The sequence below is a fragment of the Coffea arabica genome, chromosome 4e (genome assembly GCF_036785885.1).
Source record: "Coffea arabica cultivar ET-39 chromosome 4e, Coffea Arabica ET-39 HiFi, whole genome shotgun sequence".
Lineage (NCBI taxonomy): Eukaryota > Viridiplantae > Streptophyta > Magnoliopsida > Gentianales > Rubiaceae > Coffea > Coffea arabica.
In genome coordinates this window covers 14,059,816-14,131,904 of record NC_092317.1, presented here as the reverse complement: position 1 = coordinate 14,131,904, position 72,089 = coordinate 14,059,816, and the positions used below count along the sequence as shown (strand labels likewise).

General features: G+C 36.5%; 5 protein-coding genes and 1 non-coding gene across 6 annotated transcripts; 2 read left to right on the top strand and 4 right to left on the bottom strand.

Annotated features, from left to right (window-relative positions):
* Positions 1-4,977: 4,977 nt before the first annotated feature.
* On the bottom strand, positions 4,978-6,530 carry LOC113740827 (UDP-glycosyltransferase 90A1-like). The gene has a single exon (XM_027268346.2). The coding sequence runs from the start codon at positions 6,528-6,530 to the stop codon at positions 5,127-5,129; it is 1,404 nt and encodes a 467-aa protein (XP_027124147.1). The 3' UTR covers positions 4,978-5,126.
* Positions 6,531-30,420: 23,890 nt separating this feature from the next.
* On the bottom strand, positions 30,421-31,815 carry LOC113740825 (UDP-glycosyltransferase 90A1-like). The gene has a single exon (XM_027268343.1). The coding sequence runs from the start codon at positions 31,813-31,815 to the stop codon at positions 30,421-30,423; it is 1,395 nt and encodes a 464-aa protein (XP_027124144.1).
* Positions 31,816-34,148: 2,333 nt separating this feature from the next.
* LOC113743141 (small nucleolar RNA R71) lies at positions 34,149-34,254 on the bottom strand. Its single transcript, XR_003461028.1, has one exon. It is a non-coding gene; the product is annotated as a small nucleolar RNA R71 (small nucleolar RNA).
* Positions 34,255-34,816: 562 nt separating this feature from the next.
* LOC140005488 (uncharacterized) lies at positions 34,817-36,411 on the top strand. The gene is made up of 3 exons (XM_072046488.1): positions 34,817-35,426; positions 35,651-35,761; positions 35,906-36,411. Exons 1-3 carry the CDS (start codon positions 34,817-34,819, stop codon positions 36,409-36,411), a joined length of 1,227 nt encoding a protein of 408 aa, XP_071902589.1.
* A 549-nt stretch (positions 36,412-36,960) lies between these two features.
* Positions 36,961-39,160, top strand: LOC113740824 (uncharacterized). The gene is made up of 3 exons (XM_027268342.1): positions 36,961-37,866; positions 38,333-38,813; positions 38,877-39,160. Exons 1-3 carry the CDS (start codon positions 36,961-36,963, stop codon positions 39,158-39,160), a joined length of 1,671 nt encoding a protein of 556 aa, XP_027124143.1.
* Positions 39,161-52,419: 13,259 nt separating this feature from the next.
* LOC140005487 (uncharacterized) lies at positions 52,420-52,728 on the bottom strand. Its single transcript, XM_072046487.1, has one exon. It carries the CDS (start codon positions 52,726-52,728, stop codon positions 52,420-52,422), a length of 309 nt encoding a protein of 102 aa, XP_071902588.1.
* Between the last annotated feature and the right edge of the window lie 19,361 nt (positions 52,729-72,089).

Sequence of the window (72,089 nt, the reverse complement as noted above, 5' to 3'; positions counted from 1 at the left end):
ATTTTAATTGTATGTACATCCACTCTGATAATTATATTTAGGTTCTAGGTTCCTTAGCTCACTCGACCTCATGTCATTCATTAATTACATAAGGCCTAAACCAACTCCGCATTTTCTACTATTTCTATATTTTGAGGGCCAAACAAGCATTTTCTACTCATTGTAATATATTTCTTACATCATGTAATTTACTTACAACACCAGGTACACCCATTTATTATTCACATAGCTCGGTCTTTTCCTCTGCTTGACCTCATTCAATTCTACACCTCCATTTTATACCTACTGCATGGTTAGGAGAGGGGCAAACTAAAATTGCGTGATGAGTATGGACCAACTATTGGATGCACAATGATTCATATCAATTGTAATACAGTAGCTATAACATGTAACTAATTTACAACAGGATGTACATTCATTCATTTGTTAAATGTGACTTTGTTTCTCTCATCTTTCTCTAATTTCGTTCGATGGTTTAGTTGAATACATATCCCTGGGTCTTCCGATAACTACTATTCAATTATAGTCCATCACTGAAAAATTGAATATTCACACACACAGAGATACGATACACACACATATACAGTACAACTTCACTATTCTTCTATCATCTTCATATTATGTCTTTACTGACTCTAATTTCATCATTCATTTAACAAATGTGCATTTGAGTGACAAATGATTGGCCACAGTTACTGACATGGGTCAGTCACGTTACCATGGTCTGCTAATATGCTTTACGTTTTACCGAACTCGAAGACCGCAGCTGCTTCTGCTATTAAGTTGAAGGACAAAATCTGGTTTCGTGAGATGCTGAATTTCCTTTGTTTGTTTCTGAACGACTGCCTGCCAGCTGCGCATTCAAAATAGATACAACACTCTCATACCTAGTCACTGAACTCGGAGAGCGCAACTGCTTCTGCTATTAAGTTTTATGGACAAAATCTGGCTTCGTCTCTGTTTCCTTCAACCTTACCGTCTGCCTTTCCACCCAATTTTCTCTCAATTGCTACCTTCATCAGCATGCCAAGACTCTTCACTCACTTTTGTTTTCTGCTGCTAATTCAAAATTTCAACTCTTCCGTTTGCTCCGTCTGATCCTGTTTGAAAGTCAACATTTTTTTATTTCGAACGGCGTCGTTTTTACCTCTGCTTAAGCCTTGTTGACTTGGATCATTTCTGGTCTCACGTTTTCTATTGTGAGGAGACCGTTTAGACCGCTCTTGCCCCGTATCCCAAGCAACCCATATGTACTAAATAACTAGGTGGGCCCAGAAATTTTATATGTCATGCATATGTACGTATGTTTGTTGGAATCTAGAACCATTTCAACACTACAATTCAAGACCTTTTGCCCTGCAAAGTTCTATTAAATTTAGATATCCAGATATCCGATTGACACACATAAGATATCATTAGAATCTTGAATTCTAGTTTCTAACAAGATTTACTTTTATACATTAATTCACAGAATTAATTGGCCAAAAAATGCATTAAAGCAGAACTAATTTTCAAACTAAAATTTCAAGTTTTGTTCAAGCATGCGTCTGTCCAACATCATGATCTGCATGCACAATCATTGATACATGTTTACATTCAAACATACTCCTGATTAAGCCAAAAATGACAGAGTACATTTAAATAGATTCTCTCAAATTCTGATAAAATCATACAACGTTCAAACAATTTTGATGAACCTAAACATAGTACAGTTATAATTCCAATTATACAGTACGTATAATATCTTAGGTTTCTGTATAGTTTATACGCATAAAATTTATGCATACAGTCATAATCATTATCCGAATCATTGTCCCAGTTCATATGTAAGAAACAATAAGACCATACTCTATCTAAATCTATGTAACTCTAAGCAGCTAAAAATCATCCAAAGCAAATTCTTTTTGAAAGTTGGTTATTGTCAAGGGTGGATAACCATATGCCAACAAAGATAATATCAATCATGATGAGAAAATTGTATTGAACAAAATTTATGATGCTAAAATTCTCTATCTGAAAATTAAAGAAACTAAGATTTGCATTATTAAGGACGGAGTAAACATTGTTTTGATAACGGTGAATCAAGAAATTATTGGTTTTCAGATCTTGACAAAAATTCGTATATGACGATTCATGCTTCTAAGAGAAGCAATTCTCGTAACACAACATGGTACCTTACAAAATTCATGGAAAGGTCATTGCCATATCTGCTTGCTGTTCTTGTATTGAGATTCTTCGTGGAATTTGAAAACAAATTCTTTTAAAGTAGAGGAGCTTGAAGTGAAATTAGAAGCCTCGGATTTGAGCCCTAATCACAAACCTCAGTTAAGAACCAAGGAAGAGGAAGGGGAAATTCAACTTAAGTCCTCTAAATTCTAAACAATCAACTTTGAGCATTATACTAAGAGTTCCTCGGCTAGATGGTCAACATAGTTTTATTTAATATTTTTACTTTTCATTACTGTTTCCAAGCTGTATTTGTGTGAACGAGTAACACACCAAAGGAAGGAAGGCCCAGAAAAATGAAATCACACGTATGCTAACCCAACAACATGCGCCAGGGCCAAAGAAAGCCAGCTCCGAATCACAAGTCGGATGGAATTTTCGAGGTTTTTACCTCTATCAGATGCTGGATCCAAGGATATTTCAGGTCGGATCCCTAGTTGGATTTGCATCAGGCAGCAATTGACGGTAGCAAAATCTATTAGGCTAAGACTTGGGTTCGTTTGGATTAGCTGTTTTTGGGGTTGTTTTTCAAAAACAACACTGTAGCATTTCATTTTTTAAATACAAGTCCGTTTGGATTAGTTGTTTTTTGAGTTGTTTTTCAAAAATTATATGAAAAACTTTTACTGTAGATATTTTTTGGATTATTTTTAGAGGTATTTTTAAAACATATTTTTGAGTATTTTTATAATTTATAATTTTTATATTTTTATATTTATATACATTTATGCATTTATAATATATTTATAAATATTTATAAATAAATATATTTATATATTTATATAAATATATAAATGTATTATATTATATAAATTATAAATGAATATTATATAAATGTATAAATTAATATATTATAAATATATATTAATATTATGTATAAATGTATTAATATATTTAATATAAATGTATAAATGTATTAAAATTATGTATAAATGTAAAATTAATATTATGTATATTAATATAAATGTATAAATGTATAATATTATATAATACATAATATAAATGTATATTATAAATATACATAAATATATATATTATGTATAAATGTACATTTATATAAATGTATAATATATATTATATATTATATTATATATAATTTATATAATATAATATATATAAATATATAAAAATATATTTTAAATAAAATAAAATATTTATAATATGAATAAATAAATATTTAATATATATAATATACATTAATATTAATTATAAATATTATAAATATTATAAATATGGTGTTTATATAATATTTCAATTTGTAATATTTATTGTATATTTCATTATATAAATAATTATATAATATATAATATATGAATATATAATATAAAATTTTCAATTTGTATAATATACATAATATTGTATATATATAGTATAATATACATAATATAATATATTATACATAATATACATTTATACAAAATTAATATTATGTATGTTATATATTATACATAACATTATTATACATTATTATACACAATAATGTATATAATAATGAAAGTACATTAATAATGTATATATTATAATATAATGTACATAATATATTATGTATAAATATTTATACATTTATGTATACAATATTACATATTGTGTATATTATATTATATTATGTATAATATACAATATTATGTATAATATTAATGTATATAATATTTATATAATATATTTCAATATATTATATAAATATTATATACATTAATATTATACATATATTATATATTAATATAATATATTATATATTGAAATATGTATATTTGGAGTTGTTTTTGATATAATGTTTGGATATGGTGTTTTTGATATTGTTTTTGAAATACACATTTACTATAGCATTTGGAATGTGAAAAACAGTTTTTTAAAAACAGAAACAAAAACAAGGAATCCAAACGGATCCTTTTTTAAAGTTTTTTCATGCTTGCTAGTAAAACGGAAGCGTTTTTATTCATGTCAACGTGGATGCATGAGAGCGTTTTATAAGGGCTTGTGAGGGAAGCATTCAAGGACGGTCCTTCTGATGACCATCCTTGTCCGTTATCATTGTTAAGTGTTAACTCAGTAATTTTCCTATTTGATTGTTTCCTTTTTGTTATACGTTTCTACTACCCTATTTGCTGCTATGAGTTGGTCTTAGTTAAGGCTGTTGTGCTACATCCTTTTTCAATCATTTGAAAATTATTCAACTTTAGTTTATTTGCACCAATTGTTTATGAGTGTGTTCAAGAATTTTATAGATTCTTTGAATCAATTTTTTATATAGACTGCCAGTATATACATTATCACGGTTAGATGCATGACACATATACAGAATTTAAATTTCAAATTCAAATTTAAATTATGTGTCATATATTTAATAGTAAAAGTGTATACACTGTCAGTATATAGAAGATTAATTCAATTTTTTTTATAAGTTGATTGTGTATCGTTTCTTGTTTTATTATTCTTCCGCATCATAAAATGAAAAATACCAACCAAATTTACAAAAATTCAAAAAGAAAGTTTTTTTTTTGGGACGAAATTCAACAAGAAAGTTGAACTAGTGAAAAACTAAAATGGACAATAATTCTAGCTGTAACCACTGGATTATTTCAGAATCAAAATCTATCCAAAACTACCAAAAATTACAGTAAAAGTTGCATATCCAAACCAATTTCTTCCCATTGCGTATGGTGCTTGTAAACTTCATAAGACTTCGTATACAATATTATTTTTGTCTTGGCATGAGAATTGATGTACATGAACAAGATTATCTACGTACTCTGTTTATAATACTATAATAAATATAATTATACATTATTTATCCATTACAGATACATCAATGAAATACACGCAACCACATCATTAACCATTTTCAATCCTTCCCATTTGACTTATTGCCATTAAAAGGCATTAACTATGGCGACAATGGGCTAAAAGAAGCTAATCTTGTGATAATTACTCACATCAGCGATGACTTGCTCTAAAGTTTCCCATGAGGAACCACCTTCTCTGATTGCACCACAAGCCGCTTCTCCAACCTCCTTCATCTTCTTCCTTACCCCCTCCCCTTTTGTTCCTTCCATCAGCTCTTTCACTCTTTTCTCCACTTCCTCTGCCTTCACAAAGCCCCTCACTGATCCATTGCTGGGCATAATTCTCAGTCCTACACCAACTTCTTCCGAGACAAGTCGTGCATTCAGATGTTGCTCAGCCATGAATGGCATTGCCAAGATGGGCACTCCATTACATATGGCTTCTGTAACCGAGTTCCATCCACAATGACTCAAGAACCCTTTTACACTCTTGTGCCTAAGTATCTCCATTTGATCAACCCACTCTTTCACTATCATCCCTCTATCCTTCACCTTTTCTTCATACCCTTCCGAGATTTCCAACCTTTTTGATCTTATCACCCACAGGAAATTCGCCTTGGATTTTTCTAGACCATCTGCAATTTCAAGCAGTTGCTCCTGTGATACTTCGGCCTGAGTTCCAAATGCCACGTACAATACCGAGTCTCCATTCTGCAACTTCTTGTCAAGCCAGAGCATCCAGTTTGGCTTTGCAGATTCATTAGCTAATAATACTTGTGGCTTGGCGGCGGCGAAAGGGCCAAGACACCAGGCTTTAGGCCCGATGCATCTGTTCCAGTACTCAATATAAGAAGGTTCAAGCTCGTAGTAGCTGTTGATAATCACACTGTAGCTTTTTGCCATAGCAATGTTCTGCTCCATCATGAAGTCAACCCAAGGACCCTTTGGATCAAGTTCATTGAATGGTGGATCGAAATCATTTCTTGTTAAGCTGAGTTTAGGAAAGTTTGGGATAGAAAAGGGCTCATCAGGTGATGTAGTCAGTGCATGTGGCCTTTCTTGACCAAGAATGAAATACAAGGTAGTAGCAAAGATGCTCATACCATAGAAACCAATTCTTGGAATTCCTAGCTTTGCAGCAATATCTTGAGTCCATCCAAGAAATGCATCAGAAATTATGCAGCCAACTGGTTTGATATCCTGAAGTGCCTTTTCAAATTGTGGCTGCATCAGCTTTGTGGCGTTTGCAAATTGAAAAATTAATGACATGGAGGGAAGTTTATCAGTATTTTCAACCCCTTGAGGGATGCCAACAATATCTGCTGGGAAAGGTAGTTCAATTATTGAGATGCCAGCATCATGGAGAGTAGCACGGACTGATGGAGAGTTTGCTGGGGTTGTGAATACCGTGACAGGGACATCGTGCTGCCGGAGGATGCGAGCAAGGTAGAGAAGGGGAATGGTGTGGCCTTGAGCCATGAACGGGAAAATTACAAAATGAGGGGAAGAAATTGCAACCATTTTTTTTTTTGCAACCGTTGCTAACTTCTTTCTCGGTTGAATTCCAGACGGGATCCTCTGTCCAATTTTCTGTGTCCAATTTCATGTCCAACACAAAACTACGTAGTTCCACTTATTCTTATGGCTGACGTGGCACATAAAAATAAATGTCTGTTTGGCTCAAGCACCAAGCAACAGCCCTGTCAAATTGTAACCATTCACCGTGAATTCCTCCAAAGCAAACCACTAGCCTAACGGAAAGACATAGCAAAATTTGAGACATACAGAGAGACAATCAAACAGCTAGAAGTACAAAGCAAAATTTGCAGCTGGGCCTAACGGAAAGAATAATCTAAAAAATTGGTGAAGGAAAACGAATTGTCCTTCTCGCTTTCTTTGAAGGAAAACAAATTGTGTTTTAACATTTTCAGATAGAAAACTGACATTTCATTGGCTTGGTTGACAAAGTTGCTAATTGAATGAAAAACCATGTGATGGATAAAAATTGAAAACCTTTAAACATCATGGAGACCTCTGTTATTTTAAGATGTAATAGCTGTTTTCTTTTCTTACCACCCCCCCTTTCCCAGAGAAAAAAAACACCACCCCACCCACATACACACATTTTATAAGGCATACGGATTGCGGTGGTAAACAAATATATGTGCTGCAATTTGGTTCACGATGATTGTTGTTTCAGATGTCAATGCCTAGAAGATTATATGCTTAGCCAGTTTTTTTATTTTTTTATTTTTTCGTTTTATGGAATTATATATTTCCTTTTCACATACAGTGGTTTTTGTGATCGCTGCTAAACCGGGGGAAGTAGAAGGTGCTGTGATTTGATTGCGTTGTCTTTGAATTGTTTATCCTGTTTGAGCATTTTTTATGATGTTGCAGAGAGAGTCTATCATCGACATCTTCTATGAGAAGCACTTGGGTCATTTGATTGATGTCATAACATCCTCATGCCCACCTGATAGCGTTGCTCAAGCTGTCAGTAAATCTGGGAGATCAGATGAAGAAAGTGGAAATCAAATTAGTGTCAAGCCAGAAATATTATTAAACATTTGTGATCTGCTATGCTTTTGCGTTTTGCACCACCCGTATAGAATAAAGTAAATTCTTGTAACCTTTTCCCATAACTATCAAAAATAGATAACTAGAATAATGGTTATTGAAGTTCCAACTTGAAATGAAAAAATTATCTCTTTAAAGATCCTGAACATTGTTGCCACCTTGACATGGAATTTGACACCAACATAAGATGCCACCTTGACATGGAATTTGACAGCCACTGTAGTTATTGCATCTAACACCAGCAACGGTTGTTTCAGTAACACGGCCATCACTTACACTTGCAAAGCTAATCACATTGTTATGTTCCCCTAAATTAAGTATTCACTAACATGGAATATATGATTAAATATGAGACATACAGAGAGACAATCAAATCCTTGGAAGTACAAAGCAAAATTTCCAGCTGGGCCTAACGGAAAGAATAATCTAAAAAATTGGTGAAACGAATCTGCATTAAAGACACTGTAGTAACTTCATATAAATTGTAGACAAAAAACGGCATAAAGACAACAGACCTACTATACCTTCATGGGTCCCTACTACATAGACGAAAGCCGGCATAAAAAACTTATAAATTGATGCCAAGCAAAGGAACATCCACAACTGATACATCGTAAGTCAGCCAGAAACAATTGTGCAGATGAATATTATTTTTTTTCTTACCATCGGCAAAGAAGTCCCAAATCTTCTTGACGCTCACGGCAACAGGTCTTGGGAATTGCTATGGTAGTAATAGGATTTTGGGAATTGTAATAAAGATATGTAAATAAAGGAAATTCAAAAAAGAAGAGAGATCCAAAAGTATAATGGAGCCAAACAGGCATTTATTTTTATGTGTCACGTCAGCCACAAGAATAAGTGGAACTACGTAGTTTTGTGTTGGACAGGAAATTGGACACAGAAAATTGGACAGAGGATCCCGTCTGGTTGAATTCGGCTGTAAGTTTTTGCGGTAATGTTCCTTTTATACGAGTAGCTCTCTTGTTGGAGTGGAAAACTATGATAAAGAAAGTTTGAAGGAGTAGCTTATTGGCGGCTTGACTATAGCCTTCTAGACTATCAGTAATGTTATCTTCTATGCTCCAATTCGTGGTGTTATAAGGTACTTCTATATTTTATCTTCCAACTTTAATTATGTACGCTTTACCTCTTAAAACGTGAACTTCACCTATTTTAATTTTTAAACTTCAATTTTATATACTTTACTCTTTAAAGTATGAAATTTATCATTTAAGGGATAAAAAGTTCAAAATCGAAATTTAAGAATTAAATTTATCATTAGCCTTGGCTGGTTTGTTTGGATTGCTTCATATTTCCCTAATTTTATTTGCTTACATCATCTTTACAATTTCCAATACACCTTTTTATCTTCCCAATATATTTTTATCTCACATATATCACATCACAAAAAGTGCTACAGTAAAAATATCCCAAATAATCCCAAATAACTTACAATCCAAACAGAAGTGAAAACACATCTATAATTTAATTGTTCAAAGTCAAATTTACCCTCCAAATTATGCATGGCACTAAAGTCTTGAAATGAAATTGTACTATAAATAGATATTAAGACAGAAAATCTAGTATATATTTCATGTTGTTTGTGATAACTAAACCAACATATTAATTAGGTGAATTTTAGTACTATACACTAATTGCTCTTCTAAGGTGCTTGGCAAGAGATTAATTATTTTAATGTGACGTAGTTTTCTCTACGTGGGGGAATGTGATTCGCACTTTACATTGGCTATAACAATGAACAGTTTGTACATAAGTACACTAGAACATTTAGACAAACTACACTCGCAAACAGTAAAGGAAGCACGTTTGGACCAAGGCTTTTCTGGCTACCGTCATTTTCAATGTTTCATGTCGGAGACATCCGTTGACATTACTATTTCTAAGAGTTTTTATGTCGGAGAGATCCTTTTGAGATAACTATTTTTGAGAGTTTTTTTTTTAAAATTATATTATAATAATTTAATACATATGAAATAAAAAAATGATTAAAAAATATAATCACAGAAAATATTAGAGTTTTTTAATAGAAAAATACAATCCAAACAAAGTATGACAAACTTTAGATAATAGCCAATAATATGAATAAAACATTTTGTGCTCTTAGTTTATGCTCCGGCTTAAGCATGTATGGTTAAAGTTTTCATCCCATTATCTGATTGTATATTTTATACAATTTAGTGTATACTAACATTATTTTGTCATAAATTTTAACTGCATCTGCTTCAATCCCGTTTATGCTCAACAAGTTATTACAGTGACTCCATAATACTATTCTAGTCTAGTTTTCATTCTCAGGTCCTTTCCGAAGAACACATATCATTCATCTGTCAACTGTTTTCACAGTTGGCTGAGCGGCAAAAATGCTGAAGACTGTCATCTGTCAACTGTAGTAAACTTGAAGGAAGAATTTTATTCTACGTTCAACTATTCACCATACATAGTTAAATCAATATCTGAAATGCGCATCTGTTTTACCCTTTGACCACGATTCGTTGAACATAGCTAATCAAAATCTGGTAACGGCGTGAAGTTTACACTTTGACCAGGAAACCTTGACCTAGGCAATTGCAATTGTCACTTAATCAAGATGGAACCCTCTTCGTCAATTGATTTATCTCGGATATCAATTAGACTGCCACTCTTAAAGGACAGTGGTCAAGAATATAACGTTGTTAAAGCAACCATAACTCTCTCTCCTTGTTGAAGTAGATATATAAAAGACTGGACCGGTACGTCTCTATTTGAGGTTTTGTCCAATTCCATCTAATTAAATAAACTAAAATATTTTTTTATTTAAACTAATATAGTTTTGGTATAATTGCGAATTTTACATAAAGTTATTTAGAATTCGCATTTATATCAAAATTGTATCAATTTACTCCGAAGTTCTACCAATTTGCATAATTAGACAGAATTGGAACTAGAGATGCCTAGAACTCCTTTTGTATTTTTTTTATTACTTTTATTTTTTAGAAAGAGTTTGGAGATGTAGGCACTTTGTTTGCCTTGATAAAGCGATCTATCACTTAGAAGTTGAAGTGGATTCAAGACTACTGGTGCATTTTGTTCGGTCTCATGAGGAGAATCCTAGGTGGTCCTTGTGCTATGATTGTAGGAAGATTAAATTGCTGCTGCATCTTCTTCACACGTCTACTCAAGATGCATTGGGGGAAGCAAATATAGCTGTGGATTCAATTGCGCCTTCGTCACTTCAGGGACAAAGTTAACATTTGATCACTCTGTCACAGCTGCCTACATGGACCGAGTCAAGTTGTTTTCAGATAGCTCCAGATTTCCATTTGTTAACTGTGCAGGCGCATGAGTGATTTTTATTAATTATATTTCAGGCATTGGAGGCTAGGTATATATGTCTACCTCGTAATTATTTCTTTCACATTAACAAAATTTTAGGATGGCATTGCTCCCTCTTTTATCGAGTTTTCCTCTTAAAAAAATTTTCATAAAACCCATTTGGCAAAATATAGAAATTAAGATTGTAACTAAATTAGAAAAACTTTATGAGAGCATTTAATCCAATTATCCAAAAATCAAAAAGAAATGCTGCAAAGTATTGATTTTCAAAATCAAGTAAAGAGAATAAACTAAAAAACTAAACAAAAAGTGCAAAAAAAATTAAAAAAAATTGGTTTTTATGGGCTTTTTCTATACTTTTTCCTGTCAAACTAGTCGACCGTCTCATTTTCAGCAGCTCAGATCATAAAGCTAGTTTGAATTCAACCTATAGAACTAGCTGGATCGGTCTGGTTTTTGAGACAATAATGTTTGATCAGAATTCTTATTCAATTTATCGACTATAAAAATTGAGGCTGATACAAAAAAATAATAAAAAAAAAAGAGGCTGATACATTAGAATTCATGCCAACTTCAGTGGTGATCGACAATAAATGAGGCCTAGGTAAGGATTTGATCAAATTGGCTGTGGGATCTTCCATGATTTTTATTTCAGGAAATTATCAAGTCATATTTTCCTTAGCAACCGCAGATTCTTTGTAGTCGTTCTTTTTTATCATTATCTTCGTCGAAAGGAAGCAGCCAAAATAAAAAAAATTTCCTCTATCTGTTGTTTGTGTCAGAATGGATATTTTAATCTCGAAGGATTAAAAAAACAATTTAGGTTGAAATCTGTATCTTGAGACGAATGTCGAAAAGGACTTGAAACAGATAGCAACGGCTAAAAGAATATGTAAGAAACTTAGGATAGTAAACTATCGAAAATGACACGAAATAAATAGTAATTAGTTTAAAAGGAAACCCAATGAGGCTAATGGAACTATGAACCATGTTGGTTAAAACAAATTTTGAAAGTTAAAAAAGGTGGCCCTTCTCAAAAAAAAAAAAAAGTGTAAAAAATGGTGGTATATGCTAAAAACAGATATATAGTTTGATTGTATATCTTATAAACAATTGCAAAAAATCGCACAAATTTAAGAGCTTCTTAAGATTGGGTTCTGCCAACAAAAATATCTGTTTAACGCTTCAAGCAAGTGCAAAGTTCCTGGCTGAACAAAGACAACATGGTGAGTATATTTTTAGTCTTAGGGTCTGTTTGGTTGGAAGTAAAATGTTTTCCTTGGGAAAATATTTTCCGTGGAAGTAATTTTCCATGAAAATCATTTCCCTTTCATCATTTTCAGGTGTTTGGTTAGCTTATTGAAAATATTTTCTTACTTCATTTTTCTGGTGTTTGTTTAACTTTTGAAATATTTTTACTTTTATCTCTATCTTTACTTTCTACACATTATAACTACATACTTCTTCCCATGCAAAATTAGAAAATTTATCTCATTGTTTAACTTTAAAAAATCTTGGAGAAATGTATATATGAATAAAAAATATCTCCTTAAGCAATAAACAAATTGCTGGCCATTTAGTGTCAAATATCAATCACATGCAATGCTTATTGTGACATATATCTTGCACTCTCACTGCTGAAAGTTTCTCTAAAAAAGAATGTCTCTATTATATATAATTAATTACTAGTATAGGTTGAGTAGGATGAGATTTTTTTTTATTTTGAATATACTAGGGGGAGGGTTGGGTGGTACGGGGGAGGGAGTGTAAGGAAGAGGTTTTGGGTTCGAATCCTCCTGTTTACACTAAAAAAAAAAAAAAAGAACATACTACAAGATGTTTTCAGTAAGTTTGGAACATACTACAGGCGGGATGCATGCATTTCGGAAAACAACTTCAATAAGTTTGAAAGAGAAGTTGTTTTCCATAAGATGAGTGAAAATATTTTACATAGGAAAATATTTTCAGTAATTTTTGTACAACCAAACACAGGAAATTAGGAAAATATTTTCCTGGAAAACATTTTCACCCGAAACAAACGGACCCTTAAAGTAGGAACTTATACCTTTTTTTTTTTCCGAGAATGAAAATTTTCATTAATTGATTCTAATTTAGCGTGGATTTGCACTTTGAAGAAAGATCATTGTTCAATTTCACAACAAAAACTGGATGGAGTGCTGAAACATTACTAAATCTGAAGTTTGATTACAGCTAATGAATGAATATGGAACAAAAATATAGACTTTACTGGGGACTTCATGCACATCTAAAACTTTGTACGTACAGGGCCAAAGCTTTTTTCTTTTTTGCCAGAGGACATTTAGAAAATTTTACTTTCTTGAAGGGACAAAACCTCTCATTTTCTAGAACTTGGGGGCGGTGGCCTCCCATGTCCCCAGATAGTTCCGTCAAATTTGACCCCCTTGGTACATAGATAATTGTGCGAATCTGTCCGCAGCATAATATGCAGAAACAAATCCAAATACTACAGTCTGTTTTGTCGTCTAGGAAATACTAGAAGGAACCGGACTATGCAAGCACAGTTTAGGTCCACCTATAAAATTATGGCTAAAATTTATTACACTATAATTTGCTTTCTAATAAAAGAAATTATAATTATCAAAAAATGAGTCTAAAACAGTTTATCTTTAATGGAATATTCCAAAAGTTTGCTTCAACTTACTTATTGTGATGCAATAGAGATATATATTGTATTGTATGACAAACAATAGGAAAGAATACAAAAATCAAGCACATGAAATATGCAAAACCGGTTCAATATTAACATAAATTATATATGCTTCATAAAACTCAAGTATCATGCTATTATAATTACAAATGCATAAAATTTCATTACTATTTCTTTTTTCAAAAGGACACCATTATGTAAAAACTTCTATCCTATAAATTCACAATAAAACATGCAAGAAAGTTGTATGGAAGACATTTCAATGCTTAAAAAGGGTGCAAAAATTCAGTACCAAAGAATTAGAAAAGGAAGTGCAAGATTTAATTATGCATTAAAAAGGAACTAAAACATCAAAATTGTAAAAAATAAATTTTGCATTTAGATTTAAGACAAACCACACAAAAGGAAAATCTTTGCAGAACCAAAATAATGGAAGGTTTAATGAATATCAGGGAGATCAAGCCAAAATAAATAAATACACCAAGGTAACAGAATAAAGAGGCAAAAAAAAAAGAAAAATGATAAAGGCTAAATAAAATACAATTAATAAAAAAAGTTAAAAATACAGTAAATAAAAAAAAAAGTTATGTCCATATTTGGCAGTGTGAAATGAGGGAAGAATAGGAATAAAAAGATAGTGAAGTTAAAAGGTCTATTGTCTATGTTTCTCCTTAAAAAAAATGAGCATGATTCATAAATCACGATTTTTGAATAATGGAATAAAAGAAATATACATTCCCGTGCAAAAAAAACATACATTCAATTAATTATAGAGGAAAAAGGAAAAAATACATTGATTGAGCGGAACAAGGAAAGGCAGAGAAAAATTAGGATGAAGGAAAAAAAAATGAAAAGGCAAAATACTGGATTAAAAAGTTAAAATTGATGGAATAGGAAGTGACATTATAAATCAGTTGATTGTTGCGACACCTCTCCATGGTCAACAATAATCATCTGAAAAAATAGTAAGAAAATAATTTGAGTATAATTACTTATAAAGAAAAAATTTGAAAGGGGAAAAAAGAAAGATGAAGAAAAAAGAGGGAGATGAAGGTTCAAAGTAAAGGCAGAAAAAGGAAGAAAAGAAGAATTAGGAGCACAGATATTTATGACTTTTGACTAACTAAAAAAATAGTGAAGCAAAAATTCAACTATAAATAGAAACTGACACTTGTTAAAATAATATATTATACAGTTGACAAAAAAGAGGTTACTACAGTAACCTCTCTTTCTTTTTATATGCAAGGTTGAAATCTCGCTGGGTTCATGCATGGTTCTTTTTTTTTTTTTTGGTGTCATGTCTCGTTTACCTCATTGAGACGTATTTTCAATTTTATATAACAATGAGATTTTGCACAGCTTTGATGGTATTAACTGGTGTACCGGCATCTCAATTGCAACCCAATTTTCACCTCATTGAGATTGCTTATGCGGTTATGAAGTTTCTATTTTCCATCTACTGTAAATGGTAAATTTCAATCTTTTTAGTTACATCTTTTTTACTACTATAATTTTTCTAATTATAAGATTGGTATAAGATGTATAGGTTAAATGTAACAAAATCTTGGCGCAGTGTGACTCCAGAACAAAGTCATAGGGCGGAAATAAAAAATTGGACAACTACATTTCTTTCTTGCATTGCAGCGTGAGGCTTCACTAAAAAGCATAACTGTTTGGATTGCATTTTTCAAAAAAAAAAAAAAATTGTATTTGAACACTTTGTCTGATGTGGTATAGTAAAATAAAAAATAACTAGAAATGGCTTCAAGAAAGAATATAAAGTATTTTCAAAATAATCTACCTTGTATATTGCCTTTTAATACGTGTTTTGCTTATATTTTTGACAAGTGAAATGTTCCTCATTTTGTTAGATTCATAAGTAAAAGATTATATCCCACATTGATTCGAAAGAGAGAGAAATAGTAGTTAATATGTAAGTAAGAGTCCAAAACCTAATAGTTTAAACTTTTGGTCAGAATTGGATTTCTAATTTATATAACGGGTTCTTTGAGGGTTTTCTCGAGATATTTCTCCCTAACAAATGATATCAGAGTTTCGGGTTGCGAGACTAGGCTATTTATGGGCAAGTGGATTCTTTTTTGAGTTGAGCCAGTTAAACTTTTCTTTTTGGTGGTAGACCGAAATACCAAGGAGTTTGGCTAGTGTGGAATCAGGTACACCATGGGTTTGGCAGAAGATCTGGTTGGTGTTAGACCAAGGAGCTAAGGGTTGGCGAGATTCTAGAATCCAGTGTTATACAGATGCAGCGGAACAGAAGAACAAACAAGAACAGACGAGAACAACTTTGGAGGAAATCAGATTTTATTAGGGTTGTAATCGAAATAGTTTACAGACTAAAATAAGGTATATATATATATACAACCAAACGGATTGGACCCAAAAATAGATCCAAAACAACCCCGAACAGCTCAGCGAAGATCGAAAATCTAATTCAAGGCATCTCAACAAATCTCCACCTTGACTTGAATCTTCCCCGAAAAAGATGTAACAGACGCACTAATGAAGTGCCAGATGTACTCAGAGAATTATCTCTAAGTACCATCAGAATGCCCATAAGGACCATCAAAAACTCAGGACATTTAGCAAGTCCAAACAATGTTTGAACTTACTATGAGGAACCGGCTTGGTGAACATATCAGCAGGATTGTCAGCCGTGCTAATTTTCTTCACCTTGATCCTTGTCTCAGATCTCAGGAAATGATATCGGACATCAATGTGTTTAGTCCTCTCAGTAGTGGACAGAGTCACTGTAGGTTGTAGAGTTGCTTTCCAACTAACTATAGAATGCCCAAGAGTGAAAACATAACCAGTCATCGACCTCCTACCATCAACATCTCCAGCATAATCAGAATCTGAATAGTCTGTAACCAAACACTCTGTATCACCTTCATAGATGAGACCAACATCAGACGTACCTCTCAGGTAACGAAAAATTTGCTTCACGGCCAGCCAGTGCTCATTCCCAGGGTTAGCCATAAATCTACTAACAACACTAACTGCATATGCCAGGTCAGGTCTAGTGCAGACTATGGCATACATCAAACTGCCCACTGCACTAGAATAGGGAACCTTAGCCATATATCTATCTCTGCTTCTGATTGTGGTGCGAGTGTAATTGATAGCTGACTATTCGCTGCACTTGAAGTATTCAAGGGCTTTGTTGTAGACATGCCAAATCTGGATAGTATCTTCTCAATATAGCTCTTCTGTGATAAGAAAAGCTTCTTTTGACCTCTATCCCTGAAAATCTCCATTCCCAGAATTTTCTGTGCTGCACCCAAGTCTTTCACCTCCAACTCTGCACTGAGAAGACTTTTCAACTTCTGTATATCAGCTTTGTTCCTCGTAGCTATGAGCATATCATCTACATACAGAATCAAGTAGATCATCGAACCATCTTCAAGTTTGTTGTGATAGACACAACAGTCATACTGACTTCTGTTGTAGCCGAGCTCAATCATGTAGCCGTCAAACCTTTTGTACAACTATTTTGGGGACTGCTTTAATCCATACAAGGATTTCTTCAACTTGCATACATAATCTTCTTTTTCCGGAACACGGAATCCATCTGGCTGAATCATATAAATCTCTTCATCTAACTCTCCATGTAGGAAACTGTCTTCACATCTAGCTGCTTAATTTCTAAGTCCTGATGTGCAACCATTGCTAGTAGCACCCTGATAGAAGTATGTCTGGCTACTGGTGAGAAAATCGCATTGTAGTCTACTCCTTCTCTTTGAGTGAACCCTCTTGCAACAACACGTGCTTTATACTTGATGCCCTCAGTTGGAGAAATTCCTTCCTTCCGTTTAAAGACCCATTTGCAAGTCACAAACTTTCTCTCCGGTGGCCGTTTGACCAATTTCCAAGTGCCGTTCTTGTGTAACGACTTCATTTCATCACCCATTGCAGCAAGCCATTGAGCTGACTCACTGCCTGAAATAGCTTTTCTATAGGTGGAGGGCTCAGGACAATCCACCTCCTCAACAACCTGAAATGCATAGCTTACAAAATCCCGATACTTGCTGAGAGGTCATACTCCCACTCTCCTCGCACGATCATAAGCAATACCGTGCTGCTGAGTTTCTGACGCAGTATGGGATATAGGTGCCAACTTTTCTACTGATGCAGGTTCTAGAGACTCTACTTCTGCAGGAGATTCAGTTTCAAGAGATAGTTGTTGATGATCATCAAATTTCTGTTGTGATTGAGGGTCATTTTGAATGACCTGTAGCTTCACCTGTTTATCAACACCTGCACTTTCTTCAACAACAATCTTCGCAGGAGGGTTAAGCATAGAATTTTCATCAAAAATTACACTTCTACTAAGTATAACTTTCCTTTTTGAGGGTGACCAGATTCTATACCCTTTAACCCTATCTCCATATCCCAGAAACACTCCCTTTTTAGCTCTTGGTTCTAACTTGCCCTCACTAACATGGTAATACGCAATACAACCAAAAGCCTTCAAACTTGAGTAAGTAGGAGACATACCAGACCACACTTCATAAGGTATCTTGCAGTCTATACCTGCATAAGGTGCACGATTGATCAAGAAGCAGGCTGTGCTTACTGCTTCCGCCCAGAACCTCCTTGGCAACCCAGCATTAAAGAGCATGCATCGTGCTCTCTCTAGAAGTGTCTGATTCATGCGTTCTGCTACACCATTTTGTTGTGGTATGTGTCGAATTGTGCGATGCCGGACAATTCCTTCATCTTTGCAGAACTAATCAAACTCCTTTGAACAAAATTCAAGGCCATTATCGGTTCGCAACCTTTTGATCTTCTTTCTAGTTTGATGCTCCACTAAGGCCTTCCACTGTTTGAAGTTCTTGAAAGCTTGACCTTTTTCCTTCATAACGATTACCCAAGTCATCCTTAAATAATCATCAATCATGGATAAGAAGTACCAACAACCTCCCAAAGACTCAACTCGTGAAGGACCCCAACAGTCAGAGTGGATGTAATCAAGCGTGCCTTTTGTCCTGTGAATTGCCTTCCCAAACTTTCTGCGATGTAGTTTACCGAAAGTACAATTTTCACAGAATCCAAGATCTGTGACCTTGTGGCATTCTAGAAGATCACGTTTAGACAGAATCTGCATCCCCCTTTTGCTCATATAACCAAGCCTAATGTGCCACAGCTTGGTCATATCAGACCTGCGATCTTCAGAAGATGCAATAGCAGAAGCAGCAGAGCCTATTAGCGTAGAACCCTGTAAGATGTACAAAGTGCCATGCTTAACTCTTTTGAGAACCACTAATGAACCTTTACTGATGCACAATTCTCCTCTGAGCTTGAAACCCTTACTGTCAAGAGCACTAAGTGATATTAGATTCTTCGTCATTTGTGGAATGTGCCTGACTTCGTTCAGTGTGACAATTTTTCCAACATGTGTCCTGATCTTAATCGAACCGATCCCAACAGCCTTGCAGACAGCGCTATTAGCCGTCACGACATTTCCGCCATGTATCTGCTCATATGTTGTAAATCATTCCCTATTTGGACATATGTGATAGGACGTTCCAGAATCAAGAACCCACACATCAGAGTGATGTGTCAGTTCATTTGCAATTAGGGCCAGGTCTTCTTCTGAATTTTTCGCTTCCTTTTCTGCAACTGAAGCTGAAGCGTGTTATTTTTCCTGCTGCTTCTTTTTCTTGGGACAATCAGATTTCCAATGACCCTTTTCCTTGCAGTAGTTACAGACATCATCCGGCTTGGGACCTTTAGAGAATTGCTTCTTGTTTCCGGACTTCTTTTTCCCCAATTTTCCTTTACCGCTGCTGACAACTAGCCCAGCAGCCTGATTATCTGTAATATTACCAGCCGCCTTATAGCGCAACTCTCTACTATGCAGTGCTGATCTTATTTCTTCTAAAGTCATTGTATCTTTACCGCCAATAAAAGACTGAACAAAATTCTCATACGATAACGGTAGAGACACTAACAGATTCAATGCGGCATCCTCATCCTCAATTTTAATATCAATATTACGCAACTCAAGAAGAATCGTATTTAATTGATCTAAATGTTCTCGAAAAGGAGTACCTTCCTGCATACACAGACCAAACAGACGTTGCTTTAGGAGCAACTTGTTGTTTAAAGACTTCGTCATATAGAGACTTTCAAGTTTAACCCACAAACCCGCAGCAGTTTCTTCACTGGCGACCTCAGTGATGACATCATCTGCCAGGCACAGCATGATTGTCGAGTGAGCCTTTTCCTCCAGACTCATCGACTCTTCATCAACGGAATCCGATTTCTTATTTGTCAGCGGACTCCACAGACCCTGTTGCTTTAACAGAGCCCGCATCTTGATCTGCCACAGACTGAAACTATTTCTCTCGGTGAACTTGTCGATCTTAATGTTCAAAGCAGACATGTTGTTGCGTGATCCGAGCCCTAGGACGAACCTAGAGCTTTGATACCAGTTTGTTATACAGATGCAGCAGAACAGAAGAACAAACAAGAACAGACGAGAACAACTTTGGGAGAAATCAAATTTTATTAGGGTTGTAATCGAAATAGTTTACAGATTAAAATAAGGTGTATATATATACAATCAAAAGGACTGGACCCAAAAATAGATCCAAAACAAGACCCGAAATAAAACAGACACGGTAACTAATATATACCATAAGTTTGGATGTTGAAAAAGAGTGAGTCCATGATTAGAAGAAAAGGTGACTTTCAGTGTTAACGTGAGCTTGCGTCAAATATTAAAGTGAGTTTGGAGAAGAAATTGTAAATTTGGATTTAATGTGAGAGACTACTCATGAAGGGGAAGATTGTTAGATTCATGAGTAAAAGATTATGTTCCATATTGGTTCGAGAGATGGAGAAAGAGTGGTTAATATGTAAGTGAAAACTCGATACCTAATAGTTTAAATTTTTGGGTTAATTCCACTTTGTCCCCTCAAACTATATCCGAAATTCCACTTAAATTCCTAAACTTCAAATTGGGACACTTAAATCCTTAAACTACAAAATTCGTTCCACCATAGTTCAATTTTTGACGGAATGCACAAAACCTAACAGAATGGTTCTCAATTCTGTTAGTTATTATTATAATTAAAGTTAACCAAATCTAGCAGGGATATAAATATAATTTCACGAGACGTAAGACAAAAAAGACCTTAGAAATTTGTAATTAAACAAAATTTTCTTTTCTTCGCCTTCTTCTTTCTATTTTTCCTGCGTCTTCTTCCTCCTTCGTTTTCCTTCTCCCCAGAAGCACATCATCAGAAATCAAAAGCCCATGTTCTTCCTTAGGAGCACAACATCAAATTCTTCAGATTTTTCTTCAAGGCCACCGTTCTAATGTGCGCGATTCTTTCTACCTTGGGTTTTCTCTTCTTCCTTTATTCTTAAATTTTTTTTGGTCGGGTATTCCTCTGCTATTTCTGCTCCTAATGCCATACTAGTTTTTATGCTTTGCCAAATCCAACGCTCATTTGTTAGCTCATACAGACATATCTATTACACAAGCAGTTAAAAAGGTTTGGTGGCTGCGCACACTCGCCTAAGTGGGAGAGTAGAGACCTCAAAATGCCGCATCTCAGCTCTAACTTCTTAAACCCTCAGATACCACAGAGCCACACACCCACCCCTACCTCTCCCCCGGGTCATATTGTCATCATATATTCTTCATGGCCATCGATGCTCTGCCCATCCGCCACAACACCACCGCACCACCTCCTACCCCACCGCCCCTCACCAACGTCCACCACCACCACCCATTCTCCTTATTCACCCATTTCTACTGGGGTAAAGATGCCGAAATACTCTTCTCCGGATGGCCTGGACACAACTGCGCCATGTATGCACTAGCCCTCCTGTTTGTATTTTTCTCAGCTATTCTCCAACATCAACGTTGTCAGACCCAGATCCAAACGCGTAGCCGCAATTCTTTTCCAGGTGGGGATTTGCGCAATTCGGGCAAGATTCGCGTATCTGGTGATGTTGTACATGATTCTTATAATGGAGGAATTTTCATCGCTGCTGTGGTGGGCCATGCGGTTGGATACGTGGTTTTCGGGAGTCTCGTATCCATCTTCAGAAAAGGTTCCGTTAATCCTGATAATTAAGTTAAACACGATGGATCCTTTGTTTGTGAAGTGAAGTGAACAAAAACTATGCCCTAATCTGTGTCAACAGATGTGAAGAAAGCTAAAGCTAAAGCTCAAATTGAGGTTGATGTTCACAACACTCGTAATGCTGCTTTTATGGGTTAAGGATTCCAAAGAGACCAGTCCGAATTACCTCTTCCTAGTTATGGGGATGTTGTGAAAGAGTACACTATATACTATTACCTATGTCAAATTTCTTCCTGGCACTGTTATTTTTCCTATATCTAAGAATTTGGGTCAGATCTATTTAATATAAATTTTGATATATAGATGGTCAATTGACATTAAGATTTATGGCTTTGAAGATTTATTTTGCATTTGGGTTCTGGTTAGTTTCAGGATTTCTCATTAAAAATAAAGATTAAAACAATAGGGAAGAAACAGAGGAAAGGAGAATGAGAAGAACAGAGGAAAAAAAGACGAATGAAGAAGAAGGAGAAAAGGGGGTAAAATTATCTTTATGTCCCTATCTTTTTGGTTTTTCTGTTTTGGGTCTTATTAAAATTACATTTATGTCCCTATTAGATTTGGTTAACTTTAATTATAATAATAACTAGCAGAATTGACAACCATTCTGTTAGGTTTTGTGCATTCCGTTAAAAATTGGACTATGGTGGGATGAATTTTGTAGTTTAAGAATTTAAGTGTCCCATTTTGAAGTTTAGGGACTTAAGTGAGATTTCGGATATAGTTTGAGGGGATAAAGTGGAATTAACCCTAAATTTTTAGGTTAGAGTTGGATTCCTGACTTATTGAATTTTTTTATGGGCTTTCTCGAGATGTTTCTCTCTAACACATTTTAGTTAAAATTTTCCTTCCCTTTTTCATTCAATTGGGTCAAAAGGATTAAAATATCTTTTGCTCCGTCAGAAAATCTACTCCAACTTTTCTTCTTCTTCTTCTTCTTCTAGCGGCAACTACAGTCATCTCTCACCTTTTTTATTTTTTATTTTTTAAAACTAATCTAACTAAGATTGTTGCCATGTTCTTTTTATTCCCAAATAATTAGATGCTTAGCAAGAAGAAGTCTTTTTTTTTTTTTTTTGCAAACCCCGTACACGGGAGAGGGACGCCATCCCTAAATTTTATTAACTATTCAAATAAGAAAAACAGAGAGAGACATAGAACTTACCTCCAAATAGTACAAGGAAATAGTGAACATGCTAGAAAAGAAATAAGGAATACTATTGCCTTTACATTAGTTGCACTTACATTTCCTAATTGATGGCAGGCCTATTTTATCTTAACGAAAAAGCCCTCGACCTTTGAGAGGGAGATCCGAAAGCTAAAAATATTTTCTATCCAAACCTTCATCGCAACCCACATTTGATAAATGATCGGCAACTTGGTTACCTTCCCAGAAACAATGAGAAATTACAACAAAATTAGACAAAAAACTTAGAAGATATTGAACCTCTATATAAATACTCCAAGAACAACTAGATCCTTGCTTCAGAATTTGAACCAGTACTAAGGAGTCCATTTCGATATGCAAGTTAACATAACCACAAGAAATGCACAACCTAACCCCAAAGACAAGAGCATGCCTCAACTTGAATGCTAGTTACATTCCCAAAAAATGAGGAGAAAGCAAGCAGGAAAGTTCCTCCATCATCACGCAAAACTCCACCACTTCCTACCTACCCTGGATTATCTCTTGAACAGCCATCAGTATTAAGTTTAAGCACTCCCAAAACTGGCCAAAACCACCTTACTATCTTAAATGAAACCTGCTTATGAGTAGAAGTGAGCGAAGCATAAAACTCCATCTATGTTGAAGAAATAAATGGCTGCCCAGGAAATTGTAACTTGAAGAGATTCTTCACATCCTCAAAAACAAACTCGCAAATAGCAGCAGGAGCGAAAATTTTTCCTTCAAATCAAGCTATATTCTTGGACTTCTAAATATTCCAGCAAATCAAAGAAGGGATAATTAAATGTACAAACTCAAGAAAACCATTCCTTCACGCACCATACCACCAACCAGCAATGTATGCCTGAATTGAGCTGCCTAAATTCAGCACACCTGCAGCAGTGCCAAAGAAATTCCATACCGAAACAGCTACATGATATACCAAATTTGCATATCGTAGGGTCCAGATGTAAATGATTTCACAACAAGCAAACATGAAAAATGGATATTTTTACATTTTCACAACAAGCAAGGAGAAGTCTTTATTGTTTCTTTGAGTCTATTTTACATTTTCTTTTCTTCCTTTTCTTCTTCATCTCTCATCTCTCATGTTTGCTCTATTTTTCAATCTTAATGTTATAGCCAACTGACATTCATTTGCTGAATTTGCACGATGGTATTTTTATTTGGTGTTTTTTCATGGATAAAAGGTGAAATATTAAAACATATAAAAAGATCTTAGGATTAGTGTTATGCTAGTGACCCTCTTCTATGAAGAATAAAGTAAAAATTCATTCTTTTCTTTTCTCCTCCTAGGATTTGATTTCTTACTTCACATTTTTTCCTTTTCTTTTTTTTTATCTATATTGTAATTATCTATCATTTTTGTGTATGTTTTAGGAGAAAAGATGTATCATGTGATGTTTCCACTAAGATAATTCTAGTTAGGCGTTCTTCTACTCTGTTTCTTTCTTTTTTCCCCCATTTTGAATCATTTTATGGTCTATTAAATTTAATTGAAGGATCTAGTAAGATTTTGTATACATTTAAACCAATGTCAATCTCTATCTATTTTTTAATTACTCAAGTGATGTAACGTTACTCTTATTTTCATAGCCATCTTACTTTTATTTTGTTAAGCATTAGATATTGTAGTTGACATAGGAAGTTTATATAGTGTAATAATATGTTGAGGATTTGATTTTTATCATTCCCTTAGAAGGTTTCAAGACTTGACGGTGTTAGGTATAAAAAGGAATAAAATTTATCAAAGATGTGGAAAGGAATATGTATCAATCTAGTTGGCATATTGATGTGAAACAATGAACTCACAATGGGAATAATATAGGAACTCTGGCATTATTGGATTCATAACTAAATGCTTTTAGTGAGATGTCAAACATATGACATTCTTATTCATGTACATATCACCTCTTTTATTTAGCTTTTCCCTTGTTATGTAATCCAATATTTTCTCGTTTTCCCTTCAAAATACAACCTCCCCATCTGCCACTTATCATCCTTCCTTTCGAAATAGTTTCTTATTCTTGAACTGAATCTAAATAAACTTTTATAATTTGTGTTTAAAAGCAATATACGAAATACTATTTTTAATGCAGCAATTTCCTTTTTGTGATTGAAGAGAATGTCTCTTGCATGCTGACACAGACTTTGACTGCTTATTGTCTATTTTTCAACTTCTTGCAATCTCTTAAAGAGACTTGTAGAGACTTTTATTTGACCCATTAAAGTTCCAAAAAATTGAGTTCAGTAGTTTTTGATTGAGGTTATTGTCAAACCTGCTATGGTGCCTTTATTATTGAAGAAAAAGAGAAGGATATTATCAATAATGTCACCATGTCTTAATTTAATTCATGATTTTTGAATCTAATTTTTTTGGTTCATTTTGTTTGCATGACTTGTTCGTACTTCTCATAGATGTACAAAAAGTTATATTGAAAAAGTAATTGATTTACTGCATAGTCTGGCCTAATTCAGCATCAAATTGATAGGTTTTGTTACTAGGATCATTTGAAAGTCGAACAACTCAAGTTTACTATAGAGTTCACCACTATAGCAAATGTGAGATTTTGTTATGCTTAATTTTGGTTCCTATGTTGTAGACTTACAGTTCATTTTCTAGAAATTTTATTTTGTTATCAAAATTTTATTAGAGATTCTATCTCTAGGTAGGCCCAAGATGTGCTTTGCACAATAAAAGAAGTCTAAAATTAGATTTCAAAATCTTTTGCTTGAGCTGGTTCTATGGCTTTGTACTCTTATCCTTTTTTTGTTGTCCTTAATGATAATGTAGTTAGAGTTTGGTATGATTGCGACACATGAAATTGGATATATCATGACTATATGGTTGAAGGATTTGGTAACATTTTGTCGATTTAACAAGCTGATTGTGATTGTAAAAGGATTGCAGTTGGTGGTGGAAGTCAAAATTGAGACTTTCACCCTAGAGTGTAACTCGACAAAAAATTGTTAGCAAATTCAATTTTGATTAGGAAGATATTTTGCAATAAAAAAATTGTTTGCTTCTAATTTGTATATGTATATCTAGAAATGTGGTAGGTCATATTTTTATCTAAACTTGCTATTTATATTTTGGAGTTGCGGGATAATGTTCTCACCTTTAGGTAGGATTTATATAGATAACCTAGCTTCTTCTCTCAAAAAGAAAGAAAAATGTGCAAGTTTGTAGTAAGTTTTATTGTTATTAAAGATTGTGTCGGGTGTTAGTGGCTTTCTAAACTTTTTCTCATTATTAAAGTACCAGAAAAATTATGCCTACTTTTGGTTTATTTACAACTAAAGGTATGCTGCTATTAATCTTGCAGTGCACCCAGTGCATTAACTCTCTACCTTTTGGGTATCTTCTGGTTCAAAAATCTTTATCTAAATCACAATAAATAGGAGGACTGACTTCATATATGGAATTTCTCTTTACAACAAATTTTGACGGAAATGTTATTTATACTCCATATTTTGTTAATTGTATTCCCACTATTTGTTTTATTATATAGACAAATAAATAAAAAGTATATGGTAAAAATGAGAGTGAAAGTGTGATTAAAAATAATGAGAATGCCAATAACATTTGTCGATTTTAATTGTTTTGATACTTAATTTTTCTCCTATATTTCTATTCATTATTTGCCAAAATAATTTGATGAAGAAGCGCGTAGACAGCACACTAGTAAGAAGCGTTATTAACACAGTAAACAAAGGAGAAAGAAGCGTGTAGACAAAACAAACACTGGTGTAGTCATTGCACATTAGTAAAAGATAGGAAAAAGGGGAAACATTCCCTGCTTTACCAATAAACTTGTCTCGCATGTGTATCAAGTCTTTGGGCTAAATGAAGCTCAATTGCATGATAACTCAAACTGGAGTTGATAACTAAAATTGAAAATTGGACGAAGATTCTTAAGATGTTCCAAGTTAGTGAAGTGATCATTAGTCATTTGTATTTGGAGAATCAGCACAACTAATTCCTCTTGATCTGATGCTGATTAGCGAGCACAATTCTGTATTTTATAGCAACTTAAAGACTCCATTGGCTTGATATCTAAGTATGCCCTGAATATAAGGAACTAGTGAACGGATTGCTTAACTTCATGGGCAAAAAGGATAATGAAATCAGTAAATTACGGATGAGGAAAAAGAACCTCAGATCAAAGAACTTGTACATACTGCTGTTAATGATTAATTAATTGGGTATTCACGTTTTGGTGGGATTTCTTTTTTCTGACAAAAGCAAGCAATGAAAAATATGGTGATCTCCTTTCTTCCTTTAATTTTGCATATGATGTTAAGGATTGGACTAAAACAGGATACATCAGAGAGTTTATAATGTAATGTGTCCTAAATTAGAATTTATTATACAAAATGAGAACTGAATATAAGTTAGCGATGCAAATTCGAATTAGTCCCTATCCATAATGACAAACAAATGTATTACTAGAATTACATAAGGTTTTATAGACTATACAAATGTGAAACCCCAATAGGGTCGATCTCGTAAGAGAAGGGAAGTAACCTCTAGATATCCTGCCTTTAGCTAAGAAAAAAAAAGTTTAATTTTTGGGTTATCTATAAGAGAAATTCCTAATTTTATGATGGAGCTTAAAATTTTTCTATAAATGGGGCTTTTTGAGTATAGCATTCTGTCAAGTGATGTTCGCATTTGCAAAATGCGAGCTCACTAAGTCGCATTTCGTAGATGCGATTTATCGTTGAATTTCTGACTTGCAAAAACCCAAAAAAAAAAAATTTGCTTCAGAAATGCGAGGTATGTCAAATGCGAGGTCACCTTACCTCGCATTTGTCCAACACCTCGCATTTAGCATATGCAAGGTTTGAAACCTTTTAGTCTTTTTTTATGCTCATGCATAAAAAAAATTCATGCTCATGCATTTCTGTTTTTTTTTTTTATATAAATTCAAGCAAACCGTTTTTGTTTTTCTTTTGAGTGTGGGTTTTACTTTTTATTTTGTAAAATTATGGAGAATGAATTTTAGGTTATTATCTATTGACCTTGAATTTCACATTAACTGAACACTAATATTACCTGGTCCTATAATCAGATTTGTACCTATAGTAAATTCTTTTTAAATTCAACCACTTCCCATGATATCTAATTATGCCTATTGCTGAGCAAGTTATTGAATTAGTTAATTATCATATTAGCATCTAGTAAAAAAATAACATTTTTGTTTGACAAAGATGTACAATATTATCTAGTCAATTAATAATGATAGCCAGGTACTTTGGGTCCCTGCATCCGAATCAAGCTCCGTTTTCTGCCCAGTTGTTTGCTAGTTGCAAGCGTATGCTGGGGGTCCGTTCGTCCATGGAGCAATGGTTGAAGTGGGACCTCTCTAGGGGGAGGCGGCGTTCTGGTGGGATAACTGGAATGGGCTGGGCCTCTTGGTGTGGCGGTATCCTGAGTTGGCGTCAAATGCGATGGTTTCTGAGTTTTTACATGAGGGTCGATGGGACTACTTGGCGGTAGCAGGGTTGCCTTCGGTGATTAGAGAGATGGTCCAGGGGTCCTTCTTTTGTTTTGGGGCGGACCCGGATACTTTAGTTTGGCTATTGGATCTCTCTGGGGTTTTCTCCATGAGGTCTGCTTATCAGCTTGTTCGACCGGCTCGGGCTCGCTCTTGGGCGTGTTCCTATATTTGGCATTCTTCCGTCCCACGGAAATTTTCCTTTTTCATGTGGCGCTTACTAAATGGCCATCTGCCAGTGGATGATGTGCTGCAGAAATTCCAAATTCACGGTCCATCTAAGTGTCACTGTTGTTTGCCGACTCAGGTAGAAACGCTGCAACATGTGTTTTCTACTGGTCAATTGGCCTGGGACATGGACGTTCTTTGAGCGTTCCCTAGGGTTGTCTACACCGGGTCTCTCTGTTAGGTCTCGGTGTTACGATTGGTGGATGCTTCCTGTAAGAGGGAAGGCGCTCCGCCAGGTGTCTCGAATTCTTCTGCTCCTGATTCTATGGTTCATATGGCGGGCTAGGAATATGTCCAGGTTTGAGGGTCACAAGATATCCGGGTCTCAGGTCCGAGTCTTCATCATTATTGAATTGCGACTGTTAATTCAAGTCCACTTTCCGGGGATTGCGGTTTTGCCTCGCCAGTGGGAGGGCCTTCTGGAGGCTTTGACCTCGACCCGGAGGGTGCTGACATCTAAGGTGGTGAGGTGGATCTTCCCTGCGGGGGTTATTTTAAGCTAAACACTAATGGTTGTTCTACGGTAAGTGGCAGCAGAGGCGGTGGGGTGATTAGGGATTCTAGGGGGAAGCTTATTGCTGCCTTTACGGATTCTTTCGGCTCCCTGGATTCCCCGCAGGCTGAGGCGCGTGCTCTCCTGTTAGGGCTCCATCTGGGGCGCCGCTTAGGGATTTCTCAGCTACTCGTTGAATTGGACTGCTTGGTTTTGATTAATTGTTTAAAGGGGGAATGAGGGGTCCTAGCTGCAATTTGGCTAGTGGTTCGCGCTATTCGGCTGGTTACCTCTACTTGTCATCAGTTCGGTCATTGCTACCAGGAGGGGAACATGGTGGCGGATTCGCTCGCGGCTTATGGCATGGAGTGTGGTTTTCGTTCTTTTTTCACTTTGGTTTCTCAGTTGCCATTGCGTACTAGGGGGCTTTTATTGTTGGATATGCAGAATTTCTGTAATTTCCGTTTTTCTTTTAGGACGTAGGGCTCTGGCTTTCCCCTTGGCGGTGTACTCTGGTGTTGATGAATAAAACGGTTTCATTTGTTTAAAAAAAAAATTAATAATGATAGAACTTATGTGCATCCTACATTGTATAACTTCATTGATAATAGAGTTACAATTTTACTAAGTTCTGAGTACTAGATATATATAAACAATAGTTGATGCGTAGTTGACGTAGAATGAGTTGTCCTAAAGCTTACTTCAAATATCTTAAAAATCTAATTCTAACTACGAAATATTAATTGGGTTGGTATTTAGTATTGGTTAGATTAGTGATATTATTTAGCTTTATCATGGGTTTAAGAGAGAGCTATCCAGTATGTTGAATAGCACTTTTTATTTTTAAAACTCGCACGAGATAAACGAGGTGGGTTTGCACTAAAAAGGGCTAAAATGATCTTGTTTAAAAGAGGGGATGTTGATTTGGAGAGTATTAATTCGAAGTGTGGAAAAAGGAACTATATTTGAACATCTGATTAGTAATCGTGGTAGTAGCCGCAGGAGTAATCGCCCAGGGTTTTAAAGATGAGCTTAGTCAAGAAAATAGTTAGCCAAGCCTTTTGGCACTTCTTTTTTTTCTTTTTAAACCAAAAACCTTTATCATTTTTTTTTTCAAAAACATGAACCTCGCATTTATCAAATGCGAAGATTCTACTCCTAAAATCAGCCCAAAAACAACCCCTCTTGTAGAAAATTTTTTTTTTCATCACAATTTAAGAATTTACTCACAAGCATATGGAAGTTTCTGCATTATAGTATAACTTGGCTAAAATGCTATTCTTATTTCTTCCTATAATTTCTTATGCCATGGATGAGTTGCTCTAAAGATTTCCATGAGGAACCACCTTCTTTCATTGTTCCACAAGCAGCTTCTCCAACCTCCTTCATCTTCCTCCTTATCTCCTGCCTTTTTGTTCCTTCCATCAGCGCTCTGACTTTCTTCTCCACTTCCTCCGACTTCACAAAGCCCCTCACTGATCCATTGCATGGCACAATTCTCAGTCCTACACCGACAACTTCTGTCACAAGTCTTGCATTCAGATGTTGTTCAGCCATCGTTGGCATTGCCAAGATGGGCACTCCTGCGCAAATGGCTTCGGTAACTGAGTTCCATCCACAATGACTCAAGAACCCTTGTACGCTCTTGTGCCTGATTATTTCCATTTGATCAACCCACTCTTTCACTATGATCCCTCTATCCTTCACCTTTTCTTCAAATCCTTCCAAGATTTCCAGGGTTTTTGATCTTATGACCCACAGGAAATTCGCCTTGGATTTTTCTAGACCATTTGCGATTTCAAGCAGTTGCTCTTGGGATATTTCGGCCTGAGTTCCAAATGCCACGTACAAAACTGGTTCTCCACTCATCAATTTCTCGTCAAGCCAGAGCCTCCATGCTGGCTTTTCTGATTCTTTAGCTAATATTGCTGGTGGCTTGGCTGCTGAGAAAGGGCCAAGACACCAGGCTTTGGGTCCGATGCATTCGTTCCAATAGTCGGTATAGGCTGGTTCAAGCTCATAAAAGCTGTTGACAATCACTCCGTAGCTTTTTGCCATTGCGGTGCTCTGCTCTATCATGAAATCAACCCAAGGACCTTTTGGTTCAAGATCACCGAATGGTGGCATGAAATCATTTCTTGTTAAGCTTAATTTAGGGAAGCTAGGGATAGAAAAGGGCTCATCAATTGATGTAGTAAGTGCATGGGGCCTTTCAATAGCGATAATCGCGGATAAGGTTGAAGCAAAGCTGCTCATTCCATAGAAACCGATTCTTGGAATTCCCATCTTTGCTGCAGAATCTTGAGTCCATCCAAGAAATGCATCTGATATTATGCATCCCACCGGTTGGAGATCCTCAAGTGCTTTTTCAAAATGTGGCTGCATCAGTTTCGTGGCATTTGCGAATTGATGAAACAGTGACATGGAGGGAAGTTTATCAGTATTTTCAACCCCATAAGGAATTCCTTCAATATTTTCTGGGAAAGCTAGTTCAACAACGCAGATGGCAGCATCTTGGAGAGTAGAGCGGACTAATGGAGAGTTGGCGGGGGTAGTGACTATTGTGACAGGGAGATGGTGCTGCCAGAGTATACGAGCAAGGTAGATGAGGGGAATGGTGTGGCCTTGAGCCAAGAATGGGAATATTACAAAATGTGGGGAAGAAACGGAAACCATCTTTTGTAGCCGTTGATGAATTATTTGTTGATTATTTTGGCTTGTAAATGTTGCCTTGATGTGCCCTTTATAGGAGAGTTCGTAGCTTCTCCAGCTAGACATTGAGCAAGAGATTAGTGCAGGCGGCAGAAAAAAGAAATGAAAACAACAAATGAAATTAGTTACTTGCCACTTAATTAGGACACAATTGTTTATTGATTATATAAATTTTTGTACAATTATGTTAAACTATTCTTGTTGATAGGGTGTTAATTGTTAGTAATTTTATTGTTAATTCTCCTCTTTATCCTTGCCAAATATTGTTTTAATTGTCAACATATATTTATATTTGGCATTTGGATATAATTTCAGAAAGTGGAGCAGAAAAGTGCTAAAAAATGAACCTTCTCGAGAAGATTTCTCCACACGTGAAAGCTTTTAAAAGCTTTACACAATTGGTCCAGTGAAGACCAACGTCCATTCCTTTGCTGATGAAGAAGAATGGGAATGGCAAACATCTCAATAAGGCGGGGACCACGTAGAAAGTTTGTTCTTATTGTAGGAGATATACTCATTAGCCAAGGCGTTGGCTTTGATGATTGAGCTTTTCCAATTTGCTTCCTACGTCACTAGTTCTCTTAGGAAACTAGTGCTAAATAAAAAAAGCTATGAGAGAAGGCAGAAGCGATCAGACTAGTTTTTAGTTTTCTCTCCAAAGAAGCTCCGTAGGAGAATAGGTAGTCTTTTATGTAAGAAGGTTGGGTGGTATGTAATTTTTCTTCAAAAAGTCTACGGAGATTCAAAGTTTTATTCTAAATTATTAGCGAGTGTTTATGTCTTTGAATTCAATTAAATTGCGTGGAGATTTTCTTATGAGGCGTGGCTAATTTTCTCTTCTAGTCAAGAATCAACGCGAAGACGCAGTCCCAAATATCTGTGAGATCTAATTAATTTTACGTGTTCCTTAATTTGTTAATATTTGCATGTTTTATATTTTAATTTTCATGGGATTATTTTGTTAATTGGATATCAAGGGCCCGATGTGCAATTTGACTTTTTAATCTCCTGTCAAATTAATCAATTAAATCCGTAATTGTTTAATTGGTTAATATTAGTGGCAAATAGTATTTTTACATACTAGGAGAACATGCAATCTGATTTAAATAACCCTCGTAGCGTGTTATTAATTTGGGTTAGGCTTTTCTAGTTTTTAAGGCAATTAGGAAATTAATTCCTACGGTCGTACCTAGGAGTATTTCCTGGTTAGAGGTAATCAACGGTCGTACCTTGGTTATCAATAAATTAAGGAAAAGCTGATCGTTAGAGTTTATCGGCGATTATAACTAACCTGTTAATAAAATTAAGTGAACCTTCTTTGCATCAATGATCGGATGAATGGACTGTGTCTGCGTAGTTGTATTCTTGGCTAGAATTTATTTATTATTTATTAGATTGCTATTTACATTTGTATTCATTAATTATTTATTTATTTTTGGTTAAATTGTTTAATTATTTTAAGTTAAATTTTTTAATTATTTATTTTTAGTTTTATTCTGATAAAAATCCCCCGTGTCTCGAATTTAAAAAGAATCGAATTTTTTCCAATCCCTGTGGATTCAACCCTGCTCACTACTATATACAGAAAATTTATTTTTCTCGATCAGGTATTTATTATTGCACAGGCTCGACACCTGTTGATTTTTGGCGCCGTTGCCGGGGACTGGCGTTAATTATTTGTTTCTTTTTAAGTTCAATTTTGTTTTAATTTTCTGGTATTTTTCTAGTTTATGCCTCGCTCTTCTCGTACAGACGAATTAATTTTCGACCCTGAAGTAGAGAAGACCGCGCGTAGAACGAGAAAAGAAACCAGGCGACTTAGGGAGGAGCAATACGGTATTGCACCTCAGGGACTTGATCCAGAGGTTGAGCCGACAAATTTTCCTGGTGACAATTCGATTGGTTCAGACCAAGAGGAAGTCACCATGGTAAATGCACGAACACTAAGGGAGTTAGCTGCTCCTGATTTAAATCAGCAGCCCTTGTGCATTACTTTTCCGCATTTAAATGATGACACTCCATTTGAACTAAAATCTGGTCTAATTCATCTCTTACCATCTTTCCATGGTCTACTAGGTGAGGAGGCCTACAAGCACTTGCAAGAGTTCGACGTTGTTTGCAACAGTATGAAGCCTCCGGGAATTACAGAAGAGCAAATAAAGATGAGGGCCTTCCCCTTCTCTTTGAAGGACTCCGCAAAAGACTGGTTCTACTACCTACCGCCTGGTAGTATCACCACGTGGGACCAACTGAAGAAAAAATTCTTAGACAAATACTTTCCGGCGTCTCGAGCTACGAGCCTAAGGAAGGAGATATGTGGCATCAAACAACACCCAGGCGAGTCACTCTATGAGTACTGGAGAGGTTTAAGAAACTGTGCACCAAATGCCCTCAGCATCAGATAAGTGAGCAACTGCCCATTCAATATTTCTATGAAGGGTTGCTTTTCAGGGACAGAAGCATAATCGATGCTGCAAGTGGAGGGGCATTGGTGAACAAGACTCCTCGAGGAGCATGGGAGTTGATTGAAGGGATGGCTGAGAACTCACAGCAGTTTGGTTCAAGAGAGGACATCCCTACGCGTAGGGTGAATGAGGTAGAAACATCCTCTATTCAACAGCAACTCTCCGAATTGACATCTTTTGTGCGACAACTAGCTGTGGAGAATGCATCGCAAGCCAAAGTGTGTGGGGTATGCACTGCCGTGGGTCATCCTACGGAAATGTGTCCATTGGTTCAAGAAGAAACTGCAGAACAGGTGAACATGGCTGGCCACGCGCCCGCGCCAAGAAAGCAATACGACCCATATTCAAGTACCTACAATCCTGGTTGGAGAGATCACCCAAATCTTAGCTATGGAGGGAATAGACAGTCTAACTTTGTGCCAAATAGATCACAAGGGCACCAACAGTAGTATCATCCTCGCCCACCACCACTACCACCCCCTTCAAATTCAAGTCCGTCCATGGAAGAGATGATGAAGCAATTACTTGCTAATCAACAAAAGACGGATTCAGACTTGCAAAGCATGAGGAATCAACTGGAACAGGTGCAATTATTGCAAAATCAAATGAATCAAATGGCCATAACAATCAACCGTTTGGAGTCCCAAGTTCAAGGGAAGTTGTCATCTCAACCTGAGGTGAATCCAAAGAATGTAAGTGCAATGACCTTGAGGAGTGGCAAGGAAGTTCAAGGACCCGAACCCGTGATTCCTAAAGACAATGACGAGGAACGGATCGAGAAAGAATTAGAAGAGGAGGGCAGAGACAACAAAAATGCAAAGGTACCCTCGAACCCAATTCCTACAGTTAAAACTAATCCACCTCCCTTTCCTAGAAGGTTAGAGAAATCAAAGAAGCAAGACAAGGAAAAAGAGGTCCTGGAGATCTTTCGCAAGGTAGAGATCAACATACCCCTACTGGATGCGATTAAACAAGTACCCAGGTACGCAAAATTTTTGAGGGACCTGTGTGCCAACCGCAAGCGGTTGAAGGGAGATGAACGAGTTATAGTTGGGGAGAATGTTTCAGCAATTCTACAAAGGAAGCTTCCACCGAAATGCGGAGACCCAGGTATGTTTACTATTCCCTGTAGGATAGGTAATATTTGATTGGAAAGGCCATGTTAGACCTAGGAGCCTCGATTAATGTCATGCCAAAGTCTATTTATGCTTCCTTGAACTTAGACCCTTTGAAAGAAATTGAAATAATAATCCAACTAGCTGACAGGACCAACGCATACCCTGACGGGTTGATTGAAGATGTTTTGATAAAAATTAATGAATTGGTTTTTTCAGCTGATTTTTATGTGCTCGACATGGAGGATGAACACTCCCGTGATCCGTCACCTTTATTGTTAGGTAGATCCTTTTTGAGCATAGCCCGAACCAAAATTGATGTTAATAAGGGTACTTTATCTATGGAATTTGATGGTGAGATTGTTCACTTTAACATCTTTGAGACCATGAAATATCCATCCGATTCAAATGTTAGCTCTGTTTTCTCCATAAATGTTATTGACCCTGCTATACAGGAGGTTTTTGAAATTGAAGGCAAGGATGAGCTAGAGGTCGCCTTAACTAGGCACTTCGAGTCCGAAACGACCTCTGGGATAGAGTTGAGTGAAGAGCTCAAATGTGTGATTGGATCGTTGCGAACGTTACCAACCACGGAGACAAGGTATGACCTCGCACCCATTTTTATACCTGAACCTCACAAAAGGTTACTTCCATCTGTGGTGCAGGCACCTATCTTGGAACTGAAACCGCTGCCGAAACACCTGAAGTATGCATACTTGGGTGAAGGGGAGACACTTCCAGTGATCATCTCCGCGGGTTTGTCAAAGATTCAAGAAGATAAACTACTTCGAGTTCTCAGGGAACATAAGCAGGCGATAGGATGGACCATCGCCGATATCAAGGGAATTAGCCCCGCGGTGTGTATGCACCGAATTCGACTCGAGAAGAATGCTAAACCCGTACGGCAAGCTCAACGGAGATTAAATCCTCTCATGATGGAGGTAGTGAAGAAAGAGATCCTGAAATTACTAGACGTTTGAATTATATTTGCAATATCAGATAGCCCGTGGATAAGTCCAGTACAGGTGGTCCCGAAAAAGACAGGGGTGACGGTAGAACCAAACCAAGAGGGAGAGCTCGTACCAGTTCGAAAGCCCACCGGATGGTGACAGTGTATCGATTACCGGAAGCTAAACGCCGTCACGAAAAAGGATCATTTCCCCCTCCCTTTCATTGATCAGATGGTAGAGCGATTAGCATGTCGAGCTTACTATTGTTTCTTGGATGGATTTTCAGGTTATTTCCAAATTGCCATCGCACCCGAGGACCAAGAGAAAACTACTTTCACGTGCCCATTTGGAACATTTGCATACCGAAGGATGCCATTTGGATTGTATAATGCACCTGCTACCTTCCAAAGATGCATGGTAAGTATCTTTTCAGAGTATGTTGAGAAGATTATTGAGGTTTTCATGGACGATTTTAGTGTGTATGGTGAAAGCTTTGAAAACTGTCTAGATAACCTGAAATTGATCTTAGTAAGGTGTATAGAAGCTAATCTCGTGCTTAATTGAGAAAAATGTCACTTTATGGTCGAATACGGGATAGTTTTGGGTCATGTAGTATCATCTACAGGTATCGGGGTTGATAAGGCAAAAATAGATGTTATATCTACTTTACCTTACCCCGCGAGTGTGCGGGAAGTTCGTTCTTTCTTGGGTCACACAGGTTTCTATAGAAGGTTCATCAAGGATTTCTCGAAGATTGGAGTACCATTGTTCCAACTTTTGCAAAAAGATATATCATTCGAGTTCGATGAAACATGTAAGGGGGCATTCGATAAGTTAAAGGAGCTCTTGACCTCCTCACCTATTATCCAACCCCCTGACTGGAACCTCCCATTCGAGATCATGTGCGATGCCAGCGACTATGCAGTTGGTGCTGTATTGGGTCAAAGAGTGGGAAGGGCAGCTCATGTTATCTACTATGCATCTCGAGCCTTGAACGGAGCTCAATTGAACTATTCAACCACCGAAAAGGAGCTTTTAGCAGTTGTTTTTGCCTTAGAGAAATTTCGATCTTATTTACTTGGTGCTAAAGTTATTATTTTTTCTGATCATGCAGCTTTACGGTATCTGTTGACCAAGAAAGAGGCAAAACCACGATTAATACGGTGGATATTGTTGTTACAAGAGTTCAACCTGGAGATCCGAGATAAGAAAGGGACGGAGAATCTGGTAGCAGATCACTTGAGTCGAGTACAAGTCGTCGAAGATGACCTCCCACTGAGAGAAGCATTTTCCGATGAACATTTATTTTCTATTAATTCATCTTTGCCTTGGTATGCGGATATTGTTAATTTTCTAGTCACTGACAAGTTTCCTACAGGATGGCCTAAGGCGAAGAGAGACAAGTTGAGAAGCGATGCGAAGTCTTACATTTGGGATGATCCTTACCTCTGGAAGCGGGGTGCCGATCAAATCATCCGTAGATGTGTAAGTGAAGCTGAATTTCAATCTATTCTAGCCTATTGTCACTCTTTTGCATGTGGAGGTCACTTTGGACCGAACAGAACGGCTCGTAAGGTGCTAGAGAGTGGATTCTATTGGCCAACCCTATTCAAGGACGCCTACTTATTTTGTAAGTCCTGTGATAAGTGTCAACGAGTAGGTAATATTTCTCGTAGGGATCAAATGACTCAGACCCCAATGATTTTTGTTAAAATTTTTTACGTTTGGGGTATTGACTTTATGGGTCCTTTTCCTTCGTCCTTTGGTTTTTTGTATATATTGCTTGCTGTAGATTATGTTTCGAAGTGGGTAGAAGCAAAGGCCACCCGCACTAATGATTCCAAAGTGGTTGTAGAATTCATTAAGTCTAATATTTTTGTCCGTTTTGGGATGCCGAGAGCAATTGTAAGTGATCGGGGTACTCATTTCTGTAACAAGACGATTGCTGCAGTTTTTAGGAGATATTGTGTCTTGCACAAAGTCTATTCATCCTACCATCCTCAGACAAATAGTCAGGCGGAAGTATTCGAATCGAGAGATCAAATCAATTCTAGAAAAGATGGTCCGACCCGATAGGAAGGATTGGAGTATGAGACTAGAGGATGCACTATGGGCACATAGGACGGCATACAAGACATCTATTGGCATGTCCCCTTATCGATTAGTATTTGGAAAGCCATGTCATCTCCCGGTTGAGTTTGAGCATAGAGCATTTTGGGCGGTCAAACAATGCAATATGGATATCGAGGAAGGCGGAATTCAAAGAAAGTTACAATTACAAGAATTGGAGGAGATTCAAAATGAAGCATACGAGAATGCGGTAATTTATAAAGAGAAGAATAAGGTATTTCATGACCAACAGATATCAAGGAAGACATTCGTCAGTGGGCAAAAAGTTCTATTATACCACTCCAAATTGAAGTTATTTCCAGGTAAATTACGTTCTCGTTGGATCGGTCCTTTTGTTGTGACTAATGTTTTTCATTATGGTGCAGTGAAGATCCAGAGTTTGAAAACAAAGAAGAAATTTGTGGTGAATGGTCACCGTCTCAAGCCGTATTATGAAGGATTTCCAGTGAACGGACCGGGACCGTCTTGTATTCCCCCTCTTTCATCTTGTGCCCGTTCCTCCACTGCTAGCGGTGACCCCGGCCCTTCGACCTCCGCTCCACCTCCTCCAACCCCAAGGACTGATGACTGGCACCAACTCCAGATGCGAGTTCAGAAACTGGAGGCTCAGGTAACCAATATTGATGCGAATGTGCATAGCATGGCGTAGAATTTGACGGCGTTTATGCACCATGTGGGTGTTGAACCTCAACTTGCACCTAGCCCGCTGCTGTTTTGACGACTTAAGGGGAGTTTCGTTGCCCTTCTTCTTATTTTTACTGTTTAATTGTCACATTGAGGGCAATGTGTGCTTTAAGTGTGGGGGGAGATTTGGATTTGACTGGTATTTCTTTAATTTGCTGCTTATCTTACTGTTGACTTGATGAATAAATGTGGCATCTCACTCGTCTATTGCTGGTTATGATTTATTCTATGAATTTAGTTTAAGTGGCAAGTAAAAGCATGTTATCTTGGTGAATATCATGAGTTTAATGACTTGGTGTAAATTGTGGTTAACTTGTTTAGGCAATATAAATATTTTATTAGCAATTGTTGTGTGGATTGGGCAATTGTTGATCTTAGTTCTCCATATTAGGAGATGACGTGGGCCATGATCTTTAATTATCTGGTATTCTGGTGCTTTAATTGTGATTAATAAATGACTCTACTCCGCTAGTGCCGTCACCCAGTAACCGGGAGTCTTCACCACAAGTGTCGACTTTCGCTTCAAAAAGTGGCGATATCTATGATTAGTTAGTCCTGAAGCTGTGAAAAGTTGAGTAACTAGGCTCTTTCATCTAAAAATGTCAGAGTTCACGTCAAAAGACTTGAATAGCTTGGGACTGAGCATTTATCGAAAAATAAATAAATAAAAATAAGAGATTTCCCAAAAAAAAAAAAAAGTGTAAGCTTATGATCATGTTGGCCTGCCAATCCTTGTTCTTCAATGTTGAGATTTTGGTTGTCAATTGACCCAATTGCTAACTTTTGCTAGCTTAATATTTTCATTTCCTATATGAGTTAGCCATGAATTGGACGAGTTTATGATTTCAGGAGCTAACCGAGAGAAATATGTCTTGACACTTAGCTACTAAAACTTGATTTTGGGATAAACGCAGCTTGGCAATAAATGAAATGAGAGTTAGCCATTGTTGAATTTAGTTATTCTCATGCTTGAGGACAAGCATGATTTAAGTGTGGGGGGAATTGATAGGGTATTAATTGTTAGTAATTTTATTGTTAATTCTCCTCTTTATCCTTGCCAAATATTGTTTTAATTGTTAACATATATTTATATTTGACATTTGGATATAATTTCAAAAAGTGGAGCAGAAAAGTGCTAAAAAAGGGAACCTTCTTGAGAAGATTTCTCCACACGTGAAAGCTTCTAAAAGCTTTACACAATTGGTCCAGTGAAGACCAACGTCCATTCCTTTGCTGATGAAGAAGAATGGGAATGGCAAACATCTCAATTAGGCGAGGACCACGTAGAAAGTTTGTTCTTATTGTGGGAGATATACTCATTAGCCAAGGTGTTGGCTTTGATAATTGAGCTTTTCCAATTTGCTTCCTACGTCACTAGTTCTCTTAGGAAACTAGTGCTAAATAAAAAAAGCTATGAGAGAAGGCAGAAGCGATCAGACTAGTTTTTAGTTTTCTCTCCAAAGAAGCTCCGTAGGTAGGAGAATAGGTAGTCTTTTATGTAAGAAGGAACTTGTTCCTTCTTTTGTTGAGTGGTATGTAATTTTTCTTCAAAGAGTCTACGGAGATTCAAAGTTTTATTCTAAATTATTAGCGAGTGTTTATGTCTTTGAATTCAATTAAATTGCGTGGAGATTTTCTTATAAGGCATGGCTAATTTTCTCTTCTAGTCAAGGATCAACGTGAAGACGCAGTCCCAAATATCTGTAAGATCTAATTAATTTTACGTGTTCCTTAATTTGTTAATATTTACATGTTTTATATTTTAATTTTCATGGGATTATTTTGTTAATTGGATATCAAGGGCCCGATGTGCAATTTGACTTTTTAATCTCCTGTCAAATTAATCAATTAAATCCGTAATTGTTTAATTGGTTAATATTAGTGGCAAATAGTATTTTTACATACTACGAAAATATTCAATCTGATTTAAATAACCCTCGTAGCGTGTTATTAATTTGGGTTAGGCTTTTCTAGTTTTTAAAACAATTAGGAAATTAATTCCTACGGTCGTACCTAGGAATATTTCCTGGTTAGGGGTAATCAACGGTCGTACCTTGGTTATCAATAAATTAAAGAAAAGCTGATCGTTAGAGTTTATCGGCGATTATAACTAACCTGTTAATAAAATTAAGTGAACCTTCTTTGCATCAATGATCGGATGAATGGACTGTGTCTGCGTAGTTGTATTCTTGGTTAAAATTTATTTATTATTTATTAGATTGCTATTTACATTTGTATTAATTAATTATTTATTTATTTTTGGTTAAATTGTTTAATTATTTTTAGTTAAATTTTTTAATTATTTATTTTTAGTTTTATTCTGATAAAAATCCCCCGTGTCTCGAATTTAAAAAGAATCGAATTTTTTCCAGTCCCTGTGGATTCGACCCTGCTCACTACTATACACAGAAAATTTATTTTTCTCGAGCAGGTATTTATTATTGCACAGGCTCGACACCTGTCACTTGTACAACTATGAAACTTCTGTTTGCATACAGTAATTATTGTACAAGAGAAAAATGTTGGACAGATGTAACTTTCAATATCAATTTCTTTGGTGCAAGACTTTAAGTGGATCAGAGTTGAGACAATATGGCTACAGTCTAGAGAAGACCAAGTAATTTCTGTCTTAATCTAGACAACTTCATGCTAATGCAATTTATGCTCTCACGTCTTAATCTTGACAACTTCATTCTAATGCAATTTATGCTCTCACGACTTAATCTAGACAACCTCATTCCATCTTAATCTAGGCAACTTCATTCCAATGCAATTTATGCTCTCACGTCTTCTCTCAAGACCATATAACATTCTTGCCAAAATTTTCTGTAAATGCTCTTTTCATAACAAGTGCTCTTTTTATATTTTGTGTGCTTTATTTTATTAGTAGATGATGTTGCATAAATATCTTGCAGAACATTTGACACCATCCTGATATATTTTGAGCTTGTTTATTTTGACACCGTCCATTGTACATAGCTTTTCAAATTCTGAAAAAGTGTGTGGTTACAGCTTTGACTAGGAAACCTTGATTTGGACAATTGTGATGGTCTCCTAATAGAATTATAAATTGTTGAACCTTCTTAGTATTTAATCAGCATTCCGGGCGCCCAAAACCGAGAAACCCCTACGTCAAAATCCACAATCTTACAAAAGCATCATGCTAGAAACCACAGAGGATCAATAACAAAATATTAACTTACATGCTCGTTGGTACCTTGACTATGAGGGCTGCTCAAGTTTTAAAAATATAATTAGTAAATACTCATATTATACTCATATAATTTAAAAAGTCACTCTCTTGCGGATAGTACTATGTATTAATATTCTACTCTGCTATAATCTTATTTGTAGTAGTCCCTTTTTTTTTTTTTTTTTTTTGCCTGACCTTAAGGTCGGTATACAATATTCTATAAGCAGCAAAAGGTTGAATAGTGCGGAACAAAAGAGTCAAATAGTGCGGAATTAGTCAATTTGAGGACTATGTTGCTTTCTTGCATTGATAGGTGCAGGTGGCTCACTATGAAGTATTTGCAACTTTAACTCGTGCATTGAAAAAATTGAATTCATTTTTTATAATTTCACCCAAAAAAATCACCATTTTTATTTCGTAGATTTCTGCCAAATGTTTAATGCTCTTTGTACCACTATTTTGTACTTATTTTTTTATTTTTTAAAATGAATTTACATATATGTGTTTCAAAAATGGTCCTCCACTCACGCTTTTAATTGAAATGGGAAATGGCCTCAACTTTTATTTGCTTAGGGTCGTAGGTAAGACTTATGCTTTAATTTTCGATCATCTATTATTTTACACTTTCCATATGTTCACTATAAATGCCGTCCTTCTTCTATTAAAAACTGGACATTACTTGGTTTAAAATACAAGTTTCAAAAAGCACTGAGGATCTAGCATTTGTCGATATGGCTAACAACGCTTTGTTTTTTTTTTTTAATTGAAATTTTGCAATTTGAATATTTGTATTAGGGGGGAGGGATGGATTGGGTGGTATGGGGGGAGGGAGTGTAAGCAAGAGGTCTCGGGTTCGAGTTCTTCTGTTTACACTAAAAAAAATAAAAATAAAAATAAAAGAATATTTGTATTACACCATCCAAGCAAAAAAAAAAAAAAAAAACTAGTATTACATTTCTTTGGATCAATCACACGGTTTTAATTCTCATTTACTCCCCTTGTTGCCCAATTGGATCGATTCGCTCGTTAATTTTTTTCAATATTTTGCAATACAAAAATCGACCTAAGTAAAATCCTACTTCGTCATTTAGATGCAAATATTGCACGCAATTTATGCTCTCAATAGAAGCAATAATTTGGGGAGAAACGTGCAATAACACATAATTTCCTTGTTGATAAAATAAAGATGCTCCAATTGTCTATATTTTCTGCCCAAATTGACAATTTATTGATCTAAGATTAAAGAAAGTACTCATTTCCTTGTAATATGTGCATCTTACATGACGCAACCAAATTTAATCTGGGAATTGCATTACATTCGTAAGATAGAAAACAGAGGATGTGGATTAATTCAGTTAGACAATTACGAGTGAAAACAATGTATTCTTTTCGAGTAGGTAATATATAATTTACCCCTTTTTTTTTATCGATTAATGACAATTTCGAGAGTTGCTTATACAAGTGGGTTTAAATGTGTGCCAAATGTTCCAGGTTAGATTTTCAATGTAGTTAGAGATTATGTAAAGTGCACCTAGACATGCTTGTGACTGGGGCGTTATTCAGGAGAACCGGGTTGAATTCTAAAATGCGACTGCAGAAACTTGCAATCACTTTTTTTTTTTTTTTTCCTGTTATCCTTTTGTCCTATAAAATTTACAAGATTTTGAGAGAAAATGGATGATTAGATACAAAAAATTAATAATTGCCAATAACTGTCTCTAACTTCCCATTTTCCCTCAAATTTTTTCTTAAAAACCAAACATATATTGGAAAACGATTTTCATATATATTTTTTATTTCACTTTCCCACACAACTTTTCATCTATTCAAACAAAGCCTAATATTTTAGCTTATAAGTGCATCTGAGTTGAGATAATATTTTATCATTCCTTGGCCAAATTTTTCTATAGAAGTTCTTTTGACATGTCCTTTATTTTATTATTACATGATGTTGCATAAATAGCTTGGAAATCATTTGATACTTGTATTTTGAGCTTGTTTAACTTGTACTCTCTTGTGGTATACTTCTAGAGGAATCTCCATTTTATACTCCACCAGTCATTGTATATGTGGCTTTTCAAAATCTGAAAAAGAGCGAGGAGTTTACAGCTTAGACCAGGAAATCTTGATTTGGACAAATGTATTTGTCTCCTAATTGATATATAGAACTATGTTGGAATATTGAATTATAAATTGTTGAAACTTATTAGCATTTGACACTCCCAAATAGACAAAATCACAACCCTTTTTCTTTTTTTTTTTTTTGGGTTTTTGGCAGAGAAACATGGATGTCCACAAGAAAGAAGAAAAAGTAAGCAACTCCGGACGGTTGAACGTTGAATAGAAAAAATAGAAGTCCAATTCATCTAGACGCATGGGGCTGTCGGAATCTTTTTTTTTTGTATAATGGTGTTGGAGCAGAAGCCACCAAGCCAAGGGGCGGTACTAGGTGGGAGTGCTGCTTTTGTTTGGGGGTCCATTTTGTAATAAACCAAAATGTGGTGATACTTTTTCAATATCAACAAATCAAGGGAGATAAGCGTCTGTTGATCTTTTAAGTTACAGCGTCTATCACCCAAACTTTACCCAAAATCAAAGCAACAAAAACAAATAAAAACACCACTATAAAAATCTCTTGTCCAATTTCAATTGATAAACAGCTCCTAGTTGTCTTCTCCATTCTTATCTAGCTCATATATAGCTCCATATTTGACATCATTCATCACTTAAAATTCTTATCTTCATATTTAGCTGGATGGCCATCTTATTTAGCTTCAAAGTTCAAAATATAAACTGATTTCTACCCTGCCACATTTGTTGATGTGTGCAGTACAAAACAAAGAACAAAGCACACTAAAAACGTAGAAAACTCTAAATAAAGAATCACAATAAAAATGGGAGAATTGACAATTCTCGAGGTTTGATTATATGCTGTCCTTAGAGTTTCAATTGGCAAACTGCACTTCGTAGTTTCTAAAGGGTTAAGACAGTTTATCCATAGGATACAACAAGAGAAAAGGAAACTTATTAGCTAATGACAAGTTCCTTCTAACAGGAAGAGATCAAATGATGAAAGTTAGTTTAATTCCTTAGAGACTTGTGAATTTTATAGCAAAAAATTGTTTTCTACTTATATTTAACGTTCAGAATCAATGTCCCCCCAAAATGAAACTGCCATTTGAAGTAAAAGGTGTCAAATAAAGGTCTGAACATTACCTAGAATCTGGCCCTGAATTCAAGGCCAGATTCTAGAAGGAATCCACACAAGGACCCAATCATGATTGCATGGCCGGGTTCGGGATCCGCGCACGGATCCACCTGGACCCGTCTACGGATTTTTTGCCCAGAAATTCAACGAGCCTTTTTGTTCTATTTCATTTAACAAACTAATTCTACAATATATGATAAACGGTCTCCACCAATCTATCTCACTCTCACCGGACTAGCAAGCAAATACGTATGACATATTCTACTCGATCCCATGCCTAAATTAGTCTCCACATTGTATAAGAAAAGGACAAACATTAAAAGGCTTCAAATAAGTGTTAACTTATTGACCATGGGAATGTCACATGCTGCGTCTGTAACCTTTAAAGATAAAGCTAAAAGTTTTTACAATAACAAGGACACCATATTCTTTTAGCGTGGATTCACGAAGGATCATAAAACCACTAATCACTTAAAGATTCAATAGGTTTCTGTATTTCCATTTTTTCATAATTTTCCTTTAAATTTGATTGATCCTGATGAAGTGAAAAAAGAACGGATCAATATGATATAACATCTCTGTTCATCACGTATATGTATGTATATATACATTTACACACATGTATATCTATACGTGTATATATGAACACACATTCACCACACTGGCACAGATACAATCAAAGTTAATCCTCGTTGAAACTTTGGAACTAAGGGCACGAACAGTTATCAGTAATTATATTAGGATTCAATTAATCTCCTAATCTTGTTTGTACTTGTCCATTTTTTCTAAGCTTAAGGCTGGTAAAGAATTTGCTAAGAAGCAGCAAAAAGTTGAATGTGCAGAATTAAATAGCCGAATTAATAATTTTGACAACTATAAAATATTTGCAACCTTTTCTTCCAAAGACTACAAAAAAATTAAACCAAATTTAATACGTTGTTGCCAAATTTTACAGCTCTTATTACCACTTTTTGTTTTTACTTACAAATTTATAAGGATGTTTAAAATTGGTCATTGACTCACACTTTTAACCCAAATGAAAAATGACCTCATGCTATATTCTTTTAGGACCATGAGTGTGATTTAATCCTTTAATATCTATAATCTATTATTTTGCAGTTTCCACATGTTCATTCGAAAAGCCGGCCTTCTTATATTAAAAGCGGGTGTGAACTGACTTGGATTAAAGTACAAAGTCTTCAATAGGTAAAATCCGCTGTTGAGATTCTTACACCTTCAACAACAGAGGTAAAATGGCATCGCCATGCTTGGTTCAGAAAATATTTGGTTTATTTGGTTGGGGAGTAGTGACTGATAAAAGATGTGTTTTGTATTGTACTGGAAGTGAGTCTTGCAACCACTTATTCTTTAATTGTGAGTATTCGGCATTTATTTGATCCCGTATCCAACAATGTTGTTTGCAGTATAAAGAAGTCTATGATTGGAGGACTGATATTGATTGGTAGAGTCATCATTTAATGGCTGATTGTTTTGCTAATACAAAATAGAGATTGGCTTTAGGGGCAGCTGTGTATGGCATTTGGCGAGAAGGGAATTGCAGAATATTTCAGCATCAAGCTGTTGAGGCAGAAGTGATTGTCAAGAGAGTGATCAAGAAGGTTTGGAGTTATGTAGCCAGTTGGCGAAATGTTCCAAATACGAAAGAAAACTGGTTACTGAGTTTGAGTTGGAACTTTCCTCAATGTATTTGTTGCGCCCCATTTTTTTTGAAAAATAAAGTGACGAGTTATAAAAATGAATTTTTGATTAATTTTGAGTGAAAATGAATTTTTGATTTTTAGTGAATAAAGGAAAAAAAAAGGGCCTAAAATGGAACTTAAAAGTTCAACGATTTGGTCCCAAAATAATAGTTTAAAAAGGGTTTTAATAAAAAATAAAAGTCACCACTTGGTATTGAATTAAGGTGTATCAAGTGTATTTTTCTGAGAAATGGGAATTTTAGAAGTAACTTGATGTAATGTGCGTCAGGTACTTGCAAGCAGTTTTCTATCCAATAAAGATCAATTTTACGTTAAAAAAGAGGTCTTTAATGGGACCGAGGATCTAGCATTTGCCTATATGACTAACAAGTAACAACGCCAGGCGTTTTCTTCATTGAAATTTTGCAATTTGAAAGAAGTACATTTCATTGGGTTAATTGATAAAAATTAAAAAAAAGGTTAACTATATTTACCTTCCTTGAGATTTGACCAAATATAAATTTGAAACTCAAGCTTAACCCAGATACGAAAAACTAGTTTCCTCAAAAGGCTCTAAGTCACAAGTTTGAAACACATACGCCCCTACGATTGGTGAAAATAACATTGACCCTTCCAACTTTTGTTAGAATCAGCAAGATCTTTTCTATATGGTTCTTAAAATACCCAATAACTTAATCTCCTCCTCCTCCTTATTCTTTCAAACACCAAAATCATAGCTTTTTTTTTTTTTTTTTAACTCCCCTACCCTTCTATTACCTCCTTAACTCAAACTTTGTAGCCATGATCGAACCCTGATTTGGTAGGTGGGAGTACTCCCTGACCACTAGCAATGACCACTTGTCCCATGGCTCGTGGTCACCAAAACCATAGCTTCAAAATTCCAAAATAGCAAGACTACTGCCCGTGGCGAACATCCGGCAAGTGACTGTCAAGCACATTTTCGCTTGTTAGTCTTCAACAATGTCTATGGATAAGATTTTATTCACGTAAAACATGTTTTTAACCTCAAAACTTACGAAAAATTTGTCACAAAGTCATAAATTTAGACCACTAACTGGCGGGTTCACAATTATCGCAACAAAATAATATAATATCCCTTGAAAAGCACTTAATCAGACATCAAACAGAAACGTACTTAACAACGGTCAAGACAGATTCCAATATCATACTCAACCACAAAAAAGAAGGGGGAAAAAAAACCAATAGAGTCGGTTCACATGGTCCAAGATTCAAATCAATGAGTAGCATTTGCGTCCTTTTGAAGCTCCCAAAACAGTAGCAAATTTTGTTTAATTTGTATGCATACAAGAATAGAGAAACGTCAAGTGTATCCATTTGTTCATATGTCTTTTGTATTCGAAGGCAGAGACATGGCACACATTATTGTGATCTAGAAGAAGGCAAGCAATGGGAGAGTGAAGGGATTGATATGGCAATTCAGAAGCAGCTTTGGAAGCTGAGGCCGATGAGTGACGTGTAGGAAGAGGGAATTGATCTCTTCTGGACCTTTTGGTAACCGGCAACGTTTTCTTCTGCTCAATTTCCTTTTTTTTTTCCCCTTGTTGGAATTTTGTTTACGGGTTGAGTTTCATTTTGCACCTTTCAATTATACCCGAACATGGGATCCCATGAATCTTATCATATCATAATCAACTGATCTAGAAAAGTTTGGCAAAATTAGGATGGTAGTTTGAATACTTTGGATACAACAACTTCCTTGAATTTTAAATACAATAGTTTTTTTTTTTTTTGAATGTTCTAATATATCTTATTAACTTTGGATACAATAGTTTGTTTGAATGAATATTCATTACATGAATGAATATGAAAGAGAAACACATCTGTGCTAATGCACAAGCTGAAATGCTTGTTAAAATTGAGCTTAAATCCAGCCAAAGCTGAATCTGTTAACCTTTGACTTGATGTCTGACATCACCACGACTACACACAATTTTTGAGCTGTTCATGCATCGAGTTGCAGATGTAAAATATTTCTAAGATTTATCATATACCAATTAAACAAAGTTAATTCTAGCCGACATGATGTTTATGATGACTATGATGTACAGCTTTAAAAACTACTCGAATTAACTCTAGAATATTAACCAGAAACTTAATTATGATTATCTGTAATTTTCAACCTTTATTCATGAAACATCATCCGCTGCTTAAACTGCAATTGTCGTCAACCTCAGCGTGATTTTCTCAATTATATTTTCTCCATCTGTCCAACATCAAAAGATATAGATGAACGCAGAAGGCTGAAAACTAATGCGCAGAAGGCAGTATATAGTATTGATCTTTCTTTTTCTTGGCACATGATCTAAGGATAGAGAAAGCGATGTATTTTATCGATTTGTAAATTTATGTCTATGAATAAGTAAATTCAACTTCAACATCACAGAGTCAAGAGTTATTTTTTCTTTATTAATCAATTAATGAATTTTCAAATCTCTTCCAAGATATAGCTTTAAAAATATTTTTTTGATTACGAATTCCCCTTGTTTTATTAACTTGATGATTTCATAGGTACATTCACCTAACAGTAAGAAGTAATGAAGTGCTGGACCTTCTTAAAAATTGCAAACCCTAACGAGTTATGAAATTGTATTGGCATGTCAACCAAGTTTAATTAACCATGATTAGATTAGATTTACACAAATATATATATATATATCAAAGGTTCTCATTATCTACCTTTTGTAAGCAATTTGCATGAAGTTCTACTCCTGGTGAACTATGCAAGCCTTGTAGTAAAGCATCGTAAAAAAAAAATTTTTTTTAAGCAATGTATCATATAAATATTTATTTGTCTTAAAGCATAAATTGGTTGCATTCTAGTCCCTTTATTCTCCCAAACGTTCTCCTTTTTGTTGATCCTTTTCCCAAAAAATCTAATAAAAGAACTTATAGGTGATAAATCTTCAATAGCAATTTAATAAGAAAAGCGCGAAATGTAGAAAGTAAAATTCATGGTTTAATTTTGCATTAACAAAAGTTTGGCAGTTAGAAGACTCAAGACTTCTAAATATCAATCTCGTCACCAACCTTGATCAATTCAAGTTCACATCAGCTTGGGCATTTAAAAAAATAATCGGTCGTGGCTTAGGCTTCGCAAAAATTTGTTCAAGATGATGCATTTGATTTTGTAGAGATGCATAAAAGAGATGAATTGATGATAGTGCTCACAGTTTCACATCATGCTCGAATATGTCAACGGAACTTTGTACAACAGCCCTTCCAGTACATCAAAAGTTTGCATTTGAATAACAATTTTTCTGTGTTGAGTTTAGTTGATTGCTATTAATATTAATCAAGTAATCATCAGGTGAGGTTTATGGTTAGACTCTTCAATCCCATGCCTAAGATAAAAAGAATATGAGGAGGGAAGAGAAAAAAAGAAAATGACTCTCAAATCCCAACTTGGTTTCTGGATGAAGTTCATTATTGGACTCTCAAATCCCAACTTGGTCTTTGGAGCAACTGCACAAGTCGTACACGAGTATAGGAATATTCGAGTGTTAATCCCACAGAGAAAGATGATTATCTACCGACGCTATTCAAATTCTTTTATTAGTTAGACCAATATAAATAACAAGAAAGTAAAACTACAGTAGGAGCATAAATGAATAAAAAATACAAACACAAGAAAAATTCCTAGGTTCAGTTTTCTCTCTTAGATTAATGATTTGATTATTGAAATTTGTCACCTTGACTAAGCATGGCATGATTTTCCAATGTATATGAAACCTACTCTTACACTGAATCAATTATATCCATAACTAATTCATAACTACTCTCATAGTTATGAAATTAGTTATAAACTCATTAGTTCCTATGAAATTACATGAATAAAAACTCACAAAAATGCTCATCCACTCTCATAGGTGAACTCTCTAGGTTTAGCAATTTTTTGACTTAGTATCAAATCTCAGTTCTCATTGATGATCTAACACCTTTAGATACTTATAACTAATGGCTAGTTAATCATAATTTTACAAATAAAAGTGCTAAATATTTGCTCAAATGATAAACACAATAACCAAGTTCATTTCATCTAATAAAGAAGAGATTAAACTTACTTATGCATGGAACTTTAGAATAACATGGTAAAAATTATAGAAAAGACCAAACTTATATTATAACTAAACCATAAAATCAAATACAAGAAAGAAAGTAGTAGGAAAGAAGTCACCCTTTCACATGAGATCCCAAGCTCTCCATCTCTACTCCTAAAATCTTCTTCAAAGTCTAGCTACAGGTAGAAGAATGGATAAAAACTACACAAACCTATTCTACTCCTAAATTAACTACTAGGATCTTGTAGTTTTAGAGTTACATTTTTAGTGATTCTCTTCTTCCCTCCAAGCTCGCAAACCTAAACTCCCAAATGAAGAGAACAAGCTCCTATTTATAGAGAATTCTTTACAAGCTTCTCTTATCTCTTTCTTTGCTTGATAATGTCCCTGGGAAAGTTTGATAAAGAATCTCCAAATGATCCACAAAACTTGCTAAGAATAGAATCAAATGATGAAAATTGCTTGAAAGATGTTGCCTCGAGCTTTGTGTCTTGCTATCAAGCTGTTGTTTCATCCCTAAGTTGAAGTAAAGAATGATGGCTCAAAGTGGACAAATTGTGCTAGTTGTGCAAGTTGCAAGGAAGTTTTTGGACTAAAAACTAGCCATGCAAAGGGAAACCGTGGCTGATTTGTATCTGTCAGGAACTCCAGTGCATCATTGGAATTAATTGGATCGGATGACAAAGGAAGTAAGAGAAGGAAGTAGTGGATGGAGGGAAATCAGAGACAAAGACATAGAGAGAATTTAGAGAGAGAAAGAATGAAATTGTTATTGCCAAAATTCTGTTATTCTCACCTATGGGTCCCACTAGTAATAATAAATTCTAAAAATCTTGCCAGTTGGTTATTAACCGACTTAACCCCCTAATTAAAGCTAATGCTCAAAACTACACCGTTTTGCTCTTGAATTGAAATCTAATCAATCCAACCTCTATTACATTTATTTCCTTTCCTGACAATTCGCTCCCCTGAAGAGCAGACTTGCCCTCAAGTCTGGAATGTAGGAAACTATCGCTCAATGAATTATTTGTCCTCCCAAGATGCTTCTTCATAGTCCAAATGATTCCACTTGATCAAGAATTGAATAATAGGCTTCTCATCTCGCAGAATAACTCTTCTCTTCAAGATTGCTTCTGGCTGCAATGGACACTGATCCTGTGTGTCTAACTCTGGTAGCTTAGGTGAATTGTTTTGAATTGGCCCCAATTTCTTCTTTATTAATGACACATGGAACACATGGTGCAATTTTGTGCCTGCTGGTAACTTCAGCTTATATGTTACTGATCCAACCTTTTCCTCTATCTTGAAAGGATCATATGTGACGCCCCACATCTCCCTAAGGCGGACCAAAGGGTATCCGCGGACGCCTGCCCAACTCTCGCCAGGACTCAAGCAATTCCATTCAATTTAAAACCGGACTAAACACTTCGAAGAGAACAACATCAATACAATAATGCGGAAGCGTTCAAGCTTATCAAGTCACTTAACATATAACCAGTACATCGATAATCATAATAAGACTTAAATTCAAAATACACGTCAGGGCCCAAACTTTCAAATTTACAATTTCCAAAAGTACAATCCAAACCAGGGTCTAGTCAAAATATAGCAGGAGTCTTAACAAAAGTACAACGAATGGTCTCTCCAAACTTCTCCAAGTTTCGGTCCTGTTAAGGAAAACAAAACTATAGGGTGAGCTAAACGCTCGTGAGGCCAAGAACACACATGCAAGCACTTTGTTCAAATAGCAATCCCAAATCAAATAAATAAAACCATGTCCCTTCAATAATCAATCATTCGAATAGGAAAAGTAATCAGAAACAATTCAAGGATATAGTAGCTCTCAGGAGCTAAGTTCCACTCGCTCTACCGATGCCATTCGTATACCTTCCCGCATTGACCCTCCTGTCAACCGGGTCGGTATTTCCATTTCCGTAGATCACCACTTACTTCCCTCCGTCCACCATACACCTCAAGGGCCCACAAGTCATTTATAAGGCGATACTCCACGAGTATGCCGAGCAAGACCTCTCATTAGGTCAAGCTCATTTATATCTCATGGCACGCCTAAGTCCCCGACCAAGCCCATTGCTGGCTCGAGTCTAAGGTCGGCCTATGAGTTTGGGCGTCCCCCATTCATTTGAAAGTCGAGGAGGTTCACTCCAACGACATATGTAATCATAACATAACATTGCATTTCATTCATTCATTCAATACATTTCAGTCATTCATTTGAAATTAGAACGAGTGCGGTAAAGTACGCACCCGCCCTTATTTTTAAAACTTCCAACAATTACCACAAATAAGCAAGTATCACAGATTCACACACTTGACACTCACCGAGCAATTCAATAAGAATTATTTTCTGGGAGTTCAAGTGTCCACAGTAAGATCCTCTTGAATGTCTTCTTGTGTGCCTGGCAATTAATAGTGGATAGTCACACAATTGACCCATTTATCAAGGAAGATCGTACACTAGTACAATCTAAGGATTATTTCGCAAAAGGAACCTCAATTACACGTAAATCGAGGTTCAACTTGCCTTTTATTATGTACAATATTATTTGAGTTTTTATCATGAAAATCGAGGGCAAAACGTTTGAATAATACTAAGAGAATTAAGAGTTTTGGAAAAACTCCTTTGCCTTGAAAATTGAGAAATTTCAGTTTTATCCTAAATTTTTGAAAATTCGTATCTCTCTCGATATAAGTCCAAAACTGGAAAACTTTATACCGTTGGAAACCTTTTGGAAAGTGTTAAAAGTTCTTAGAAGACACCTTTCCATGAATCTAAGTGGAAAGCACTCAAAAATGAGCTTGAAGATACAGACTCGGCGTACAAGGCAGAATTAAGTTGGATTTCGGCCAACTTTGAAAATTCGGCACGATTCACACATTGCAAACCGGTTTCTGAAATTTGTAACTCAATTAGAGTTGCAAGTGAGGTTTATAGCAAAACAAGCGGATCAAGAATCGGAGTTTCGAGTACCGAGATACGGTAGCTCAAAGTTGAGGAAGATTCAAGACTGAAGAAGAATTTCTAGTTTTGAACCTCCAACACTAGGAATTTAATTCGGTATCGAAACGAACTTGAATTGGTGCCAAAATTGGCAGTATTTTACTCCTATATGCAAGGTATTTCTCTATCAAATTTCAGGGAAAAATACCCTCGGGAAGGTAGTTAACTACTCATCCAAAGTTCAGGAAAAATTCTAAGGCAATCTGCCTTGTGACTTTCATTTCCCAATTTCAAATCGTTTAACCAAGAAAACTATCCAACCATGATTCATTGGGGAAATAAAGGTCTAAGATACATCCATGATACCTTTGGAAAGTGATGAGCATCAAGAACTTCAATTAATAAAATCATTCCCAAGTTTTGCCCCAAATCAGTCCAAATACTACGTTTTTCCAAAACAGGGCAGTCCTCTTGTTTTAGTCACAACTCAATCAATTTAACTCGGAATGAGGCATGGTTTATGGCGTTAGAAAATAAATTCACGGGACTAAAAATTCACAGAAGGAAATGTTCTGAAATTCGGCAAGCAACCAGCTCAAAATTGAGCCTCAAGTTGCTGCCTCTACAAGCCATTCCAGCAAATCCGAGAGACAGGACAGCTGCCTTAAAACATTTGGTTCTGCTCACTCACAAAGAATCAGAACGTGCATTTTATCTAAAATTAAAGCTAGGAATGTCTAGTTTCAAACGCCACCGACGGTACTTGATTTCGACACCCGAGGACAGAGTTATGGTCAAAATACTACCGCTGGACAGCGTTACCCGAAAATAACTTTCCAGCTTGCCTAGTTCACGAATAAATTCGTTTGCCCATCCAAATGTTAATGTTTTCCAACGAAAACTTCTACACATATAGTATAACATATACACATCAGGTTCATGCCTATAAATCACCAAAAATTGGCCTTATCATGGCCGAACAAAACAGGGGCAGATTCGGAAATTTCTGGTCATGACCTCTACTTTGAGTTTCCAACAATAACACTCCATAAATCCATCATTATAACCATTAAACTACCATTAAATCCAACATCAATCCTATAATCAGCAACAACAACCCAAGTGTGGGAATACAAAGAGCCCACTATCACATTCTACAACCATATCAAGCCACCCAACCACATGCAATAGCTTAAAGATGCATTTCTACCATCATAATCCAAGTTTAAAGTGTAGGATGAAGTTATACCTCCTTAGTGCCTTAACCCAGAAATTTTCGGCCCTCAAGAGCTCCAAGAAACCGTGAAAATGCAGCCCTTTTTGTTTGCTAAATCCAACCTCCAAGTAGTATGCTAGATGATCTTCAAGTTTGGTGAAGATTGGTTGAGGTTTTGGGTTGATTTAGTGAAGGAATTTGTGAAGCAAGAGAGTGAGTGAGAGAGAGATGTTGGCCGGCTGTCTTGGGAGGAAGAAGGAGTGAATTTTTGATCAAAGTTAGCTTCCAAGAGAAGATTAAATGGGTGGTGCACAATCACTCCAAAGTCAACTCTTATTAGGGTGCGTTTGGCGCGATTAGGGCTCGATTTCTCGCGCGTTTGGTTCACTAGTGCACTGAACCTCCAATGCATCTATATTCATGTAAGTATTATTCACTCTTAATTGTCCCGGTATAAGGGTCTAAAGTCCCTCAAATAAGGTCGCGCGTGTGAAAACGCGTACCGTCAATTTTAACGCTATAACGCGAAACTTCCGAGAAATTCTGATAACGATTGCACTACCAACTATCACTTGAGTATTTATTCATGTGATTACCTATTTTAGGACCATAGTACAAGTCTCCAATATTCCAAGCTTATTGTGCTACTACGCGGATAAAATCTCCAAGTACTATTCACTATTTTTACTAAACGTACTCCAGGAAATTAATTTTTGAAACGAATCATTTTAAAAATATAACGAAGTTATATTGCCATGTATTTAGGTCTAATAAGACTAGAAAATATTTCTCGTGGCAAAAATCCAATTAAATAATTTATTAAGCCATAAATTAGGCATAAAATAATAGTTTTTACGAGTCCTCACATCCTCTCCCCCTTAAGAAAATTTCGTCCTCGAAATTTACCTTGGTTGATGAACAAGTCTGGATACTTCTCTCTGATTGTCTCTTCAACTTCCCATGTTGCTTCCTCTACTCCATGGTTCCTCCATAGAACTTTTACTAGTGTTATCTGTTTGTTCCTCAGTTCCTTCACCTTTCGATCCAAAAGTTTTACCGGTCTCTCCTCATAGGTCAAGGTTTCATCGATCTCAATATTCTCCGGTTGTAAAACATGAGAGGGGTCTGGATGATATTTCTTAAGTATGGACACATGAAACACGTTATGAATACGAGATAAGCTCGGTGGTAATTCCAGCTTATAGGCTACATTCCCAATTCGTTGAATAATCTTATATGGCCCTACAAACCTTGGTTGCAGTTTCTTCCCTTTTCCGGACATCAAACTTGCTTTTAAAGGCGTAATCTTAAGAAATACCACATCTCCAACAGCGAACTCCAAATCCTTTCTCCGATTGTCGGCATAACTTTTTTTGTCTACTCTGAGCAGTTTGAATCCTTTGCCGTACCAATTTTACCTTTTCATTAGCCTGCTCAATCCAAGATACGGTAGTCGGGTCTAAAATTTTTCGTTCACCTATTTTATCCCAACAAATTAGGGATCTACACTTCCGACCATAAAGTACTTCGTATGGAGCCATTTGAATAGAAGAATGGAAACTGTTGTTATAGGCAAATTTCACTAAAGTAAAAAACTTACTCCAACTCTCTCCAAAATCCAGCACACAAGTCCTTAACATGTCCTCAAGGGTCTGAATTGTTCTTTCAGATTGTCCATCAGTCTGAGGATGATAGGTGGTACTAAAGTTTAACTTAGTTCCCAACACTTCTTGCATCTTTTGCCAAAACCTCGAAACAAATCTTGGATCCCTATCTGACACAATACTCACAGGTATACCATGTAGTCTGATGATCTCATCCAAGTACAACCTGGCCAGCTTTTCTAACGGGTATTTCATGTTAATCGGTAGAAAATGAGCCGATTTAGTCAATCTATCCACTATTACCCAAATGGCATCATGGCCTCTCTGTGTCCTTGGTAAGTCTGATACAAAATCCATGGTAATATTCTCCCATTTCCACTCAGGTATTTCTAGAGGTTGCAAAAGTCCTGAGGGTTTTTGATGTTCGGCTTTAACCTGTTGACACACCAAGCATGTCTGAACAAATTGGGCAATTTCTTTCTTCATATTTTCCCACCAATATAGACCTCTCAAGTCCTGGTACATTTTATTCCCTCCAGGGTGTACCGTAAACTTCGATCGGTGTGCTTCCTCCAAAACTTCCTTCTTAAGTGTTTCGACCTTTGGTACTACCATCCGATTTCGAAATCTCAATATTCCATCTGATCCCAAATTGAAATCCGTCTGGTCTCCCATCTTAACTTTCTCCACCAACTTTTGCACTTCAGGGTCCTTTTCCTGAGATTCCTTAATGCGTTCCAATAAAGTGGAGGTTATCACAATATTCCCCAAAATTACTTTCCTTGGTTCTAATCGAGGATTCCAATAGCTAACTTCCTCCAACAACTGAAATTCCTTAACCATCAATCCAGCCATTTGTACCTGACGGCTCAAAGCATCGGGCACTACATTGGCCTTTCCAGGGTGGTACTTAATCGTACAATCATAATCTTCCAGAAATTCCATCCATCTACGTTGCCTCAAGTTCAGCTCCTTCTGAGAAAATAAGTACTTAAGGCTTTTGTGATCTGTAAAAACCTCAAATGTTACTCCGTACAAATAGTGTCTCCATATCTTCAAAGCAAAGACCACAGCCGCTAACTCCAAATCATGGGTCGGATAATTTCCTTCATGCGGTTTCAATTTCCTAGATGCATAAACTATCACTTTATCATTTTGCATCAAAACACATCCCAAACCTTCCTTAGAAGCATCTGTGTAAACCACAAAACTATCATGTCCATTAGGTAGAGCTAGAACAGGCGCTCTAGTCAACTGTCTTTTCAACTCCTGAAAACTTCCTTCACACTTAGGACTCCAAATAAATTTTCCTTTTTTCTTGGTCAACTCAGTCATAGGTCCAGCAATTTTCGAAAAATCCTGGATGAATCTCTGGTAATACCCTGCCAATCCTATAAAACTCCGAACTTCCGTTGGGTTTTTCGGTCGTTTCCATTTTGAAACAGCTTCAACTTTAGCTGGATCCACTTTAATCCCATCCTGAGAAATTATATGCCCTAGGAAAGTCACTTCTTTTAGCCAGAATTCACACTTGCTAAACTTAGCATATAACTGATGTTCCCTCAAGATTTGTAAAACAATTCTCAAATGTTTCTCATGATCCTTCGTATTCTTAGAATACACCAAAATATCATCAATGAAGATCACCACAAATTGATCCAAGTAAGGCTTAAAAACCCTATGCATTAAATCCATGAAAGCGGCAGGTGCATTGGTTAATCCAAAAGGCATTACTGCACACTCGAAGTGTCCATACCTCGAGTTAAAAGCAGTCTTAGGTATGTCCTTCTCTAAAATCCTCAATTGATAGTAACCTTGCCTTAGATCCAACTTTGAAAACACTACCGCCCCCTTGCAGTTGGTCAAACAGTTCATCAATGTGGGGTAGTGGGTATTTATTCTTAATCGTAACATCATTTAAGCCTCGATAATCTATACATAACCTCAAACTCCCATCTTTCTTCTTTACGAACAAAACTGGAGCTCCCCTAGAAGCTCCCGTAGTCCTCGTTCCACCTTCTCCTCTTCCCAATTTAGAAGGGTGTGCATTCTTACTAGTCTGCCCAGAAGTGCGACTAGGAAAATTCCTCTTTCTGTTGTGGAAATCCCTCACTTGAGATCTTGCATTCTCAACCCTTTGCGCTTTCTCTAAAGCCTCAGTAAAGGTAGAGATTTGGGCTGCAGCCAGGCCCTCCTGAAGTTCCACATTAAGTCCCTGTACAAACCTTCTAATCCTTCTCCATTCATTGGCTACTAACTCAGGAGCGTGTTTGGAAAGTTTAGTGAACTTCCCCTCATACTCTGCTACAGTAAGGGTTCCCTGTTTTAGCTTAATAAATTCGTCCTCCCTTTTCTCTTGGATTAAGGGCGGAAGAAACTTTTCATTAAACTCCCTTGTGAAATTCTCCCAAGTCCAAGGGGTTCGAGCCCTTTCCCATTTTCCTTTTATCAAATCCCACCAAGCACGGGCCACTCCCTCAAATTGGAAAACAGCAAAATTCACTCGTCTATCCTCAGTGTAGTCTAGAGCGGCGAATATATTGGTCATCCTATCTAACCAATTCTCCGCTACTTCAGGGTCAGGTTCACCCATAAACTTAGGCGGGTTAAACTTTAAGAATCTTTCCAGGGCTCTATCCTCTCCTCTATCCTGGCCCCCAGGTTGGTTAAATGGTCCAGGACCCTGTCTCTCCGCTAGACGTTCTAGGATATCAGTCATCCCATTGATGGCAGTAGCCACTTGGTTACCCTCATTGTTTTCCTGTCCCTGGGTCGGTCCAGTTGCCGATCCCTGGTCATCTCCCTGAGGTTGGGCCTGTCTAGACGCTCGCCCACGGCCTCGACCACTCCTTAATCCTTCCATTAGTCTAAATGTGCCTAGTGCAAGAAATAGATTAATTTAAGCAAGAACGAAGAAATATACTAAAATTAGAACCAACCAAGAAAGTATTGAAATTAACAATAATTTACATTCATAAGCATGTCAAGTTCGTACAATTAGCAAGTTAGGGACAATTCACAAAATATAGCACACAGGTGCTCAACAGTATACTTTTAGTCACAGAAGACTAAGGTAAGAACAAGTGCCCAAGAGTAGGCCACACAAGCATGCAAAATACAATGGCCTCGGCACTCGCGTCACCCTAACTAGTCCTAACTGTACCGGTCAAAAGTCAAAAGGGGTCAACGACTAAGATCCTAGTCCTCAGCGGGGCTATCAGGAGGAACCTCCTCCTCGGGATCCTCTTCCTCCTCATCAGGAATCACCTCAGTAGCGTCCTCAACCAATCTAGTAGCATCAGCCAGGATCTCGAAAGCCCGATTACGGACATCCCGTCCTAGCCTAGTGAGTCGAGCCCTAGTATCCTGAAGCTCCTCATTAACCACTGCAGATATGGCTACCTCACCCTCCAGCACCTCCTCGAGCTCGGCAATCCGCTCACCCTGAGCGCCGACCATCTGCCTAAGTTCGTCTACCTCAGCCTGTAAATCGCGGTTGGTATCCACCAACTGACGACGCTCGTCGTCCAGAGCATGCACTATATGGCTCGGGTAGGCGTAAGTCAACCTACACGGACATCGAAGGTATCTATCATACGGTGAGTAGCGTACTCGAGCTCCTCCCGCTCGAGCTCGGTAGAAGATAGTCCTAAGAGGCTCATAATGACCATTCGCATGGCCATTCCTGTTAGCTGTCGGGGCTCCATTTCCGTCATTCATCCCTGCAAAATAATAATACTTTTCAGGTTAGAAACTTAAATCACTACTCAGTTCCATTATCCTGCAATGCATGCCTAACTTAATCGTTGGTTCATCCCAATCGTCACTTGAGGTAGGACTAACTTAGTTGCTAGCTCGCCTCAAGTATCACTTAGGGTAGGATTAAGTCATCCCGTATCGAGTCTTAAAGGTAGAGTATCTAATATGTCTCCCATATAGACCTCTAACCTAGCGCTCTGATACCAACTGTGACGCCCCACATCTCCCTAAGGCGGACCAAAGGGTATCCGCGGACGCCTGCCCAGCTCTCGCCAGGACTCAAGCAATTCCATTCAATTTAAAACCGGACTAAACACTTCGAAGAGAACAACATCAATACAATAATGCGGAAGCGTTCAAGCTTATCAAGTCACTTAACATATAACCAGTACATCGATAATCATAATAAGACTTAAATTCAAAATACACGTCAGGGCCCAAACTTTCAAATTTACAATTTCCAAAAGTACAATCCAAACCAGGGCCTAGTCAAAATATAGCAGGAGTCTTAACAAAAGTACAACGAATGGTCTCTCCAAACTTCTCCAAGTTTCGGTCCTGTTAAGGAAAACAAAACTATAGGGTGAGCTAAACGCTCGTGAGGCAAAAAAAACACATGCAAGCACTTTGTTCAAATAGCAATCCCAAATCAAATAAATAAAACCATGTCCCTTCAATAATCAATCATTCGAATAGGAAAAGTAATCAGAAACAATTCAAGGATATAGTAGCTCTCAGGAGCTAAGTTCCACTCGCTCTGCCGATGCCATTCGTATACCTTCCTGCATTGACCCTCCTGTCAACCGGGTCGGTATTTCCATTTTCGTAAATCACCACTTACTTCCCTCCGTCCACCATACACCTCAAGGGCCCACAAGTCATTTATAAGGCGATACTCCACGAGTATGCCGAGCAAGACCTCTCATTAGGTCAAGCTCATTTATATCTCATGGCACGCCTAAGTCCCCGACCAAGCCCATTGCTGGCTCGAGTCTAAGGTCGGCCTATGAGTTTGGGCGTCCCCCATTCATTTGAAAGTCGAGGAGGTTCACTCCAACGACATATGTAATCATAACATAACATTGCATTTCATTCATTCATTCAATACATTTCAGTCATTCATTTGAAATTAGAACGAGTGCGGTAAAGTACGCACCCGCCCTTATTTTTAAAACTTCCAACAATTACCACAAATAAGCAAGTATCACAGATTCACACACTTGACACTCACCGAGCAATTCAATAAGAATTATTTTCTGGGAGTTCAAGTGTCCACAGTAAGATCCTCTTGAATGTCTTCTTGTGTGCCTGGCAATTAATAGTGGATAGTCACACAATTGACCCATTTATCAAGGAAGATCGTACACTAGTACAATCTAAGGATTATTTCGCAAAAGGAACCTCAATTACACGTAAATCGAGGTTCAACTTGCCTTTTATTATGTACAATATTATTTGAGTTTTTATCATGAAAATCGAGGGCAAAACGTTTGAATAATACTAAGAGAATTAAGAGTTTTGGAAAAACTCCTTTGCCTTGAAAATTGAGAAATTTCAGTTTTATCCTAAATCTTTGAAAATTCGTATCTCTCTCGATATAAGTCCAAAACTGGAAAACTTTATACCGTTGGAAACCTTTTGGAAAGTGTTAAAAGTTCTTAGAAGACACCTTTCCATGAATCTAAGTGGAAAGCACTCAAAAATGAGCTTGAAGATACAGACTCGGCGTACAAGGCATAATTAAGTTGGATTTCGGCCAACTTTGAAAATTCGGCACGATTCACACATTGCAAACCGGTTTCTGAAATTTGTAACTCAATTAGAGTTGCAAGTGAGGTTTATAGCAAAACAAGCGGATCAAGAATCGGAGTTTCGAGTACCGAGATACGGTAGCTCAAAGTTGAGGAAGATTCAAGACTGAAGAAGAATTTCTAGTTTTGAACCTCCAACACTAGGAATTTAATTCGGTATTGAAACGAACTTGAATTGGTGCCAAAATTGGCAGTATTTTACTCCTATATGCAAGGTATTTCTCTATCAAATTTCAGGGAAAAATACCCTCGGGAAGGTAGTTAACTACTCATCCAAAGTTCAGGAAAAATTCTAAGGCAATCTGCCTTGTGACTTTCATTTCCCAATTTCAAATCGTTTAACCAAGAAAACTATCCAACCATGGTTCATTGGGGAAATAAAGGTCTAAGATACATCCATGATACCTTTGGAAAGTGATGAGCATCAAGAACTTCAATTAATAAAATCATTCCCAAGTTTTGCCCCAAATCAGTCCAAATACTACGTTTTTCCAAAACAGGGCAGTCCTCTTGTTTTAGTCACAACTCAATCAATTTAACTCGGAATGAGGCATGGTTTATGGCGTTAGAAAATAAATTCACGGGACTAAAAATTCACAGAAGGAAATGTTCTGAAATTCGGCAAGCAACCAGCTCAAAATTGAGCCTCAAGTTGCTGCCTCTACAAGCCATTCCAGCAAATCCGAGAGACAGGACAGCTGCCTTAAAACATTTGGTTCTGCTCACTCACAAAGAATCAGAACGTGAATTTTATCTAAAATTAAAGCTAGGAATGTCTAGTTTCAAACGCCACCGACGGTACTTGATTTCGACACCCGAGGACAGAGTTATGGTCAAAATACTACCGCTGGACAGGGTTACCCGAAAATAACTTTCCAGCTTGCCTAGTTCACGAATAAATTCGTTTGCCCATCCAAATGTTAATGTTTTCCAACGAAAACTTCTGCACATATAGTATAACATATACACATCAGGTTCATGCCTATAAATCACCAAAAATTGGCCTTATCATGGCCGAACAAAACAGGGGCAGATTCGGAAATTTCTGGTCATGACCTCTACTTTGAGTTTCCAACAATAACACTCCATAAATCCATCATTATAACCATTAAACTACCATTAAATCCAACATCAATCCTATAATCAGCAACAACAACCCAAGTGTGGGAATACAAAGAGCCCACTATCACATTCTACAACCATATCAAGCCACCCAACCACATGCAATAGCTTAAAGATGCATTTCTACCATCATAATCCAAGTTTAAAGTGTAGGATGAAGTTATACCTCCTTAGTGCCTTAACCCAGAAATTTTCGGCCCTCAAGAGCTCCAAGAAACCGTGAAAATGCAGCCCTTTTTGTTAGCTAAATCCAACCTCCAAGTAGTATGCTAGATGATCTTCAAGTTTGGTGAAGATTGGTTGAGGTTTTGGGTTGATTTAGTGAAGGAATTTGTGAAGCAAGAGAGTGAGTGAGAGAGAGATGTTGGCCGGCTGTCTTGGGAGGAAGAAGGAGTGAATTTTTGATCAAAGTTAGCTTCCAAGAGAAGATTAAATGGGTGGTGCACAATCACTCCAAAGTCAACTCTTATTAGGGTGCGTTTGGCGCGATTAGGGCTCGATTTCTCGCGCGTTTGGTTCACTAGTGCACTGAACCTCCAATGCATCTATATTCATGTAAGTATTATTCACTCTTAATTGTCCCGGTATAAGGGTCTAAAGTCCCTCAAATAAGGTCGCGCGTGTGAAAACGCGTACCGTCAATTTTAACGCTATAACGCGAAACTTCCGAGAAATTCTTATAACGATTGCACTACCAACTATCACTTGAGTATTTATTCATGTGATTACCTATTTTAGGACCATAGTACAAGTCTCCAATATTCCAAGCTTATTGTGCTACTACGCGGATAAAATCTCCAAGTACTATTCACTATTTTTACTAAACGTACTCCAGGAAATTAATTTTTGAAACGAATCATTTTAAAAATATAACGAAGTTATATTGCCATGTATTTAGGTCTAATAAGACTAGAAAATATTTCTCGTGGCAAAAATCCAATTAAATAATTTATTAAGCCATAAATTAGGCATAAAATAATAGTTTTTACGAGTCCTCACATCATAATATTTGGCGGATAACTTGAGACATCTTCTAACTGCCACAGTCTATTGTCTATAGTGTTGAAGCTTCAGAAATACCCAATCACCTACAGAGAACTCCCTTTCAGTCCTGTGCTGATCAGCATAGTACTTTATTCTCTGTTGAGCCTTAACTAAGTTTTCCCTGATGCAATTTGAGATCCTGTTCGTTTATTAGATCACGTTAGAAGCTGCAGGTACTACTGAATCCAAGTACGGACCCAAATGGTAGAGGCACTGGTTTATATCCAAACAAAGCTTCAAAAGGAGTCATATTAATACTGGAATGGTAGGAGGAATTGTACCACCACTCAGCCAGGGCCATCCACTTGCTCCACTGTGAAGGAAATTTTCCTGTCATGCACCTTAGGTAGTTTTCCACACACTGATTGAGCCTTTCACTCTGACCATTAGATTGAGGATGGTAAGAAGAGGAATAATGCAGTTTAGTTCCAATTACCTTGAAGAGTTCCCTCTAGAATCCACTAGTGAAGACCCTATCTCTATCAGTGATAACGGACTCTGGTAGCCCATGTATCTTGTATATGTTATCCAAGAAGGCTTGAGCCGCCACTTTTGCTATGAAGGGATGAGTAAGCATAATGAAGTGGCCGAACTTGGTGAATCTGTCAATCACTACCAATATGGTATCATACCCTTGTGATTTTGGCAGTTTCTTAATGAAGTCCATAGAAATATGGGACCAAGCTTGTTTAGGAATTGAAATTGGCTGCAACAATCCAGGATAAGGAACATTTTCAAACTTGTTTCTCTGACATATATCACAGTTCTGAACAAAGGATACCATCTCCTGTTTCATTCATGGCCAATAAAACAAGGCTTTAATTTTCTGCATACAATTCCTTTGTCCAGAATGACCATCTATTGCTGAAGCATAAAGGACTTGAATAATCTGATTCCTAGCATTATTAGGAGTTCCTACATAAATTTTACCTTGGTGTTTCAGTATTCCATCTACCAAAGCATAGTTAGTGTGAGAGTTAGGATCCAGTAACAACTGAGCCATTATGTCTTTACAATGTGCATCAATCTCATAACTTTTCTACAATTCTTCAATCCATTCAGGTCTAACCGTAGTAATGGCTAAGCAGGAGTTAAGTGGAGGTTTGGAGGTAGTTTCATGTCTCCTTGATAAAGCATCTGCCACCTGATTCTCAGTTCCCTTCTTGTACTGTATTTCATAGTCCAATCCCATCAATTTAGTCATCCACTTATGCTGAAGAGCATTGTTCAATTTCTAATCTAGTAGATACTTCAATGACTAGTGGTCAGTTCTGATGATAAAGTGATTACCAACCAGATAGTGTCTCCATTTTGTGACTGCCATTACCAAAGTTAGAAATTTCTTCTCATAAACTGATAGACCCAAGTTCTTCATTGACAGTGGCTTGCCTAGAAAGGCAGTAGGGTGCCCCACTTGCATTAAGACTGCACCAATGCCTTTCTAACTGGCATTTGTTTCCACTACAAAGGCCTTCTTAAAATCTGGTAACTTGAGAACTAGGGCTGAGCACATTAGTTTTTTTAGATGGTCAAAAGAAGCTTGTGCTTGTATGTTCCATTTGAAGTTATCCTTCCTGAGTAGCTCAGTAAGGGGCTTACACACAAGTCCATAATGCTTTATAAACCTTCTGTAATAACCTATACTTAACTCTTTAACAGACTGTGGTATTAGCCATTGTAAAATATTGTTGACCTTGGAGTCATCCATGCTAACCCCTTTATCAGTGATAATATGTCCTAGATAATCTATCTTATTCTGAGCAAATGCACACTTAGACTTTTTCACATATAGTTGATTGTCCCTCAAAATACCCAATACAGTTCTCAGATGCTGAACATGAACTTCGAATGTGGAACTGTACACTAGTTTCTCAAGTAAGGCTAGAACACCAGATTCATCAATGATTGGAATGTAGCAGGAGCATTTGTAAGCCCCAAGGGCATGACTAGGAACTCAAAATGACCACAATGAGTTTGAAAGGCTATCTTGAAGGTGTCCTGTGGTTTAACTCTAATTTGGTGATACCCCGCAGTCAAATCCAATTTGGTTTTGACACAGAACCTGCTAGTTCATCCAACAGCTCATCCACATTAGGTATTGGAAACATGTCCTTGACAGTGATCTCATTTAGCTTCCTGTAGTTCACACAAAACCTCCAGGTCCTTTTTTTCTTCTTGACTAGCAATACAATAGAAGCAAAGGTTTTGTTGCTGTATTTAACTATGCCTTTCTGTAGCATATCAGCAACCTGATTCTCTATTTCCTCCTTATGGCAATAAGGGTACCTGTAACGTTTCAATTTGAAGGGTTGAGCATCTGGTTTAAGGGGTATCTCATGGTCTACACTTCTGCTTGGAGGTAATAAGTTTGGAGCCTAAAATACATCTTCATACTCCTGCAGTAGTTTTTCCACTTCATGTGGTGTAGGCTCAAGCCTTTCTTCTTTCTCGGGTTGTGAGTTCATTGCCATACACATCTGTCTCTTGTACTCGATGAATGTCCTTAAATCCTTGCCTCTGATTAGGTCCATATCACAATTGTCTGCTTGCCCGTGTAGATGAATCTCATCTCCTTCATGGTGCAATGATATCCTGAGTTGTTGAAAGTCAAATGTGATGGGGCTGAAATGTGTCATCCAGTCCACTCTCACAATTATATCCCAACCTCCAAGTTCCATTGAGGTTGAACCTAAAATTATGTTGGTTAATCTTCCAGTGTACATCAGGGCAAACAGCATTGCTGATAACACAGGTTCCATTTCCCATGATAATAGAGAAGGGCTGGTCAACCCACTGGTATTTTATGTCCATTCCAATGAGCAACTCACTACTGATGTAGCTATCTGAGTTCCTAGTATCTATCAATATTAGCACTTCTTCCCCATCCAAAATACCTGTGAGTGTGATTGTTTTCCTTTTCAAGGCATCTAATAAGGCATGCAAGGACATTTCCATAGTTTGCCCAGGATTTCCAGTTTGTTCATTCTGTTCTTCTAAAGCATCTTCAAATGCAGAGTCATCATCCTCTTCCAATAACATGCAATTCGAATAGCCAACCTTGAATTGGTGGCCTACTCCATATTTTTCCCCACACTTGAAATAAAGTCCATTACTCCTCCTATACTGCATCTCCTATGCAGAAAGCTTCTTAGGATCTCTTGCATCCTCTGGTGAATTTCTAAACTTAAGATGTTTGGGAATGATGTTGATAAGGATCTTATATGAGCTAGTGCTAGTAGCTGTAGTATTGTTCCTTGTCATACCAAACCTGTTTTCCCCCAGATGTTTGGCATTGACGGGTATTTTACATACGTGCAAGCTAAAAAATACCGAATTACACCCGTTCACTGCAAGTATACAGATCAACTAGTAGTTTAGGGTATATATCGGGTCGATCCCACAGGGAAGAGTGAACAATTACCGGTATTACTAAAGCTTCTCTATTATTTAGACTATCAATGAATTATAACAAATTTAACCTACTGAAATTATATAAAATAACAAATGAAAGCTCCTTAGGTTGTGGTATCCCTAACTACTCATGCAAGTGCTATATTTGGATCATTAATTACTACATCTAGGCTAGTTATGGTGTAATTTCCTTATGCATTTGAATCCTACTTTCGTAGTGAATCAATTATACTTATAACTAATCCATACCTATTCTCATGGTTATGAAATTAGCTACAAGTTCATTTCTTCAGTGAAATTAAATGAAATGAATCACTAAAAACCACATAGGTGCACCTCTACTTTCGTGAGTGTACTCCTTATGTTTAGTACTTCTTGAACTAATGTTAAATCTCAATTTTCATTGCAGAAATAACACCTTAGATAATCACAATTAATGGTACCAGATTAATCATGATTTAAAGAGTCAAAGTGCTAAATAACTTGCTCAAATCATAGCAGTTAAATAGCCAAATGATAAACACTAACAATCATAGAAAGTTCAACCAAACCCAAGGCATAAACTTTAGAAACACATAATAGACATAAATTCCAGAACTTGCATATTAACTATATTTAAGAATCCAATACAAAAGATAAAGAGTTGGAGAAGAGATAACCCATGTCACTTGAGCTTCAACTTCTCTTTTTTCATCTCCATTTTCATCCTAATCTAGCCATTATACAAGAATGGATGAACTACACTTACTACACTATTCTACACTAAGGAAATGGAAGAACTACATTTCTGCACTCTTCAAGCTTCTCCCGTATATTTCCCCCTTTTCAGACCACCCAAAATGTCTCTGCATATAAACTGCTTAAGAGCTCCATTTTTCCAAGTCAATTTCCACATTTTGATTCCCAAATCTCAACTTTGTTAGGATAGTCAATAACAAATGTTTTTGACTTGAAAAAAAGCCACCTTGTCTGCCCTTTTGTCTTCTGAAGCATGTGCACCGAATTCTCTTGCAACTTATAGCTGGAAAGTGGTATGAACACAAGAGAATTGACTGAGCAAATTGCAGAATTTCGGTCAGAAAACGCGCCTTTACAAAACGCGTCTACAACTCGCGTTTTGTGCACTCGCGTTTTTACTTTGTCCTTACTTCAACTGCGATTTTCTCCATGATGCAGGCCGAACTGGCTTTTATGCAAAACACCAAAGTTGTAGATCTTTGAGTTAGCTTTCCAATGCTTTAAGAATCATCCAAATCGGAGCTTTGTAGACTGAGATATGATCAAAATACTAAACACTGGTCGGAACTCTGTTTTCCACTTTGGACAGCTGAGTTGAATTTCGGTATTTCAACTTTTGGACTATGAAAACGGATGAATTGGACTTTGATGTCTTCATACCAAATGTAGATATATCTCTTAGCTTCAAAATGGTACCAAGATCACCTTGATCCGATCATTGTAGCTCCTGATATAGTTAAAATACGAAAATGTGTCTGAGTTGTCAAAGCTGACTTTTCTTGATTTTTGTCCTCAAATTGCATTTCTTCCTTTTACACTTCATATTTTATTTTCCCCACTTTAATCCATCTTCAATCATCCAAATATCTTCTCAATGCACTTCATTTGATGATTGAATCATTAAACCTACAAAATATGAAGTTTTTTACCATAAAAATCCATAAAATGCAATGTTTAGCCACTTTAACATAAAATGTAGTTTTTTACCAAAACCTTAGTTATTTTAGTTATAAAACTAAATAATCAAACCAAAATTAACTAATAAAATACACTAAAAATACGTAAAATAAACCCTTGTCAGGCATGTTCTCTAGAGCTCCTATTCTGGATTTTTAAGAAATGCTTTTGCCATTGTGACAACTCAAAAGCTTCAAATAAGGTAGCAGGTTTCAACATTCTAGCCATAGGTTTGATCTCTTCTTTCAGTCCACTTATGAAGCTAGAAATGAAGTAGTTTTCATCTAGATTTGATTTTTGATCATCATCAAGGGCTTCAATTCTTCAAATTTCTCCGGATAATCATCAACATTACCTACTTGTTGTAGTTTATTAAATTCTTCCACTACATCTCTGCAACTCCTATCATTAAACCTCCTACACAATAGTTCCTCAAATTCTTCCTAACTCAGCTTAGGTTTCTCAATTTTCACTCCTTCAAACCATCTGTCAGCTCTACCTTCCAAATACATTTGAACTACTTCAATTTTTGATCTTCTGGCACTTGATAGTTCAAAAAATACTTGTTACATTTGCGCAACTAATCTCTAGGATTTTTCCCAGTAAACAACTGTAAATCAATCTTAGGAGGATTTGGAATCTGAAACTTATTCCAATCTTTCTTAAAGATTTTCTAAGCTTCTCCTTTTGGTTGTAATCTGTGATGAGCTGGTGGAGTTGGCAAAATTGGTGTCTAATCTATCATCACTCTACCACCTCTTTCTGCTGTCCTCTCTTTTTCAGGAGTCATCTTCAGTGGCAGATTATTGAACTTTTGCTCTAGAATTGTATTGAAACTCTGCTCCATTCCTGTTAGCAGGCTTTCTATCTGTTTGTTATTTTCCTCAAGCTCCAACTTCAGGTCATTCTTAATCTGTTGTTGCTCAGACTGGGACGCATGAAGCGATTCCACCAATTCCTGTAGCTTGATTTTCTATTTTTTTACTTGTTCTTCTAAGGTTTTGAATCTAGTGCTCTCTGCCATGATCTATGGTATGAGCTCCAAGGATCTACTGCTATGATACCAATTTGTCAGGAACTCTAGTGCATTATTGGAATTAATTGGATCGGATGATGAAGAAAGTAAGAGAAAGAAGTAGAGGAAGAAGGGAAATCAGAGAGAAAGAGTTAGAGAGATTTTAGAGAGAGAAAGAATAAAATTGTTATTGCCAAAATTCTGTTATTCTCACCTGTAGGTCCCACTAGTTATAACAAATTCTAACAACCTTCTAGTTGGTTATTAACCAACTTAACCCCCTAATTAAAGCTAATGCTCAAAACTACACCGTTTTGCTTAGGGGTGTCAACGAATCGAATCGAACTCGAATACTAGTTTGATCGAGTTCGAGTTCAACAAAGTGCTTAAGGCTCGAGATCGAGCTCTAGATTGACGAATATTAGTTTCACATGCTCGAATTCGATTCGTAAGAAATTCGTGAGGATCGAGCTCATGTTCGAAATTGCTCGAATTGTGGTCGAGCTCGAACTTGAGCGGTTGAGCTCGTGTTCGAAATTGCTCGAATTGCGGTTGAGCTCGAACTTGAGTGGTCGAGTTCGAGCTCGAACCATTAAAATTGTGCTCGTTTAAAGCCTGCTGAACCAAACAATCTACTATCCTTAAGTAGAATTTGTCCTTCATTCAGCCTTTTATCTGAACCAAATCACTTTGGCAGTGACATTTTCTAACAAATTTTGCCGGGGAAATGACAAGCTAATGCAAATGCAAAAACTTCAAGTATAAATCACAATTTATGTGCAAAGTTACATTGAGACAAAATGCATATGCATCACAAAAATGGATAGACTTGATACAATCTTGAAAATGGAAGATACAAGCTCTACCATACATTACTGAACAGCACTGTTTGAGGTCCAAACTCATCCATATGATTGAGAATCTAAGACAAGCCAGCTTTAAATATCAATTTAAAGCCAAAGCATCAAACTGTCAAAAATTTTGCAGCCGTTATGCCGAGTTGCCAACCAATATCCAAATTCATCCATACATATTTTAACAACAAAACCAGCATCCA

Excerpts from the sequence above, each read along its gene's own strand:
- LOC113740827 (XM_027268346.2), bottom strand. The coding sequence starts at position 6,530 with ATGGTTGCAATTTCTTCCCCTCATTTTGTAATTTTCCCGTTCATGGCT.
- LOC113740825 (XM_027268343.1), bottom strand. The coding sequence starts at position 31,815 with ATGGTTTCCGTTTCTTCCCCACATTTTGTAATATTCCCATTCTTGGCT.
- LOC140005488 (XM_072046488.1), top strand. The coding sequence starts at position 34,817 with ATGGAAGAGATGATGAAGCAATTACTTGCTAATCAACAAAAGACGGAT. Across the intron at positions 35,427-35,650 it reads ACCGAAATGCGGAGACCCAG|CTGATTTTTATGTGCTCGAC; the intron begins GTATGTTTACTA and ends TGGTTTTTTCAG. Across the intron at positions 35,762-35,905 it reads CAAAATTGATGTTAATAAGG|GCAAGGATGAGCTAGAGGTC; the intron begins GTACTTTATCTA and ends TTGAAATTGAAG.
- LOC113740824 (XM_027268342.1), top strand. The coding sequence starts at position 36,961 with ATGGTCGAATACGGGATAGTTTTGGGTCATGTAGTATCATCTACAGGT. Across the intron at positions 37,867-38,332 it reads ATCAAATCATCCGTAGATGT|TTTTTAGGAGATATTGTGTC; the intron begins GTAAGTGAAGCT and ends CGATTGCTGCAG. Across the intron at positions 38,814-38,876 it reads CAAATTGAAGTTATTTCCAG|TGAAGATCCAGAGTTTGAAA; the intron begins GTAAATTACGTT and ends ATTATGGTGCAG.
- LOC140005487 (XM_072046487.1), bottom strand. The coding sequence starts at position 52,728 with ATGTGGGGCGTCACATATGATCCTTTCAAGATAGAGGAAAAGGTTGGA.